The sequence below is a fragment of the Malus sylvestris genome, chromosome 9 (genome assembly GCF_916048215.2).
Source record: "Malus sylvestris chromosome 9, drMalSylv7.2, whole genome shotgun sequence".
In the NCBI taxonomy this organism is placed as follows: domain Eukaryota; kingdom Viridiplantae; phylum Streptophyta; class Magnoliopsida; order Rosales; family Rosaceae; genus Malus; species Malus sylvestris.
This window is the reverse complement of record NC_062268.1, coordinates 16,416,486-16,477,433: the sequence shown is the minus strand read 5'-3', so window position 1 is coordinate 16,477,433 and position 60,948 is coordinate 16,416,486. Positions and strand designations below refer to the sequence as shown.

At 40.7% G+C, this 60,948-nt stretch overlaps 4 protein-coding genes and 1 long non-coding RNA gene across 5 annotated transcripts; 3 read left to right on the top strand and 2 right to left on the bottom strand.

Annotated features, from left to right (window-relative positions):
* Nucleotides 1-5,826: 5,826 nt before the first annotated feature.
* Nucleotides 5,827-7,171, top strand: LOC126583439 (uncharacterized). Its single transcript, XR_007609746.1, has 2 exons — nt 5,827-5,888; nt 6,891-7,171. It is a non-coding gene; the product is annotated as an uncharacterized LOC126583439 (long non-coding RNA).
* A 5,781-nt stretch (nt 7,172-12,952) lies between these two features.
* LOC126583433 (casein kinase 1-like protein 2) lies at nt 12,953-18,218 on the top strand. The gene is made up of 14 exons (XM_050247782.1): nt 12,953-13,270; nt 13,363-13,403; nt 14,290-14,359; nt 14,455-14,603; nt 14,689-14,784; nt 14,907-14,977; nt 15,930-15,991; nt 16,084-16,147; nt 16,234-16,318; nt 16,441-16,567; nt 16,658-16,740; nt 16,815-16,878; nt 17,156-17,298; nt 17,476-18,218. The coding sequence occupies exons 1-14, from the start codon at nt 13,189-13,191 to the stop codon at nt 17,770-17,772; spliced, it is 1,434 nt and encodes a 477-aa protein (XP_050103739.1). The 5' UTR covers nt 12,953-13,188; the 3' UTR covers nt 17,773-18,218.
* A 5,767-nt stretch (nt 18,219-23,985) lies between these two features.
* LOC126633841 (uncharacterized) lies at nt 23,986-24,720 on the top strand. Its single transcript, XM_050304388.1, has one exon. The coding sequence runs from the start codon at nt 23,986-23,988 to the stop codon at nt 24,718-24,720; it is 735 nt and encodes a 244-aa protein (XP_050160345.1).
* A 3,934-nt stretch (nt 24,721-28,654) lies between these two features.
* LOC126583436 (uncharacterized) lies at nt 28,655-31,059 on the bottom strand. Its single transcript, XM_050247785.1, has 2 exons — nt 30,562-31,059; nt 28,655-29,729 (listed from the first exon to the last, which is right to left on the bottom strand). The coding sequence occupies exon 2, from the start codon at nt 29,327-29,329 to the stop codon at nt 28,655-28,657; it is 675 nt and encodes a 224-aa protein (XP_050103742.1). The 5' UTR covers nt 29,330-29,729; nt 30,562-31,059.
* A 15,103-nt stretch (nt 31,060-46,162) lies between these two features.
* LOC126583435 (protein ROOT HAIR DEFECTIVE 3-like) lies at nt 46,163-53,594 on the bottom strand. The gene is made up of 11 exons (XM_050247784.1): nt 53,409-53,594; nt 51,817-51,999; nt 48,616-48,682; nt 48,420-48,522; nt 47,502-47,572; nt 47,346-47,409; nt 47,195-47,260; nt 47,014-47,061; nt 46,865-46,927; nt 46,477-46,716; nt 46,163-46,334 (listed from the first exon to the last, which is right to left on the bottom strand). The coding sequence occupies exons 1-10, from the start codon at nt 53,476-53,478 to the stop codon at nt 46,594-46,596; spliced, it is 858 nt and encodes a 285-aa protein (XP_050103741.1). The 5' UTR covers nt 53,479-53,594; the 3' UTR covers nt 46,163-46,334; nt 46,477-46,593.
* Between the last annotated feature and the right edge of the window lie 7,354 nt (nt 53,595-60,948).

Below are 60,948 nucleotides of genomic sequence, written 5' to 3'. Positions count from 1 at the left end.
TTGTACATTCTGGTTGTTGGTCTTCTGTGATTCTGTTGAGTGGTGGTCCGGAATCATATCTTGTCGGATTCCATTGAGAGATGGTTCGGAATCCCTTTTATTATGTGATTCCGTTGAGTGATGTTCCGGAATCGTATCTGACTTGGGTTTCATGTAGTTATTGTTATGTATTGTACTTAGCGATTTCGTTGAGTGAGGGTCTGGAATCGTATCCACTTGGATTCCAGACCCTCACTCAACGGATATAGTTGCTGATTATGTGGCCTGTTTTACTCGACTTTACCGTTTCTCTCAGCCTCTTTCTGAAGATAAGAAAACGAAGAAACTTATTAGGGGTTTAAGCCTAGTATCAGAAATCTGTTATCGGTCCAGGGATTGCCTTCTTACGCCCAGGCGATTAATCATGCATGCACAGTTAAGATTAATGAGGGGTGCGATGCATGAGAAAGTGGGGAACAGAGAAAGAGGGGCTAGTCAGAGGGCCAGTCATCTGATGCGTTTTCTGGTAGGTTCTGAAATCGCTAGGGGTTCTCAGGGATCGTCATATAGTGGGTATCAGGATACTTCTTGTGGAGATTTTCAGGCTACTTCTAGAGGAGGCTCTCAACATTCTACTGGGACGAGTCATCAGGGTCGTTTCTGAGGAGGTACTCAGAGCGCATTCAGGCGTGGGAACCAGATTTCTTATGGAGGTCGTTCAGAGAGCCTTTCCAGAGGATCTTATGACCAGTCACATAAGACACTTCCATGAATTTATACTCATTGCGGACGCCGACACAGTGGCACATGTAAAGCCAGTTCTAAGACTTGTTACCAGTGTGACAAGATTGGTCATTTCTTTCGTGATTGTCCCCAGATTACCGCTGGTGGTGCTGGCAGATCTGCTGCTAGTGTTGGGGGTTCGGTGGCATCTTCAGCACAGAGTAGGCCTGCTGGAGCACCTTCAGGCTTGGGCCAGCAGAGGACTGGGCAGCAGAGTGGTAGGCAGTCTGATGGAAATTCTCAACGAGATGGGGCCCATAACAGTGGAGTTGGGACGTCTTAGGTAGGTACTCAGTGAGTTGGCAGAGTCTGTGCATTATCTACTTTGGAGGCCGAGACGGAATTGAACACAGTTACAGGTACTATTCATTTTGATTCACTCCCAGCTAAAACATTATTTGACCCTGGGGTCGAGAACTCATTTATATCAAATAATTTTGTGAAGTCTTTGGATAAACCTATAGAGATGATGGATGTGATGTACTCTATTTCCTCACCCTTTTCGGGACCTTATGTTGTTAATCAAGTAGTTCGATCGTATGAGGCTCGTGTGGGCCCGGGTGAAATAACAATGGATTTGATGATTCTTCCGATGTGAGATTTAGATGTCATTATAGGCATGGATTACTTATCCTTGTATTGCACGAATTTTGATTGCTTTGAGAAAGTGGTAACTTTTCGACCACTTGGTAAACCTCAGTTTTAGTTTGTTGGGGATCGTAAACCTATTCCACCACCAGTAATGATATCAGCCGCTAAGGCTAGGCGATTTATGAAACATGGTTGTCAGGGTTATCTAGCTCATGTCATGGCCGTTGACCAAGGAAATAGTGAGGTTGACGCCATCCCGGTAGTTAAGGAGTTTCCTGATGTGTTTCTTGTTGAGCTGTCTGGCTTGCCCCCAGTGAGGGAAATTGAGTTTACCATTGATCTTATGTCAGGGACCACGCCTATCTCTAAAGCTCCGTATCGAATGGCACCTTTGGAACTTAGGGAGCTTAAGGTACAATTACAGGAATTGTTGGATAAATGTTTAATTCGCCCTAATGTTTCACCATGGGGTGCTCCTGTTCTTTTTGTGAAGAAAAAAGACGGATCTATGTGTTTGTGCATTGATTATCGTGAGCTTAATAAGGTGACAGTCCAAAATAAGTACCTTTTACCGAGGATTGATGACTTGTTTGATCAACTTCAAGGTGCTCAATATTTTAGTAAGTTAGATTTAAGGACTGGTTATCATCAGTTGAGGATCCGAGATGAGGATATAGCAAAGATAGCTTTTCGGACTCGCTATGGCCATTATGAATTCTTGGTTTTACCGTTTGGTCTGACTAATGACCCTGCTACGTTCATGGACTTGATGAATAAGGTGTTCCGACCTTTTATTGATCAGTTTGTGGTAGTGTTCATCGATGACATTCTGATTTATTCACGGAGTGCAACTGAACATGAGGAACATCTAAGACTTGTTTTGCAGACGATGCAAGATCATCAGTTGTATGCTAAGTTTAGCAAATGTGAGTTTTGGTTGGAAAGTGTTAGATTCCTTGGCCATGTGATTTCAAGGAATGGTATTCAGGTGGATCCTACCAAGGTGGAGGCAGTTGTCGGTTGGAGTTGACCTACCACGGTGACTGAGATTCGAAGTTTTCTGGGCTTAGCTGGATATTATTGTAGATTTATTGAAGGTTTTTCATCGTTGACATTTCCCTTAACAAAGCTGACAAGGAAGGATACTCCTTTTGTTTGGGATGATGAGTGTGAGACTAGTTTTGAAGAGCTAAAGAAGAGACTCGTCTCTGCACCTGTTCTTACGCTTCCATCTGGTTCTGAAGGTTTTGTAGTGTACACTGATGCGTCCCATAAATGATTAAGTTGCGTTCTGATACATCACGGTAAGGTTATGGCTTATGGTTCTTGCCAACTTAAACCACATGAACTTAACTATCCTACCCATGATTTAGAACTAGCTGCTGTGGTTTATGCATTAAAACTTTGGCGACATTATCTGTATGGGGAGTCTTGTGATTTATACCGATCATAAGAGCCTTAAGTATATTTTCACCCAGCGAGAACTAAACTTGTGACAAAGACGTTGGTTAGAGTTGGTGAAAGATTATGATTGTCAGATTCTCTATCATATTGGTAAGGCGAATGTAGTGGTGGATGCCTTGAGTCGAAAACGCTTAACTAGTGTTGCAGCTTTATCACTTCAGGTTGGTCAGTTAGCAGAGGATCTTAAGAGAATGGAGATTGAACCGAATGATCAGGGTGGAGATCATCTCCTCGCATCCCTTACTGTACAACCTACGTTGATTGATCAGATTCAAGCAACCCAAGGTGAGGACCCAGAGTTAGTTCAGATCATGGATGGAGTACGATCAGGTACTTAGTCCGATTTTACCATTTCTGATAGTGGTGTACTTCGTTTCGGGACTTGACTTTGTGTTCCGAATGTGAGAAACCTACGAAAAGAGGTTATGGAGGAGGCTCATACTTCCATTTTTTTCGTTCACCCTGGGAGTACAAAAATGTATCGAGATCTTCGTGAGAGTTTCTGGTGGGGAAAGATGAAAAGAGAGATTGCCTAGTTCGTCGCTCATTGCTTGACTTGTCAACAAGTTAAGGCAGAGCATCAGCGGCCTGTGGGCTTACTTCAGTCACTCCTTATTCCTGAGTGGAAGTGGGAGCACATTACCATGGATTTTGTGACAGGCTTACCAAGGACTCGTGAAGGACATGATTTTATTTGGGTGATCGTTGATCGTTTGACGAAATCTACTCACTTTATTGCTGTTGAGAAAACTTATACTCTTGAGCGACTCGCCAGATTATTTTTAGATGTGATTATTAAGTTGCATGGAGTCCTGGTATCCATCATTTCCGATCGTGATCGTCGTTTCACTTCTCGCTTTTGGGGTAGCCTTCATAAAACTATGAGAACGAAGTTGAGTTTTAGCATAACTGTTCATCCTCAAACTGATAGCCAGTCAGAGTGCACAATTCAGACATTGGAGGATATGCTTCGAGCTTGCATACTTGATTTCAAAGGTAGTTGGGATAAACATTTATCTTTGATTGAATTTGCTTATAATAACAGCTACCAGGCTAGTATTCAGATGGCACCATATGAGGCACTTTATGGGAGGAAGTGTAGGTCTCCGTTATATTGGGACGAGGTAAAAAAGCGTCGATTATTGGGACCAGAGTTAATTCAGATTGCTGCAGAAAAGATTTCTATGATCCGTGCGCATTTATTAGCTGCTCAGAGTAGGCAACAGAGTTATGCTAATCCCCACATACGTGAGGTAACATTCGATACTGGAGAATATGTTTTCCTACGGGTTTCACCTATGAAAGGTGTTTTTAGATTTGGGCGTAAAAGGAAGCTTAGTCCAAGATACATTGGACCATATGAGGTGTGGGAGAGAGTGGGCGAAGTTGCCTATCGCCTTGCACTACCTCCAGAGTTGTCTCACATTCACCCAGTGTTCCACGTATCATCACTCCGGAGGTATTGTAGTGATCCTTCCCATGTCATTTCCTATGAGCCTATTCAGGTTAAGGAGAATCTCACTTATGAGGAGTACCCCGTTGAAATTATTGATCAGAGAGAGAAAGCTCTCCGCACCAACTATTTCATTGGTACACGTATTATGGAACAATCATGGTGGGGAGGAATCAACTTGGGAACCAGAGGTAGAGATACGCCACCATTATCCCCGTCTATTTGACTCAGGTGTTTTGAGTTTAAGGGACTAAACTCTTTTTATGGGGGGAAGGATGTGAAATCCCATCTCCGGAATTTCACCATTTATTACGTATTTCGTAATTTAAATTCATATTTCGCGATTACGTTATCTTTATTAGTTAATTTTAATTCCACTAATTATAAGTTTAGTAATTGATTAGTATCGAGTTGGAAGTTACATAAACAATCTTTATGTTTCGTTGATATTTCGAAGTTACAACTAGTGTTTTTAAATAGATCTCGAACCCATGAACGCGTAGGCAAAAGTCATTTGTGAGTCTGAATTATAATGGTATAGTTACGGAAGTTTGAAGTTGTGAGCTATAGATTGTGGGAATCATGGGTTAAAGGTTAAGTTAAGTTAGTACAAAAAAAATAAATAAAAAATAAAACAAAATAAAATAAAATAAAATAAAATAAAATAGAAGAGGGAACCTGCCAGATTTGTATTAAAAGGGCATGAAAGGAACTATTTGGAAAAAACAAAAAAAGGAATGGCCACATATCTTCCCCCCCTCATATTTCTTGAAACCGTGAGGCTTGAGCTCTACCAACCAATTTCAATCGGCCAATTCCTCAATTTTCCAGCTGATTTTCTATCTCCTTCACTTGCAACTTGCTCAACTACCTTCCTCCTTCCAATCCCATGGAAAAATCAAGGGTTTTTAAGGTCTATTTCATGTAGAACTCCATAGGAGAACCCGGGGCTTCTCGACGACGATTGTCATTCCGGAGAGTATCACCATTCACCATTACCCTTAATCAACTTCCCTTGGACCCAAGAACAAGACCCAACTGGTGGTTGGGGCGTTGGAACACCAAGGAAGCCGAATTGAAGAATACCCACCTTAGGGTTTCGTTGGGTGCGAGCCAATTTGAGGTCCTTCCTGGCCAAATTGGACTCGGCCACAGGTATAAAGTTTACTCTACTTGTTGAAATCTTCAATCTTGTAAAATTTGAGAATTTTTGGAAAAAGTCGAATTTTTCGATATGTGACATTCGATTTATGAAAATGTTGTTGATTGTATATATTATCGATAAGGTCTGCCACTTGATTATTCTAACAATTGACAGTCTTATCATTGAATTGAGACAAGATTTTATTATACTATTGTAGATATTGTTTTAGGACCTTAGGGACTTATAAGTGAAAATCTAGTGATTGGATTTTACGAAGCAAATGATGTAAGATCATGGACCCTACATTAGAATGACGGTTCGATTCCTCATTAAATGTTGTTGTGGGAGACATATGAGAATTTTTAAGTATGTGAATTATCGAAGGAAATCTAAATGTAGACTTGTGCTTTGTTAGGCGGTGATAGAACGTGATGCCTTGACTATCGTGCTAGGGTACATTAACACGGACTCCAGGTGAGTGACTTTAATATATGTGATATTGGTAATTATCGGGTTGTCATAATTATGATCTTGTGTGGATATGAATTGGTTTTATGAATATGTTCTATTGAATTGTTATTCCAATACTTCGACATCAATTTATGTTTATGAAATGCAGTGTAGCATGTATATGGGAAATGTGGTTTGATGTGTATGATTGGCATGTTGAGATTAATGTGAGGACTAGTAATGACCGTTAACCATTATGATGGGGATTTGTTGCTTCAATATTGTTTCAGCTTCCGCTTCAGTGATTGGTTCTAAATTTAGTAATTGTGCCTAATTTCCCTTTGTTGAGTTTTTGTAAATTAAGTAACCTATGCTTGTCTCATTTCTTTGCACCGTTGTACATTCTAGTTGTTGGTCTTTTGCAATTCTGTTGAGTGGTGGTCCGAAATCGTATCCACTCGGATTCCATTGAGAGATGGTCCGGAATCCCTTTATTCTGCGATTCCGTTGAGTGATGTTCCGGAATTGTATCTAACTTGGGTTTCATGTAGTTATTGTTATGTATTGTACTTAGCGATTCTGTTGAGTGACGGTCTGGAATCGTATCCACTTGGATTCCGTTGAGAGATGGTCCAGAATCCCTCATCTTTTGCGATTCCGTTGAGTGAAGGTCCGAAATCTTACTCACTTTGGGATTTATTGAATTTGAATTGAGATGGCTTCAAAGGTGTAGGCTTCGGCCAAACTGTGTTGCTTTAACTCTACTTTTCATTGTGTTGTATGAGAAGATGGTTGTGAGATGTTGTGATTGGTTTCAGATAAACCGTTGGATGTCTGGGTGACTCATTCGGGGTTTGCAAAAGTTTGTATTGAATTCTTATGAATGATTTATATTCAAGATATGTAAACTGTGATTGCTGGTTGGCATTAGGATTATCCTCACATACTTGATATTATTGTCAATCTCATAAGCTTCGTAACTTATCCAGGTTGTTATTTGCCTGGTGCACCATTCCGATGGTGTAGGCACTGATCGTATAGGTGATAGGTTTGAGTAGACTCCGAGAAGTTTGTAGGTGGGGGTAGCAGTGCAGTTATCAGAGACTTGGAGTGTTAGGTTACCCTTGTTTCACTCTTGTACTTTATCTTTTGGGACTTCCTTTTGAGCACCTCATACTTGTTCTTAGTAAAGCAAAGATTATGCTTTTTTTTTTTTTGGGATGTACATAATTGTAAATATTTTATGGAGAACTTAGCCACCTTCACATTAATTTGGGTTATCAGTTAAAGTATTTCATTCTGTAACTTATACCAGTAGAACAACCTACGGCAAAGCATTGTTTTATTGATTGATTATTATTACCAAATACAAAAAGTCCTTTATATAGAGAAAGAGTAAACCCTAGACTAAAACTCTAAAACAAACCCTAGACTAAAACAAATACTTAATGGGCAAGTAACTAATCTTTGGCCCGCAAGATAACTAATAACAATTTAAACTCAACACCCCCGTCAAACTCATGGCAGAACACAGACATGAGTTTGCCAAAGTAGATGTGGATGCAAGACTCCAAATTCCAATGCTAAAGCCGATGCCGATGTCGATGCCGATGCCGATGCCATGCCGATGCCGATGCTGATTTCAAGCTCCCATGTCCAATCATCTTTCCTAGATTCAGATTCTGAATTAGTTGCAATATGCAAAACATAAGCTGCTGCTGCTCCAAGTGGTGACTTCTGTGGAAATTCATGTTGCCGAGATCGCTTCGGACATTGGGATTTCCAATGCCCTTTCCCTTTACAATAAGAACACTCATCTATAGCAACTCCAGTTCTGATACGAGATCTTGCTGCAGCCAATGCTGAAGTGTTTGACAAAGATGAAGAGAGCCTATGCGACTGCACACGGACTTCTTCGGCTTGTAACTCACTAAGAACAGAATCAACAGATGGAAGAGGAGTTCGATGAAGAATGGAGCTACGGAGAGTCTCGAACTCATCTCGAAGAGGCATCAGAAACTGAACAAGACGTTGTTCTTCTCTATATTGACAATAGAACTCTACACTGCCAAGTTCTTTAGGTTCAGTCAATGCAAGTTGATCCCAAAGATTGGTCATTTCATTGTAAAAATCTTGAATACTCTTATCATTCTACTGGATTGCACGAATCTCCATTTCTAATTGATACCTCTTAGCAAAATTGGCCTTGGTATACAACTTTGCTAAGTGATCCCAAACTTCCTTAGATGTTGAGAACTTAGCGAGTTGCATTGCAATAGTCAAATCAACAGAATTATTAATCCAAGTAATAATCTTTGAATTATTCATATCCCAAGCAGCAAACAATTCAACATATTTTTCATCCTTGGGGTTATTCGGAATGGAAACCATTCCAGAAACATAGCCCCACAGTCCTTTTCCAATAAAAAAATTCTTCATCACATACGCCCAATACACATAATTATTTCCGTTTAATTTCACACCAATAGCTTGTAAGGAATCATCCTTTGCAGATGACATATCTACAATGACAACACTAAGAAAAAATACCTGATACAATCAGAGAATAACAATCTGATATGGTTATGCCGTAACAATAATAATCTTGAACTGTTGCAGATTGATGACAGTGCAGTAGGGCGTCATCTACGAATTCAAGCGGTGCAAAACTCTGATGCAAAAACGTGCAGGGTGCAGGGGACGGTCAGAAACTCTGGTGCGGTGCAGAAACTCTGGTGCAAAACGTGAACTGTTGCAGTGCGGAAACAGTGTAGGTATGTAGGTATGTATTCACGACAGTGGAGATGGATTCATATGCGAAAACGGTGCGGGATACATGTGTAGCAGTGCAGGGTGGTAGGCAAACGATTTTAGGAATTAGTTAGGCTGATGGCGGGAGACAGGTCTAAACAACCTGCTCTTGATACCAAGTAGAACAACCTACGGCAAAGCATTGTTTTATTGACTGATTATTATTACCAAATACAAAAAGTCCTTTATTTAGAGAAAGACTAAACCCTAGACTAAAACTCTAAAACAAACCCTAGACTAAAACAAATACTTAATGGGCAAGTAACTAATCCTTGGCCCGCAAGATAACTAATAACAATCTAAACTCAACAATACTGTATTCAACGAACATTATTTTCCTTGTCACGTGTCGATTTTCAACGTATGTTAGGATCGGGACGTGACAATAATCCCTCTATTGCCCGGAAAATAAAGCCTTTACAAAAAGTTCCAAACTCAACAAGGTATAACTCATTTGGTTATTTCATCTTCCTTTCGAATTAAACATGACAAGTGACAGGTATTAAAGAAGATAATATTATATCAAAAAGCAAGAACCGCTCAAACCCCCTATCCAAAATTGCTCTCTTTCCTCCGCTTTCCATATACGGATGAAGGATAGAATGTCTGCATACAGAAACAATGCTCAACTCATGGCGCAAGATTAGATACAACATCTAAGAATAGACATTTAAAAGATAAGGAAAACCACCTTAAAAGCAATGCTTCCTCCTTGAACAAGTGAGACTCCATATCCAACCTAGATTTAAAATTCATCTGCACAGAATATTGCCCAAATAATGGTCGACATTTCAAAAGCTCTCTAAGTATGGGAGATGAAAACATAAACCAAGAACAACCAAACCCCATTCAGAAGCAGATAACACATCTTTCTTTCATCAAGTCAGACGTCATAACCAAGAAATTTTGGGATGCATCTGATATGAAACATTGATCATTGATCAAATAATACTACAAAACAACATAAACCCAAGAAGTAAGGATTTAAATCAAACCCCCTCTTGGAAGTAGCTTGTTCTACTTCAACAAAGTTGGACCTCACTTACAGACGAGTTGGAAAATGTCTGCAGCCAAATCCAATTTGGCCCGGAAAGGCTCCAATTTGGTTCATACCCGTCGGAACCCTAGAATGGATGAGCTTCGATTCTCCTTCCTGAAGGGTGAAATCGACTTTGAACGCCTCCGATGCTCAGGCATTGTTCTTGGTGATTTTGACTTAAAAACCCACGAATTTGGGCGAAGATGGAAGAGGGAGGGTTGAGGAAAAGGTTGCAGGTGTTGTATGGTGATGATTTGATGGAAGAAATGGCGAAATTTGCCGGAATTTGTTGGGTTGGGTATGCGGGTGCTAGGACCGACGGGAATGAAGCTTTCCTTCCTTTTTCTTTTTCCCTTCTTCCCCTTTTCTATTCTCATGCCACCCCCGTGGCTATTTTTCTTTCCGTCTTTTCTTTTAGCCACTGCCGTGACTTTTTCTTCTCCTTTCATTTTTTTTTAACAACACAACTTGAAACGTCCGTAATTATACTGTTATAATCCGGATTCACAAACGATTTTCGCCTATACGTTCGTGATCTCGATATCTATTCAACAACATAATTTGTGACCTCGAATGGTTTACGGATTTTAAATAATTAATTTCCTGAAAAATATAAAATCTCAATAATATCAATACGTATAATATAACAGTGAAATTCAAGAATGGGATTTCACAATCGTAGCCTTTTCCTCATTTCTAGCCGCTTCCTGTGCCTTGTTCAGTTCACCTTGGCGAGCAAGTTCATCCATATATTTTGTGTGGTCATTTTTGGAAGAACTCATTTTTTTTCTTTGCCGCCTTTTTACCTTAAGGCCTTAGGGACCGACGAGTTGCCTAGGTCTTCGGCACTTCTTCGGGTGTCCCTTCCGGCACTTCTCTTCCCATGCGGCTGTGTCTTGTTCTGGCGAATTGTGTAGAGGGACTTCGTGCATGACAACTTTTGGACTTGTTGGCACAATTCTATATCTGGGACAATTTTTGACAATTTCCCAACATTCTCATTTGTTGAATGATTTGTTGTGGTTCTTCGAATTGTACAATGCTTGTTCTTGTAGTGTCTACAAAATGTGGGATAATACAATATTAAAATGTGGGTGTAACACAAATAAATAAATTAAAATATTGATGTGGGTGGAATACATGTAAATAAATTAAAATATTGTCACTTGATCCACTAAACTTGTCCCACTACGCAAATTACCGGAAGCAATCGAGATAGCATTTTTCCAACAAGTAAAGGATGTGTTGAGTTTTTTCCCCCTTGAAGACCTTGACTACTTCTGGCGTCTTTTCCATGTATAGCGCAAAACGCTTCCGTAATTCTACTCCACATTTCTCGCAATTTTATCTCATTACCCGTAATTGGGTCATGAGTAGTATGAACCCAGCATGCACACAACATAATATCTTCGATGAGCTTCCACGTAACCATTTTTTTCACACAAAAAGTATATGAAAGCCAGGATTTGGGTTTATTAGTGTTAGGGTTTTACCTTACACATGACGGCATCCTATTGGCCAAGGTTTATGGAGAAATATTGTCAAGATATTAAATAGGAAATAATATATTGAGATAATGAAGTAATTATCCTTAATTGAATTAAATAAGGATTACTTACTTGAATGAGGTTAATCTTCAATTGGGAATGTATTAAATATAGGATTTGGGTAATTAATCATTATCTTTAATGTTTTGACTTTTCCTTGCCAAGAGCAAATGAGCTGTGGGCAGTCGTATTCAGCTGTTAGGACCTTCAGGGGTGTGAATTGCGCATGGGAATATTTGAGGAACCTGCCTATTTATTGGGAGTAATCTTGTCTTTCTTGGGCAAAAGTCCACGTGTTGCCTCTATAATTTTTAGGATTATTAAGGTCCACCCTCCTCCTTGAAAAGTCTTGGCTCTGCCACTGAGAATCACTGCCGAACTCTGAAGCTACTGAACTCTCTCCTCTTATCAAAGCTTTTATAATCTGTTGGCAAATTTGGAATGACCGAAACAAGTTAATTCTCTGAACTGTGAAGCCTAGCCCTGCTCGTTCTATTGCTCTTTGCTACTGTAGGTGTGGATTTCTTCAGCGTATCAATAATGCTAAGGATGTCAAGAAAGAAGACTGTCAAGCCTAATGAGGTGATATAGTGGTACCACCCGAGCCCGTTTTGTGAAGATTACTTTGATGAATCCGTGGTAAGGAATAATGTGGCAGCATGTTTTGTGATAAGAGACGATAAGGGCCAGCCTATCATTATTGATGCTTTGAACCTTGGTGAAGTTACTATCCATGTGACGGAAGCTATGGCTTTGAGAGAAGCTCTTCAAGTGTGCAAAACAAAAGGGCCCCCTTCAGATTTATATGGAGGGTGAATCAAACTTGTTATCAATGCGATTCAGGGACATTGTGGTGTTCTTTGGAGACTTAGACCCATCAGTGAGGACATTCGATGACTGGCATCTTCCTTCACGTTGATCCTTTGGGTGTTATCTTTAGGGAAGTGACTCAATCCGTTAATTGGTTTTTAACGGGTGGTCAAATAACAACCTAACCCGTTAACATGTTGACAAAAAATATGTTATATTTCGTGTCGAATTAACATGTCTTTTAAGAAATTGTCAAACCTATGCCTATTCTAAGTATATATTCCTTCACTCAAAGTGGCTATTAGTTTCTCAAAGCAACAAAGACGACGTCGTCTGGCAGTTGATTGCCTGAAAAAGAAAAGAAGGGAAGCACGTCATATCAAGGCTGTAGGAAAAAAGTATTGCTGTGATTGGATGAAACAATGCTTGGTTACTCAATAACGAGTAGGAACTTCTACTCACAACTCTTCATGTTCGGATTACAGAGCTTTGCGTTTATGATTAGAACAGTTCATATTATGAACCACTTTGTAAATATCATCTTTGCAAAAAGTATATTAAAACTAAGGTCATTTAGTTAATCTATTATACATAGACGGTTCGTAATACTTTTACCAATTTTGTCAATTTGTTTTTATACAATTTGATGGTTGGTTTTAATTGATTTATTGGAAATTAGATATTTGTAGAGTGATTTATAATATAAGCGGTTTTAAAAATAACTACAAAATTTTATAAATTAGCAACAAACAATTTTGTGTTGAAATTTCTGTTCAATTTTTTTAGCAGCCAACTACTTTTCGGTTGGATGGAAGAGTTTACAATGTCATAACGTATTCTCTCATGGTCGTCTTCTTTTCTCTCTCTCACTCTAACCCTAGACTTTGTAGAGAGATAAAGTCATCCGACTTTCCACTTGTATCCCTACGCATCCCTGCCCCCACCCACTTCTCAACTTTCCTTCAAGCAGCTGTTTTTATCCATCTAACTCCTCTCCAAGGACTAAGGTTTGGTCAAGGCCTCGTCCGACCCCCAAATCCTCCTTTCTTTTTAGGGATTTTTTAGGGTTTTGATTTAGGGCTAGGGTTTCTCTGTGTGATCGTTTTGCGTTTTGGGGATGGCAATGGAGCCGCGGGTCGGTGGAAGGTTTCGACTTGGCCGGAAGATCGGTAGCGGATCGTTCGGAGAGATCTACCTAGGTTATTTTCTTCACCTTCTTGGTGTTTTTGATTTTTGATTCTTTCAAATTTACTTATTTATTAATATTTTTTGTTTGGGTTTTTATTTTCAGGTACTAATATTCAGACAAATGAGGAGGTTGCGATTAAGCTCGTAAGTTCTGTTTTAATTCACACATTTTCTTGGAATTAAATGTTTTTATGCAGCATTAAGAAATTATTAGTTTTTCTTGGATATTTATGCTGTATTAATAATCTTTTTGCCGAATTGACCTCCAAACTATGATCAATTATGTATTTATATCATTGCTAGCTGATGATCATGCCGTGTAGAAATAGGCTATTTTAGGATGAGTGCTGTAGAAATGGAAATTTGGGCCGGTTTGAATGCGTAATTGAGACTTTGGGGGCTCTTCAACTGTGTATCGCTTTAGTAAATGCGAGAAGGGGATTTCAATTGAGGCATGGCATTCACGGTTGAAACTGAACCTAGTATCCTTTATGTTCTTTGCATTTGAAGTAATCCATCTCCCACGTTGTGGGTGGTTGAAATTGGGTGATACTGGAAAATGAAAATTTGAAAAAGCAGAATGTGATTTATATGGTTGAGTGTTGTTTGGGCATGTTGGTTCACTGTGTTGGGTGACGCAAGTGGAGTAGTTTGTTTGATACTTTGGCGTCAATTCCTGTTCGCTTGGTAGATCTTGGAGTATCTACACTGTAACTTTTGACGATTCTGGGTCGTTGCTAGTCTACAGTGATGTGGCCCTAGTGAACCTGACTTTCAAATGCTTTCAGTGCCTTCTATGCATGACAATAGTTATGTTTGAATTTATTTCTTTTATTTAGCAAGTCTTTGTGAATGTAGTGTTTCTCATTGATGCTTAGACTGCTGCCGTTTGATTCCTTGAACTGTGTTGTGAGGATAAATGTTAGAAATCTGGTTATGATCATCGTTTTGTGTGTGTGTGCATATTTGGATGAATTTGCCAATTTATACGTTTAATTTGCTTAAATTTCATTGTACTTCTTTTTCTCAGGAAAATGTCAAAACAAAGCATCCGCAATTGTTGTATGAATCAAAGCTGTATAAAATACTACAGGGAGGAAGTAATGGCCTTTACCACTATCAGTGTTGCTTTTCAATATTTTGCAAGGTCTGGCATGTATCTTTCTGAACTGGCTACTATATACAATTTTCGCAGCTGGAGTTCCAAACGTGAGATGGTTTGGCACTGAAGGAGACTACAATGTTCTTGTGATGGATTTACTGGGACCTAGTCTTGAAGATTTGTTCAACTTTTGCAGTAGGAAATTGTCTCTTAAGACTGTTCTCATGCTTGCAGATCAAATGGTAGGATTCTTTTCACAGATGCATTTTCTTCTAGAATCTAATCTTCCTTGCAGTTTGTTCATCTGAGTCTTGGAACTTGTGTCAGATCAATCGAGTGGAGTTTGTTCATTCCAAGTCATTTCTACATCGTGATATCAAACCAGACAATTTCCTAATGGGCTTGGGTCGACGAGCAAATCAGGTTTTTGGAACTTTCTATTTAAATTTGTTTTTTTCCTTGTTCTGTGACTCACTCTGAAACTTTGGTTTTGATTATGCGTTTTTTTATATATAAATGCATTAAAAATCTGTTCTTTCATGTAGATTTACATCATTGACTTCGGTCTCGCTAAGAAGTATAGAGACACTTCGACTCATCAGCATATTCCTTATAGGTTGGTTTGTTTGGATTATTTAATAATTGATTCTTGGTTTATATTACTTAGTTACATAGCTGGCCTCAAATATGAAATGCTTTTACTTCTGTTCTTGTTCCTATTTTTAAAAGTAAAATGTGTATCAAGATTTCTACCCTATTCTTTAAGTGGTTGCTCTTTGTTGTGTCTGTTTTTAACTCTTGTTGCAATAGATGTCCGTTGTAACATCAGTGGATTATCATTTTGAAGAGTTCTTGGTCTGAAGATACATTGTTAGGTGCTCTTATTTTCCCATTGAGGCCGAGCCTAAACTTGTGCTCGAGAGATAGCTGTCCATATACTGATAAGGGATGTATGGATAGCACCATTAGATATAATAAACTAGGTGTAGGGACTGTGTGCTAATGTCATTTAATTTTGTCTAGTGACTCTGGGCTAGAGTACCGAAGTTTAGTTAAGCATTTTAAATAAGGAAAAATTATGAAAAAGGCTTGAAAACTTTGAGTTTTAACGACAAGGACAAAATAAAGAGTAAAGTGAATAGTACCAGGATTGAGTTTTTTGTGTAAAATGGTGGTATTTCGTTAAAGTTCCCTTTTAAATAATGGTAGTCGTTGACTAATCATATTTTAGGGGACTTATAATATTACTTTCTTTTGGTTTCTGGTGTTTGTTTTAACCATCCAAAGGGAAGGAGGGAAGGAGTTGGTCAGTATCTAGACCACAAATAAATGATTTGGGAAGAAAACCACACGATATTGCTTGCATGCAATTTATTCTCTATATTGTGATCAATTCGTCTTTTCATTTTGGGAACTGCCCCAGTTCAATACTGTTGACAATTCATGTCTTTCTTAGCCTTTTTATGTTAGGTGTTTCTGTGAAAAAATAAAGTATGCTTGTAATAGATACGAAGATAACATATATGAAGTGGTAAACTAAAGTTGATTTGGTAATTATTTAACTGCAGAGAAAATAAGAATTTGACTGGTACTGCAAGATATGCAAGCATGAATACCCACCTTGGCATTGGTAAGCTCTCTCTCTCTCCCTCTTCCGTAGCTTTTTCCCTTCTTCTTCTGCCTATCATGTTAGTCTGATCGTGTTAATTTTATGCTGCATAGAACAAAGCCGCAGGGATGATTTAGAATCACTTGGATATGTGCTCATGTACTTTCTACGAGGAAGGTAATTATTGTGCCTGCCATTGTCATATGTGTGTGTATATATTTGCATGTTCTATTGTTTTATGACCATTTGTTCTCCTTCTTAAGTCTTCCTTGGCAAGGACTGAAAGCGGGAACGAAAAAGCAGAAGTATGAGAAGATCAGTGAAAAAAAAGTGTCAACTTCTATCGAGGTAAGCTGAAATATAATGATTACAATTCTTTGTTAATATATATTTTTTATAAAGACATAAGATGGTATAGAATTTTATTCGTTAGGGAATATTCACTGGTTTTTCTCTTAATTCTTTCGTAGGCATTATGCCGTGGGTATCCCACAGAGTTTGCGTCATACTTCCATTACTGTAGGTCTCTGAGGTTTGATGATAAACCAGATTATGCTTATCTGAAGAGACTCTTTCGTGATCTTTTTATTCGGGAAGGTTTGAAATTGTTCTTTGATAGGTTGCAGCAACTCTATTGATGTTAGGTCGTTAACCATGCCTACTGACATGGTTGTCTTCTTTCTTCAGGTTTTCAGTTTGATTACGTCTTTGATTGGACTATCTTGAAATATCAGCAGTCACAGATTGCCACACCTCCTACTCGGCCTCTTGTAAGTGCTGTAATGGTACATTTTCAGTGCATTTTAGTGCATACATTAATCTGACATTACTTTATATTGAATAGGGTCCTAATGCTGGTCCGAGCTCTGGCTTGCCTCCGACTGTGGCAAATGCCGAAAGACAATCTGGTAATTATGCCATTCATTTCATTTTCTACATAGCAGCAATTCATTTGGATGCCAAAACTCTGTTTCATGTCTCCCTGTTTACCTAGTTTAGTACCTTGAAAGTGCAGTGACATACTTGTTTTGCTGCATCATTCGGGTTACTTTATATGGCTGTTATAAGTGTTCTCCCAATCTCCTTGAAGTGTTTCTTGTTATATTTTATTCTAGTATTTGTTTGTCTTTCTTTTCAAGTACCTCAACTGTTATTTATTCACGTTTTGTTCTTAACTTTTTGCAGGTGGTGAGGAAGGTAGACCAACCGGTTGGTCATTGTCAGATCCTTCTCGTAGGAGAAACTCTGGACCGATTCTAAATTCTGGAAACATTTCTAGGCAAAAAAGTCCTGCTGCAAATGATCGATCTCTTTCTAAAGATGCAATGGTAACGCGTTTCTGTTTAAATCTTGATTCATTAAACTTTCATCCCGCTTGGTTATTTTCGATTAACTAATTTGACAATATTCTCTCAGTTCTACAGATATTTCATTTTATTCATTGTTATTTGGGTTTGTACAGTTTTGGATTAATTGATTCCATTCATTTTACATGGGTCATGCAGTTATCAAGTTCTAATTTCATGCGGTCAAGTGGATCATCGAGGAGGGCTGCAGTGTCTAGCAGTCGGGATGCTGTGCTTGTTGGCAGTGACGCTGATCCCTCTCGCCCTCAAACCACAGAATTAAGCCCCGGAACACTAGGTAAAATTTCTAGTGGCCAAAGAAGTTCACCGGTTGTGCCTTCAGAGAACAACCGTACATCTTCAGGAAGAAACATTTCAAACGCAAAGAACTTAGAATCCACTCTCAAGGGTATTGAAAGCCTGCATTTTAATAATGATGAGAGAGTACAGTATTAGCAGCAGCCTCTCTCAATTTCTGGTCCACTGTAAATTTGAAAAACCGTATACATTTGTCACGCGCTTGGGGTGGAATTTGTTTTAAAAGTGTATTATGTTTGAGGAAAGCTGCAACAGTTTGGGGGCTGTCTCTCTAAAGCAGTTTGCAATAAAGACGCGATACAGAAGTGGAAGTTGGATGCCCCGGAAACCCTACCCAGGTAAAAAGCCCTTTTGTCAGTACAGTTCGAGTTGGGTCGCCCTGGTTTCACCTTCTAGATACCTTTATTAATTTGATGTTATCATGCATGTTTGTGCTTTTCATCAAACATTACAACGTGACTCAATGCAGATAGACACTGTAAAACTGTAAGTACACCAATGTTTTGATTTGTTGATGCATATTATGATATTGTAATCCTCCTTGTTCGGGTTATAAATAGTTAAGACCTGTGAGTTGAGGTTGATTCGTTCCTGTTACATATTTTTTTTTTTGGAGCTATGTGTGTCAATATTTTTAGGGTTTAGTTTGGCATTGATGTGTTCTGAAAAAAAACTGCTTTTGTTGTGTTGTGAAAACAAGTTGTGAAATAAAGAACTGCTTGGTAAACTATAGTTGTAAAAGTGCTTTATTGTGTTTGATAAATTTTTATGAAACAGTTTTGACTAGGCTGATTCGGTCTAATCGAAATTTCGGTTTTTCCGAAATTCGGTAATGATCGAAATCGAACTAGAAAGCATGACCTAGTAAATTTGAAAATTTTCAATAATTCATAGATCATTGCAAAACCAATTTTGTCAAGATTAAGAGCAACCCAATAACACAATAAGCAAATAAACACAGATGAACAATCCCAAATCCCAAATTCTGATGCAATCCTTAATTCGACCCTAATTCAAAAGCCCTAAATTGTAAATCCCTACTTCGTCTTATAAATATGGAATTGCTTACCTTAATGGCTTGAACACTGGAGATGGAGCAAAGAGGATTGTGGTCGGTGGCGAGTTGATAGAGAAATGGGTGGTCCAGAGTTACGCCTTAGAGGATAAAGGAAATAGACAGGGTTGAGAGGGAGAGTAGGCCTAGCAATTTCTGACACGACCCGATAACCCGACACGATACGATACGAAATTAACATGTGTTTGGGTTGACACGATAACGAATCAGGTCGTTATCAGGTAATCCGATAAGCACCTGTTAAGATAATGGGTTGATTCGGGTATACACGTGGGTAACACGATACACGATAAGCATTATATTAATTTTATAATTTTATAATTTTATAACCCTAAAAAAATACTATAATTATATATATATATATATATATATATATATATATATATATATATTAATTTAACAATTTTATACCCCTAAAAACTATAATATATATATATATATATATATATATATATACATTAACTATAATAATTATAATAATTATATATACTATAATAATTATACCCCCAAAATATTAACTATAATAATTATATATATATATATATATTAAATTTTAAATTTAATTTTATAAAAACTATAATAATTATTAATTAATATGCATCCATTGATTTCATAATTCCATTCCATTCCTGCCGTACCCTTTGAAGAAAAAGGGAGGGAAAATGAAAATTATAAGAAAAGCTGAAAATGAAACAAAAAAAGAGAGGGAAAGATGGGTAGGCTGCTGCCCTTTGAAGAAAAAGAAGGTAGGAAAAATGAAAATTATAAGAAAAGCTGAAAATGAAACAAAAAAAAGAGGGGAAAATGAAAATTAATAAAAGTGGTGAGAATTTTTTTTTTTTTTAAGTTATTAACTTTTTATCACACATATGACATATCCCACTATTTTTATAATGACACGTGATGTACTACTCCGTGTACCGGTCAATTATACGTACAAAATAAATAGATTTAAATCTACTTAATAAATATATACATATATATATACACACACACCATTGAACTTGATGGGATACAAATTATACAAAACTAATTTCAACGATCCAACCGTTAAATTTGTTTGTATATGCTTTGAGATCATATCAGCAAAAAATCGCAAAAAACAAACATTCATAGATCAAGTAACCGACCAAAACTTTTCGATGGTTATAAAACGAAAAATCACGATTTAACGGTTATTTTAACTCCAATTTTGATTATTTTTTATATCTACACTCCTTAATCCTATATGAATACAATGAAAGAATTCGATATTCAATTTAAAATATTTACACTAGTGGATACCACAAAATCTTATGTTATACTTAATGAAAGTATGAATAAACTCTTAAGTATTAGTGAATTTATTATTTTGATGGGATACTCATTCTACGAAACTAGTTTCAATGATCCAATCGTCAAACATGTTTGTATATACTTCGAGATCGCATACGCCAAAAATTGCAAAAAACAAGCATTCAGAGATAAAGTAATGGGACAAAACTTTTCGACGGTTATAACGAAAAATCACGATTTAACGGTTATTTTAACTCCGATTGTGATGATTTTTTACAACTACACTCCTTGACCCTATATGAATACAATGAATGAATTCGATCTTCAATTTAAAATATTTACACTAGTGGATACTACAAAATCTTATGTTATACTTAATGAAAATATGAATAAACTATCTATTGTTTTGATGGGATACTCATTCTACAAAACTAGTTTCAATGATCCAACCGTCAAACATGTTTGTATATACTTCGAGATCACATACACCAAAAATTGCAAAAAACAAACATTCAGAGATAAAGTAACGGGATAAAACTTTTCGATGGTTATAAATGAAAAATCATGATTTAACGGTTATTTTAACTCCGATTTTGATGATTTTTTACAGCTACACTCCTTGACCCTATATGAATACGATGAATGAATTCGATCTTCAATTTAAAATATTTACACTAGTGGATACCACAAAATCTTATGTTATACTTAATGAAAGTATGAATAAACTCTTAAGTATTAGTGAATCTATTGTTTTGATGGGATACTCATTCTACGAAACTAGTTTCAATGATCCAACCGTCAAACATGTTTGTATATACTTTGAGATCGCATACGCGAAAAATTGCACAAAACAAACATTCAGAGATCAAGGAACATGGCAAAACTTTTTTACGGTTATAAACAGAAAAATCACGATTTAACGGTCATTTTAACTCCGATTTTGATAATTTTTTTGCAACTACATTCCTTGACCCTATATGAATACAATGAATGAATTCGATCTTCAATTTAAAATATTTACACTAGTGGATACAAAAAAATCATATGTTATACTTAATGAAAGTATGAATAAACTTTTAAGTGTTAGCGAATCTATTGTTTTGATGAGATACAAGCATTCTACAAAACTAGTTTCAACGATCCAACCGTCAAACATTTTTTTATATAATTCGAGATCGCATACGCCAAAAATTGCAAAAAAAAAAAAAACATTCAAAGATCAAGTAACGAGACAAAACTTTTTGACGGTTATAAAATGAAAAATCACGATTTAATGGTTATTTTAACTCCGATTTTGATAATTTTGTACAGCTACACTCCTTGACCCTATATGAAAACAAAGAATGAATTCGATCTTCAATTTAAAATATTTACACTAGTGGATATCATAAAATCTTATGTTATACTTAATAAAAGTATGAATAAACTATAATAATTATATATATTAATTTAACAATTTTATACCCCTAAAAACTATAATAATTATATAATATAATTATATATATTATTAAATTAAATTTAAAAATTTGATGACCATTGGATCGGCTGAGATCAAGCCAAAGTTCCAATACAATTTCATGATGATCAATGTAAATCGAGGATTTTGTAAATTGAGGTTTAAACTTTTGAGAAAGACTTCACAACCTTGAAAACAAAAACTTTCTCATTTTGCATATCCTTGCACATTTAATATTTGTAATAGATTAGTAGTGAATGTATTATTTTTTTATTAGCCACTTATTTTCGAGTGTAGATGTACTGTAGTACTTAAACGACAATGTGTTTTAATGTTTTGAAGTAATATTTATGTGGCAATGTGTGGTATGTGCAAATTTAAGGAAAAAAAAAATTTCGTAACTGGTCATAACGGGTCGGGTCACTTTACCTGTTGGGTAAAGTGACCCGACCTGTTAAGGACTCATTAAGATAACGGGTGTGACACAACACGACCCATTAAGATAACATGTGTTACACGAAAACGACATGAACACGACAGACATGACCCGTTGGCCAGGCCTAAGGGAGAGAGTCAAAGATGCGTGCCTCTAAGTCTTGACTGCACTGGACAGGTTCAAAAGTGTGGAGTGTGGTGAAGTCGGAGACTTGGACAGGGCAGAGATGAGATGAGTCGAGAGAGCTTCGATGGTCGACAGAAAGTTGGGAGACTGAGGTACTAAGGTGAGAGAGTCTAAGAAAGTGAGGTGAAAGGGAGAATTGAGTATTACACAAACAGTTGAGATGCAATCCAATGGCTATTATTAATTTGACTATATCAAAAATTATATTAAGATATTTACCTGTTCGTTACGCGATTACCGAACAAACGGGATACGGATACCAATTCCCACATCGAATAATTCACTATTTTTCGGATTCGGTATTTTTATCAGTTCAATGAAAGCACCAATTGTTGGAACTAAATTGACGCACATCCGCAGACGCAGGTGAAATCCAATTGGAATTGTTTGTGATCTCCGGCGAGGGGAGAATGAGGTTGATTGGGGGGGGTGGTTGACTTCGACTGCCTACGTATCTCCAGAAGGAGAATCAAATCGCGGGTGTAGTTCTCAGAAAGAATGGTGTGATAAGCAATACATCATGAACCATCATTGACGAATAGACTATGGAGGGGTGTTAATAAGATAGTTATCCATGAACGTGTCTACGTGTAGACGGTGGCGTGGTGAGGAAATATTTGTGTTATAGTCTTCTAGAGAAGATGAAGAACCATTTGAGAGTCCTAGAGAAGTCTCCTGAAAAATGCCCATGCTAAAGTATTTATAGAGATCCTGAGAATCCTTATAGGAAAAGTAGTCTCCATTAAATTGGGATATGATTTAGGAGATGTCCAATTCTTCTAGGATTATGATTACGTTGCCTAACCCCAAAATATCCTAATTTGACTTGAATTAGGATTTCCTTACTTGGGAGACAAGTATTATCTTCAATGGGCTAAAGCCTAACTTGCCGAACTAAGGATGTCGGACTACGCTTCATAAACTACGGGCATTCTGGACCTTCTTCAAGGTGCCACTTGTCATGGTCCTAGAAAATAATGGTCCACACCTTCCTAGACCAAAGGGCCAACACAAGGTTCGTGTTTGATCAAATCAAAAGGTTCATAATCATCTTAAGACCTAAGATGACTATATAGTCCATAGGAGAGTGCTATGCATCCTTTAGTAGTTCCATAAATTCTCATTTGTTTCACTTAAACAGTGGAAGTATTATATGCTACGGATTCAACAAACCTTGGACCAATAGTTATGATAGGCTCAAAGTTATTTTAATGAGATTAAAATGAAGTTAATGTAGCCTAACACTACTCCCTCGACAAAACGTATTGGTTAGCCCATTGTGATGTTACATCAACTTCGTTATGAGGCTACGTCAACTTCATTTTAACTCCCTTAACAAAGTTGTTTTAATGAGATTAAAATGAAGTAAGAAGTCTTATGTTCGATTCTCGCCAAAGATAAATTTGAATCACATTATTGTTAGTTCATTGTGAGGCTAAGTTCATCTCTTCCTTCTAGTATATATAATATCGTTTGTTTAAAAAAAAAAATAGACCCAAGACTGCCACCGACCCGACCCAAATCCTAACTCGAGTGACCGAGTCTGTTCGGGGTTTTTGTGAGCGCAGGAGCAAAACCCTAACTCGCGAAAGTTGTCGTAGGAAGTAAAGCAGTTGGTGAAATTGTTTGGGGGGGGGGGGGGGGGGGTGTCGAAGCTGAGCAAAGAAAACCGTACCATTGTTTGGTGAGTGTTCTTTCTCCTCGCTTCAAGAATTTTTGTCTGGTTGTTTTGGTGCAATTATGCTTAATTTTTGGTGTAAAAGATTGCAATTAGTGCTTCCATGTTGTAGAATTGTTTGTGGTTCAGCGACCCGTTTGCGTGTCTTTCAAAAGGAGCCTATTTTTATCAGATCATATGCATCGAAATCATCATTAGTTGCTGAAAAGGATAAAATCAGAGAGAAAGATCGCTCTTTTACAGTTATGTACCTTATAAATCCATGTGGGTTGTCGATAGATGACGCTGTTTCTGCGTCGAAGAAGGTGCATTTTGATTCCCCAGAAGGACCGGACTCGGTTCTTAATCTTTTCAAACACTATGGAGTCAGGGATATCTCCAGTCTTGTTAGGAGACGCCCAAGGCTGCTCTTAGACGATGCTGAGAAGACCATTAAGCCCAAACTCGAGTTTTTCAAGTCTATTGGCATTTCAGGCGCCAACCTTGATCGGATGCTTGGTTTCAACTCTGTTAGTTTGAAACGAAACTTAGAGAGAAGTATCAAGCCTTGTTATTATACATTGAAAAGTTTAGGTGTCTTCAATGACGAGGAGCTTGCTCGTTTCTTAGAGAACAAACAGTGGGTAGAGCCGGCCAAAGTGATAAACAACCTTGTTCCCAACACTTCGCTTCTGAGAGCAGTTGGAGTACCAGAAACCACAATCTCTTATTGGGTGGTCCATCATCTCTCTGCATTGTTACTTGAAACTGAGAAGTATAAGGGAAATGTCAAGAAGGTCATGAGTCTGGGTGTCCCCCCTTCGTTTGACGAATTTATGGCTGCGGTTAATTCGATGAAACTGTTGAGTGAAACAAAATTTGCACAAAAGATTGAATTTTATAAGAAGCGGGGTTGGACTGCAGATGATTTCTTGTTGGCATTTCAAAAGGACCCTTATTTTATGGCATGGGATTCTAGCATAGAAAACATATCTGAGTGAAATGGATTTTCTTGTGAATATAATGGGTTGGCAGCGTGCAGATGTGGCTGGAAATCCAACTGTTCGACATAGAGGTTTGGAGACGTGGATTGTAACAAGGTATTCAGTTATTAGAGTTCTTCGTTACAAAGGCTTTATAGTAAGGGGAGAAGTGGATTTTCTTGTGAATATAATGTTTTAGAACGAAGCATAGAGGGAAGTCTCATGCCTTGTTATCATATCATAAAAAGTTTACTTGTTCTCGATGACAACAAGCTTTCTCGTTTGTTTGCAAACATTCAGTGGGTAGGGCTGGCCAAAATGAGAAGCAACATTGCTTCCAACATTTCAGTTCTGAGAGCACTTGGAGTGCCAGAAACCTCAATCTCTTATTGGGTGTCACATCGCCCTTTTCTAGTATCCCTTGAATCTGACAAGTTTAAGGAAAATGTCAAGAAGGTCACGAGTATGGGTGTCCCCCCTACATCTGCCTCATTTATGAAAGTGCTGTATGTGATTATTCGGGTGAATGAACCAGAATGGGCACAAAAGATGGAGCTTTATAAGAATTGGGGTTGGACTGAAGATGATTTCTTGTTGGCATTTAGAAAGAATCCTCAGTTTATGGAATTAACAGAGAAGAATTTTTTAAGTAAAATGGATTTTCTTGTGAGCAAGGGGGCCATAGAAACTTCTTTTCGAACGACTCCACTCAAAGTTGTTTGGGAGCATATGCTCCTATCAACTTTACCCGGGACACACAAAAGAAGTACTTTGATCCTATTAGACGGGGGAGGGTGAAGAAGCTAGGACAGAAGGGTAGAGTTCAAGAGAGCAAAATGCGTTTAGGAACGTGGAATATAGGAACCTTAACGGGAAAATCTATGGAAGTAGTGGAAGTTATGGTGAGGAGAAGGATAAATATTATGTGCCTACAAGAAACTAAGTGGGTTGGTAGTAAGGCAAAGGATCTAGAAAACTCAGGGTTTAAACTTTGGTATTCGGGCACAAATAGAACGAGAAACGGTGTTGGCATCATCGTGGACAAGACCTTGGTACAAGATGTTGTAGATGTCAAGAGGGTAGGAGATAGAATCATGGCAATCAAGATTGTAATAGGACAAGAACTTATCAATGTGATTAGTGCGTACGCACCTCAAGTAGGGTTGGATACGAGTTCGAAGGAGAAATTTTGGGAAGATCTTGGAGACTTGGTGCAAGGAATTGCTCAGACGGAGAAGTTATTTATAGGAGGAGATTTAAATGGACACGTGGGCAGGGAGACAGGCAACTATGGAGGTTTTCATGGTGGCCATGGTTTTGGGGAGAGAAACGAGGATGGGGAAGCTATCTTGGATTTTGCAATGACATATGATCTCTTCTTAGCCAACACCTTCTTTAAGAAGAGAGAAGAACATGTGATCACCTACAAGAGTGGGTCGTCAAAAACACAAATAGATTTTCTCCTAATGAGGAAAGGGGATCGTATAACTTGTAAGGATTGCAAAGTTATACCAGGAGAGAGCGTGGCTAATCAACATCGCTTGTTGGTGATGGATGTACATATCAAAAGAGTAAGACAAAAGAACAAGACTTGGAAGTGCCCAAGGACTAGATGGTGGAATCTAAAAGAAGAAAAACAAGCCATTTTCAAAGAAAAGGTAATCACCCAATGTGTGTGGGATAGAGAGGGGGAAGCTAGCCAAATGTGGGATTCCATGGCTAGTTGTATCCGAAAAGTAGCAAAAGAGGTATTAGGAGAGTCCAAGGGTTTTGCCCCACACCAAAAGGAATCTTGGTGGTGGAATGAGGAGGTACAAACAAAGGTGAAGGCTAAGAAGGAATGTTGTAAAGCCTTATACAAGGAGAGGACCGATGAAAATGGTGAAAGGTATAGAAAAGCGAAGCAAGAGGCAAAGAAAGCTGTCAGAGAAGCTAAGTTAGCGGCTTACGACGATATGTATAAACGACTAGATACCAAAGAAGGAGAGTTGGATATCTATAAACTATCTAGAGCAAGGGAAAAGAAGACAAGGGACCTAAACCAAGTGAGGTGCATCAAGGATGAGGATGGAAAGGTTCTTGCTACAGAGAATGCGGTTAAAGACAGATGGAGAGGTTATTTTCATAATCTTTTCAATGAAGGACATGAAATGAGTGCTTCTTTAGGGGAGTTGAGTAACTCAGAAGAGTGTAGAAACTACTCTTTTTATCGTCGAATCCGGAAGGAAGAAGTGGTTGTAGCTTTGAAGAAGATGAAGCATAAAAAAGCAATAGGCCCAGACGATATACCAATCGAAGTGTGGAAACTTTTGGGAGAGACAGGTATAACATGGCTCACTGACCTTTTCAATAGGATTTTGAAAACGAAGAAGATGCCAAATGAGTGGCGAACGAGCACTTTGGTGCCTATCTACAAGAATAAGGGCGACGTACAAAATTGCATGAACTATAGGGGTATTAAGCTAATGAGTCATACAATGAAGCTCTGGGAGAGAGTCATTGAGCATAGATTGAGGCAAGAGACACGGGTTTCGGACAACCAATTCGGGTTCATGCCAGGGCGCTCAACCATGGAGGCAATCTATCTCTTACGAAGATTGATGGAAAGATATAGAGATGGGAAAAAGGATTTACACATGGTCTTTATAGATTTGGAAAAAGCGTATGATAGGGTCCCAAGAGACATTCTTTGGAGGATTTTAGAGAAGAAAGGAGTACGAGTAGCATATATCCAAGCTATAAAGGATATGTATGAAGGAGCAAAGACTGCCGTAAGAACTCATGAAGGACAAACCGAAAGCTTTCCCATATCTGTAGGATTACATCAAGGCTCATCCTTAAGTCCTTACCTTTTTGCGTTGGTAATGGATGAGTTAACAGGACATATTCAAGATGATATTCCTTGGTGTATGCTTTTCGCAGACGATATAGTGTTGATAGATGAAACTCAGGAAGGGGTAAATGCAAAGCTTAACCTTTGGAGAGAAGTGTTGGAATCTAAAGGTCTTCGCCTAAGCCGATCAAAGACAGAATATATGGAGTGCAAGTTCAGTGCAAATGGAGGCCAAAACGAGTTAGGGGTGAGGATCGGAGATCAAGAAATACCAAAGAGCGACCGTTTTCGTTACCTAGGATCTATCTTGCAAAAGAACGGAGAATTAGATGGAGATCTCAACCATAGAATACAAGCTGGATGGATGAAGTGGAAGAGTGCATCCGGCGTGTTGTGTGACCGCCGTATGCCACTGAAGCTCAAGGGAAAATTTTATAGGACGGCAATAAGGCCGGCGATGCTGTATGGCACAGAATGTTGGGCGGTGAAACATCAACACGTACACAAAATGGGTGTAGCGGAGATGAGGATGCTTCGTTGGATGTGTGGGCACACGAGAAAGGATAAGATTAGGAATGAGGATATCCGGGGTAAAGTAGGAGTAGCCGAAATTGAAGGAAAGATGAGAGAAAATCGGTTACGGTGGTTTGGACATGTGCAAAGAAGGCCTACTGACGCTCCGATTAGAAGATGCGACTATGGGACAGAGGTTCAGGGCCGAAGGGGTAGAGGAAGACCTAGGAAAACTTTGGAAGAGACTCTAAGAAAAGACTTAGAGTACTTGGATCTAACGAAGGACATGACACAGGATCGAGCACAATGGCGTTCTAAGATTCATATAGCCGATCCCACTCAGTGACTCGGATTTTCCAAGTCTCCAACCGAGAAGTTTTCCTCACTCGGGAAATTAAGGGAACACTACCCCAACCTACATGCTCCACTCTGAAAGCTTCAACATACAAGCTTCAACAAAAGAAAATTCAAAGAACTTAGCGAAGAAGGCTTTGGTGTATTTAACACAATACGTTGAAATGAAGGAAAACTTATTTATTGATATCCCCGATAAGCTACAAATATGTACATATACATGAGTCAAAATAAACACACAAGAGGGAGCCTTCACAAAGGTTGCTTAGGAGAAGTCTCAGCAGTTGGTAGAGCCCCAGAAAGAGAAGGCACCGGAGGGGGATCATTTGGAGCCTCAGTACTGGACAGAACCCTAGAAGGAGGAGGCATCAGAGGTTGATCATTTGGAGCTTCTTTACGCGGTTCAGCCCCAGAAGACGAAGGCAATAAATGCCTTTGGAACAAACCCACAAATCTCTGATGATCAAGTAAAACCTGACCATCAGTTTCCTTCATCTGGTCAAGCTTCCTCTTCATGTTTGTAGCATAGTCATGTGCGAGCCGGTGCAACTGTTTATTCTCATGCTTGAGCCCTCTAATCTCATGTTTGAGACTCATAACTTCAGCCGCCAATGATTCAACTTGGCGGGTTCGAGCAAATAGGCGTTGGGCCATATTAGACACAGAACCTGCACACTGAACACTGAGAGCCAGCGAATCCTTAACAGCTAACTCATCAGATCGTTTGGAAAGTAGTCTGTTATCTTTGGGAGTGAGAAGGTTCCTGGCCACCACCGCAGCGGTCATATCATTCTTCATCACGGAATCCCCAACGGTAAGAGGACCAGTAGGGGAGACGAAGGATGGGCGCCATATGTTGTCTGGAGAAGGCGGGGTTGCCTCTTCAACAAGGTTCAAGTCAAAACGACGGTCGGAGGGGCCAGACATTTTCAAAGGTGTTGAAGAGAGAAGAGGTCGGACAAATCAAGATCTTAGAAGTGCAAGAATGAAGCTTCTACTGGTGGAGATTCAAGTGTGCTTTGGAACTTAATGCCAGCCCCTATAAAAATCTGCACTCGACGGAGCTTCAGAAATCGAAGAGGCGCCTGCTCAGAAATCGAAGAGGCGTTTGCTTTCTCAAAAACTGGGCTGCTTAGAGATCACGAGGGTTGATCTCAGAAATCGAAGAGGCGTTTGCTTTCTCAAAAGTTGGGCTGCTCAAAGACCACGAAGGCCGATCTCAGAAATCGAAGAGGCGCTCGCTTTCTCAAAAGCTGGGCTCCCCAGAGACCACGAGGGCCGATCTCAGAAATCGAAGAGGCACCTACTTTTCCAGCCTTGTCAGCACCTGTCACACGCACACTCAGCTTTGCCGAAATTATGGGCATTCTGTCGAAGACTTCTGAGGAAGTAGAAAACACATGAATCTTACTGTTCAATCACCCATTTCCCACACGCAACAATAGCTCATGGGTACCACAGATAACTTTGCCAAAGTTCTCTGCCAAAGTTGAGCACGTGAAGCTTGCAGCTCCCACTACATCGCTCTGATCAAGAAGGGTAAAAGAATAGCAAAGAAACAGCACTAACAAAGTTTAGACCCATAAATTTTGAAGGTCTAGCTACCATATTATTACCCACAAGGGTAAAGGAACAGTACCACTGCTGGATAATTGGAAAGTCCCTGTGTGTCAACCTCTGTGCTTCGTGGCAAGGTAGACTAGCAAACATGCCCAACCTTTACTCACATTTCGAGAAAACACTCCCAATAAGATTGCTTGCTCCAAAAATCGAAGAGGCACCGTCCTCCGAATCTCGAGAGCCAGACTCCCAACATGACTACTTTCTTAAAAATCGAAGAGAGGGTAAAGGAACAGTACCATTGCTGGATAATTGGAAAGTCCCTGTGTGTCAACCTCTGTGCTTCGTGGCAAGGTAGACTAGCAAACATGCCCAACCTTTACTCACATTCGAGAAAACACTCCCAACAAGATTGCTTGCTCCAAAATCAAAGAGGCACGCCAGACCCCCAACATGATTGCTTTCTCAAAATCGATGAGGCATCGTTCTCCGAATCAATCGAAGAGGCGCTCGCTTTCTCAAAAGCTGGGCTACTCAGAGACCAAGAGGGCCGATCTCAGAAATCGAAGAGGCACCTACTTTTCTAGCCTTGTCAGCACCTGTCACACGCACACTCAGCTTTGCAGAAATTATGGGCATTCTGTCGAAGACTTCTGGTGAAGTAGAAAGCACATGAATCTTTCTGTTCAATCACCCACTTCCCACACGCAACAATAGCTCATGGGTACCACAGATAACTTTGCCAAAGTTCTCTGCCAAAGTTGAGCACGTGAAGCTTGCAGCTCCCACTACATCGCTCTGACCAAGAAAGGTAAAAGAATAGCAAAGAAACAGCACTAACAAAAGTTTAGACACATAAATTTTGAAGGTCTAGCTACCATATTATTACCCACAAGGGTAAAAGAACAGTACCACTGCTGGATAATTGGAAAGTCCCTGTGTGTCAACCTCTGTGCTTCGTGGCAAGGTAGACTAGCAAACATGCCCAACCTTTACTCACATTCGAGAAAACACTCCCAACAAGATTGCTTGCTCCAAAATCGAAGAGGCACCGTCCTCCGAATCTCGAGAGCCAGACTCCCAACATGACTACTTTCTCAAAATCGAAGAGAGGGTAAAGGAACAGTACCATTGCTGGATAATTGGAAAGTCCCTGTGTGTCAACCTTTGTGCTTCGTGGCAAGGTAGACTAGCAAACATGCCCAACCTTTACTCACATTCGAGACAACACTCCCAACAAGATTGCTTGCTCCAAAATCGAAGAGGCACCGCCCTCCGAATCTCGAGAGCCAGACTCCCAACATGATTACTTCCTCAAAAATCGAAAAGACACTGCTCTCCGAATCTCGAGAGTCAGACCCCCAGCATGATTGCTTTCTCAAAAATCGAAGAGGCATCGTTCTCCGAATCTCGAGAGCCAGATACCACAGACCACCTTTTCAAAGTGCTCTGACAGAGTTAAAACATGTGAAACTGGCAGCTCCCACTACTGTGCTATGACCAAGCAGGGTAAAGGAATAGCATTACTACTTGTTGTTAGGGAGACTCCTATATATGTCGACCTCCATCCCCAACGGACAGGCAGACCTGCAAAAATGCTCAACCCTTCATCATATCTAAGAGGGCACTCCCAACGAAGCCTTTCGAAATATTCAGCTTTCTTTCCCCCAGATAATACCTCTGCAAACAAGCTATACTAGAGCAAGAATATCTCATATCATCAGGGTTAAAAGCAAGAGTATCCCATATCATGCTTTTTCCCTGTCTTTTCTTTTGGCCTTGTTTTTACCTGCAAGACAAGGAGAAAGAGAGCAATCAGTCAGCACTTGGAATCAAGCTTCCAGCCAGGAACTGACTGCCTGGAACCCCTTACCTGATTACTTACCTGGCATTGCTCTCGAGTACTCATCTTCAACATCTTATGTTTTCAGGGAAGATTCCGCATCTGCTTGAGGAACAGATAGGGCAAGTGCGAAGGATACAAGGAAGCATGTGGAGACAAGCGTAACAGCACACGTGCCGATACATCCATTACTCTGTCAAAAGCAAAAGTATCCCATATCAGCAGGGTGGAACGTACTCTAGATTTGATGGACTTGTTTTGACCCTCAAATTCTTCAGTCGGCCTTAATACTCTGGAGGAAACCAGAAAACCCTCCAGCCCAGTTCAAGAATAAGCCTGTGGAAAGTTACTTCTTCAAAAGCCAAGGTATCTCATATCATCTCTTCTCATTTTTCTTCTCTTTATCCTTCATGCTGCTGCAAGATGGGGAGAAGGTGAACAATCAGTCGGAGCTCTGATTGCTTACCTTGTCTGTCACCTCTTTCAGCAGACCCCCTAACTCGGCGACTTGGGGGACTCCTACTACATGGTTTGTATCGCGCTTGACCAAGCCTGAAACTACAAGTAAGCTTCAAGTGAAATTGATACATTACCTTGTGCATATCCACCAGTTAAAGATACCACCCCTGGATGGAGGAAGAGTACTTCCAGAGAAGATGCCACATCGACAGATAAGGCAAGTCAAGACGACACCACACTCCGATACTTAGAAGTTTCGTGATTACGAGATCATTCTCCCACAATATTTCATAATGTCATTTGTACTAAATCATTCACTTGTACTCACTAAAGGAGAGCTTGAACCTATGTACTTGTGTAAACCCTTCACAATTAATGAGAACTCTTCTATTCCGTGGACGTAGCCAATCTGGGTGAACCACGTACATCTTGTGTTTGCTTTCCTATATCTATCCATTTATATACTTATCCACACTAATGACCGGAGCAATCTAGCGAAGATCACAAAAAGCGACCGTTTTCGCTACCTAGGATCTATCTTGCAAGAGAACGGAGAATTAGATGGAGATCTCAACCATAGAATACGAGCTGGATGGAAAGAGTGCATCCGGCGTGTTGTGTGACCGTCGTAGGCCACTGAAGCTCAAGGGAAAATTTTATAGGACGACAATAAGGCCAGCAATGTTGTATGGCACAGAATGTTGGGTGGTGAAGCATCAACACGTACACAAAATTGGTGTAGCGGAGATGAGGATGCTTCGTGGGAGGTGTGGGCACACGAGAAAGGATAAGATTGGGAATGAGGATATCCGAGGTAAAGTAGGAGTAGCCGAAATTGTAGGAAAGATGAGAGAAAATCGGCTCCGGTGATTTGGACATGTGCAAAGAAGGCCGACTGACGCTCCGGGTCGAAGATGTGACTACGGGACAGAGGTCCAGGGCCGAAGGGGTAGAGGAAGACCTAGGAAAACTTTGGAAGAGACTCTAAGAAAAGACTTAGAGTACTTGGATCTAACGGAGAACATGACACAAAACCGAGCGCAATGGCGTTCTAGGATTCATATAGCCGACCCCACTTAGTGGGAAAAGGCTTTGTTGTTGTTGTTGTTGTTGTACCCTTGTCAGGAAACAGAAGCAGTACTTCTTGGATAGGCTTGTAATCAAATATCAAGAGCAAGTACCTGAATTACTTAACATCTTTGAAGGGAGATTGAGACTTGCAGAACTGGGCTTAGGATTTGAGCAAAAGGAGGACGGTGTGAAACAATTTTAGGAAGAAGCTGCGATGTTGTTTCTTGTTTGATGATTGAAGACCAACTGTAAATCCTCCTGCCACAAAATGTGAAATCTTTCTCTACTTTGACATTACAATAGGCATTTCTTTAAATCAATGGCTATATGAAGAAATATGTTTCATATCTGTATGGATGACTTCTCCAAATAGCATGTATTGCAGTGTTCTTGTTCTCTGAGACACATTCTTCTTACAATTGATGGTTCTGTATCCGATCTGACACTATTATTAGTTTATGTTTCGTGACACATTTTCTTAATTTTGTTTCTGCTATGATCAACTTAAAATTTAGTTTCCGGAAGCCAGTGGGCTGGCATCATGTAGACGTGCCCAGACTTCCTAGTGCAACTGGTCCTTGTATTTGAGGAATGAGGTGTATTGCAGTGAACAAATTGGTAGATGAAACTCTGTTAGTCTTTTTCTTAATTTGATGACTAAAAGGATCATAAGAACTACTTATTCATTGAAAGCTCTACTGTAAAATGTGATTTTAAATGGCTACACACACAGATTTGATTGTGTTAATTCCATATGCATGAGTCGCTCATGAGATATAAATATGCTGTTGTAGACACATCAGAAAAACACCATCCTACCCGGTGTTAAGATACATTCTGCTACACTTGAATACAGCCTCAGTCAAGCGCCAATGCTGTTCGTGATGGTCTGAGGGCAGTTTAAAATACAGTTGAAGATGTAGCTGTTGCCTTAGTAAGTTTACGTTTTTTGTTTCTTCTCAGCTATCAATTTGTTGCTTGGAGTTTACGTTTTTTTGCACACGATGCCAAAAAGAAGTAGGAATGACAAAAACATTTAGATCGTATAAGATTATACTTGTGGCATTTCCTGCAGTAGAGCGCGGACGTTTTTGCTAGTAAAAACTATCTAGATAAATGAAAATAAAAGCCTATGCAAATCCATCAAAATCTACAAATAAAATCCATACAAATGTACCAAATCCATAGAAATTTATAATAGAAATCCATATAAATATGTTAAAATCCATATAAAATTGTAAGTCTATTAAAATCTGTCACTTAAATTTTTTTATTAAAATCTTCTAAAACTCAAATTGACTAAACCCCCATTGTTATCGTTATGGTTGAAATTTCCAATTTTCAACTCGAAATAACAATATAAAACAAACTTCATTTTTTTAATCAAAATTATTTTACATGCCAAGTGGACTGTACCGTGTAAATAAACCCGATTCGTACAAGCTGCTCTTCCATCTGAGGTCAAAATTTACTGAAAATTGGTGGCTCCGCACTATTTCTCCGACAGCGCTAGTCTATGTTGGCGCACTCTACCCTCACCTGGAATCATAACAAAACTACTACAAAATGTGTATGAACTCAGTATGTAACTAGGCCTGCTTTAGAATTGCAACAAAATACTGTAGCCGTAAACTATATATATATATATATATATATGGAGACAGATTTTTTGACATGGTAGAACACTAATATATATATATATATATACAGCCGTAAACTTTATACATATTGTTCGTGGTGGGATTTCCCGTAGGGGATGTTTCCTGGCCAACGAGCACACATCTCCCCTGGAGGTTCGGCGCCGGTTGAGGGCTGCTGTCGGGCTTCTGCTTTCCTGTCGGGCTTTGTCGGGCAAGTCTCGTCGGGCAAGTCTCTTCGGGCAAGGCTGAAAGAGAAGGACAGCGTTAACTTTGAGAGGTGCCTTTGTGGGGCCTTAGGTGTAGGCCTTAAGGCTCACAATCAAGGTTAACATTGTAGTGCTCAGGCGTGCCACTGCCATCTTCAGCATGGCAGATGTCGAATGGATGTCAAGTTTTAGTTGTGAATATGCATATGCCCGAGGAACCGTGTTAGATATAACATGCGCCTTTGTGAGGCCTTAGGTGTAGGCCTTGAGGCTTCCTGTCAAACTAAATTAGCGCTTGAGCATATTATATTTGGTCTTTATGGTTGTCGGGGTCTGATAACTATTATATTTCTGATTATCCGAGTCTGCGAGGTAGAGCGAACCCAAATAGGTGCCTTTGTGGGGCCTTAGGTGTAGGCCTTGAGGCTTCCTATTAGAGTCCGTTCTTATACTCAAACCATTTAGACCACAGAATAGAATGAATCCAGATAAGTGCCTTTGTGGGGCCTTAGGTGTAGGCCTTGAGGCTTCCTATCAGAATCCATTCCATACTTAAAGCGTTCTATGATAATCATGATATAATAGAAATAAAACCAAGAGGTAGGTCGATTACTTGCGCCCCAAGTAACTTCGGACTTCTCGTTTATCAAGGATTGTCGTGGATGGGTTAAGTCCACATAAAGTTCTTTTTTATGCCTTGAGGCCAATGACTTTTAAACTAATCAGATTTACATGCCTGCGGCCTTAGGACTTGGATCTGATTTAAACACTGAAGATATATTTAAATCGGATCCAAGTACTGAGAAAGCTTTGTCATCGTGATTTTGCTAGAAACAACTTGTATATAACTAGAAATATACAACATATTGCTAGACTTTAAAGAAAGAGAAGACAATGACAGAACAAAGCAGGTCGGGCAAGATTAAACCTTATCAATTAAGGCCGATCGTCTTGCAGGTCCCTATCTTTGTAGTTCTGTCAAGGGTCTGAAAGCTTAGAGGGGGAGAGGGGAAGGGAGAATACAAAAGGTGAATCGATACTACGACAAGTTTGAACAAGGTAGCAGAGCTATTACAAAGGTTAAGAGAAAAGACTATCCCGCGGGGGATGAAGGCTTGAGCTGACTACAGCTTTGTTTTGAAAGGCAAATCTGGCTTTTTGAGCAGAGTTTGTGCTTTTGTTTGTTTGATTGAGTGTCTTTATCTTTGTCTTCTCTTCCTCCTTTTATAGACGACTTGGTTTGGCTCCTGTAGCAACAGCTTTGCCCGAATGCGGTCTGAGGGTGATGACTCATCAGTTTTATTACATGTAATGCCCCCATAAAGTACTTTATGGGCTGTGCAGTATGATCAGTCTACACCACTTGGTCCTTGGGTAGGTAGGCAAGTGGCCTTTGTGAATTGTATCAAGTCAGAAAAGGCCCTTTCCTGCTTTCCCAAGTTTCGGCCGGGCTTTGATCTTCTATTCCTCCAGGCCTCCTTTTGGGCCGACTCCATCCTTGGGCCAAAAATCAAGTTTTGATCCAAACAATGCCCCCTTCAATTAATGTGAAGGTTGGAATCCCAAGCGTCGACATTGATTGAATACCCGCATGCATGCATATCCGTCTTTGGGAATTGGTGCTTCCGGTGCCCCTTGCTCTTCTCACGACCCTTGAACTGTCCTTTGAGCCCTATAAAATCTAGCTCGGGACTTCTCCTATCAAACTACCAAATTCCCTTTGGCTCTGGTCTTCAACTTCCATCCATTTTGAGCGTTTTTGTCTTCTCTTAGCAACTGAGAAATGGGTTCCTCAGGTTTTGAGTGGAGTTTCCTAAAACTCCCCTTTCGTGAGAAAATGAGGTTTTATCCGATGACTGCTATTTCCAACACCCTTGGTCAACCGCCCCTCTATCTCCAACACCCTTGGTCAGGCGGCTTCCTCTTGATGGTTTATCTTCCCGCAAGCTGCGGCGATAAGTTGGGCTTCACCATCACATATGGTGACAGCCCCGTCGGAGGATCCTTTACCAGGCCCATGTTGGCCGCACAACCCGATCACCCGATTGGGTTCCATCCATGAAGACATCGGGAAACCAGATGAAGACACCACCATACTCAGAGAGAATCAAATGTAATACATAGGATTGGAACTCTGTAAATTTCATCAATTTGTCGACATGAAATAAATACTATTTTAGCAATTTCTGTCTTTCTGCCTTCTTTGAATGTTTGATGACCAAAAAACACTGCATATGAGATTCCCGAAGCTCGCTTCACTCTGCCCCCTCTTCAATGTAACAATCCCTAACATCCCATAATGTAGGACAATATTTCTTTAAGAATCTAACATTAATGGGATGTTTCTGCCCATTTCCTTCGAGGTCCGCTAAGTAGTATCCTCCTTTATTTAAGACTCGACTGATAATGAAAGGACCTTCCCATGTCGGGCTCCACTTTCCAAAACCCCGAAGCTGAGCTCCTAGCGGGAGGACTGTTTTCCATACTAAATCTCCTTCTTTGAAAGACTTTACCTTCACCTTCTTGTTATAAGCTCGGGCAACAACTATCTTTCCTTTTTGAATCTGGTTCAAGGCTTCAATTCGGGCTGCATCCAGGTCTTCAATACCTTGACACATGGCTTCGATATATTCTGCACTATGTAACCCAAATTGGTTTTGAATTCTTACGGAACTAACGTTGATCTCCATGGGGAGCACTGCATCTTGCCCGGCATAAGGAGTTGTGCCTGTCCCCGCTCTTTTGGAAGTCCTGTATGCCCACAACGTGTTCCCCAACATCTCATGCCACTTTTCTGGACTATCTATCACCATTCTTTTAATAATGTTGACCAGGATCTTGTTACTAGCTTCAGCCTGCCCATTTGACTGAGGGTAGTACGGACTGGATTGGATCATCTTTATCTTGTACTTACTTGCAAACTCCTCGACTTCTTTTGAAATAAAAGATGGCCCACGGTCCGTCACTATAGTCTCGGGTACCCCATATCTGTGCAGGATCTTGGTCTCGATAAAATTCTTGACTACGGTGGAAGTTATGGATTTTACTGCTGATGCTTCCACCCACTTAGTGAAGTAATCTGTTGCTACAATTATAAAAGTATGCCCTTTACTGGAAGCTGGATAAATTTGCCCGATGAAGTCCATCGCCCATCCTCGGAACGGCCAATGCTTGACCACTGGATTCAAAAGTACTGAAGGCACGTGTTGGAGAGGTCTATGCCTCTGACATTCTTCACAACCGCGGGCATAAGACTTGCAGTCTTTTTCCATGTCGGGCCAGAAATAACCGTACCTTCTGAGTAGCCATCTCATCTTTATCCCTGCTTGATGTGCTCCACATATTCCCTCATGTACTTCGGCCATCACTCTCATGGATTCTTCCTGGCCTAAGCATTTTAACAGCAATCCATCTGGGGTTTTTCTTAGCAGGTTCTTCGCCCATAAGACATATTTGGTTGCTTGCTGCCTATTCTTTTTACTTGTAGGTGAAGAGGGATCCTTCAAATGATGAATGATGGGTGCCCTTCAATCTTCCATCTTGGTTTCTAGAACCATTACATCCAGACTAAATCCCCTATCTAAGATGGAAGGAAGGTTTCTTGTTTGGATCTCGACATCCACGCCATACTTTCTTTCCTGTATTGGCACTCCTGAGGCTAGTTGCGCCATTTCATTGGCTGCTAAGTTAGATCCCCTAGGAATATGATTGACCGATATCTCAGATTCCCAGAAACTCAACAATTGTGTTGCTGCCATATAGTACCCCGCCATAGTGATATGTCTGCACTTGAACTCGCCATTTAGCTGGTTTATTACCAACTCTGAATCACCAAAGACTTCTACTTCTGCTGCCCCCAAATCCAACAGGATTTCTAGACCAATAATCAATGCCTCATACTCTGCCCGATTATTAGTATTTTCCTGGTAATCGAGCAGGAATGAGTAATAATGATAAACCCCCTGAGGATTTATAATCACAATCCCAGCCCCTGCAGCCTTCTGAGTGTGGGATCCATTGAAATACAGCTTCCAAGGAGTAATCCAGAGGCCCGTTACTCTTCTTATCTCTTGCTGGATCCAATCTTCTTTGCCCGAAACATCACTTCTTGGTGGGATCCAAACGCTAGTAACCTCCAAACTTCCTGGGATATTGATTACCTCACTTTGAGGTTCCTGATGCTCGGTCAAGAAATCAGCAATTGCCTGACCTTTGACTGCCCTTTGGGGTACATATTGAAAGCTGAATTCTGACAGTGCTAGAATCCACTTCCCAATCATTCCTGCTAGCATAGGTTTTGACAACATGTACTTTATCACATCTGTTTTGGCAATGATGTGCACGTGACAAGGTAACATATAATGCCTTAGCTTGCTAGCAGTGAAATATAGAGCCAAACACAATCTCTCCACCGGAGAATATCTTATTTCTACCTCGGTTAAAATTCTGCTGAGGTAGTATACGGCCTGCTCCTTTCCACCTTCATTATTTTGAGCTAGCAAACTCCCAATTGATTTTTCCGAAGCAGAAATATACAGCTTCAAAGGCTTTCCCCTTTGAGGTGGTACCAGCACTGGTGGAGAAGTTAGATAGGCCTTGATGCTGTCAAATGCCTGCTGGTGGGTCGGCCCCCACTCGAAATTCTCTTTATCTTTCAATCTTAGTAGAGGAGTTAGCGGCTGGATTTTGCCCGCTAAATTGGCAATGAATCTCCTCAAGAAGTTGATCTTGCCTAGTAGTCTTTGAAGCTGCACTTTGTTGGTGGGTGGAGGTGATTCCAATATTGCCCGAGCCTTGTTTTTGTCCACTTCCACACCTCTCTGATGCACTAAGAATCCCAAGAAGTTGCCCGCTCTTACTCCAAATGCGCACTTCTTTGGATTCATCTTCAATTTGTGGATCCGCATCCTTGTCAATGCTTGCCTAAGATCTATTAGATGCTGCTCTTCTGTTTTAGATTTCACCACGATGTCGTCGATATATACCTCCATGTTCTGGCCAATTAGATCATGAAAAATAGCATTCATTGCCCTTTGATATGTTGCGCCAGCATTCTTGAGCCCGAATGGCAGGACCAGATACTCATATGCCCCCACATGACCAGGACACCTAAAAGCTGTTTTATGAATATCATCTGGAGCCATCTTTATCTGATTATATCCGGCATTTCCATCCATAAAAGATAAAACTTTATGCTTTGCTACTGCATCTATGGATAAATCAGCCATGGGCATGGGGTACTCATCCTTTGGCGTAGCGCCATTAATATTTCTGTAATCGACACAACATCGTACTGCTTTTGTTACAGCTTTCAAAACGGGTACAATGTTGGCCAACCACTCCACATATTTGGCTGGTCTGATAAAGCCAGCTTTCACTAGCCTTTCAATCTCTTCTTTGACCTTCTCTTCTATCTCCTTTGACATCTTCCGTGGTGCTTGCTTGACCGGTTTATATCCTTCCTTGATGGGCATTCTATGTTCCACCAAGGTTGGATCTAACCCTGGCATCTCGGTATAATGCCAAGCAAAACAGTCTTTGAATTCTTGCAAAAGACAAATAATCCTGGCCCGATCTTCGGCTCCTAATAAACCATTGATCTGTATTGGTCTTGGATCCTCCTCTGTGCCTAGATCAATAACTTCCAAAGGATCCTGAACTTCGGGTGATGGCTTATCAGGTTCTGCACATAAAAATTCGACCAACTCTAGGCTCTCGGGCAAGTCGTCTGGCCCATCTAGATCATATATGCACTCGGCCATTTGAATGGCCCTATCCAGTTCTTCACTGCAAGATTCCTCTCTATTTCCATGCTGGCTGGTTAAAGCTTCTTCCTGCCATTCTTGCTATTCCTGCTCCCTTTCTTGTCTTCTTCCCTTCCCATATACCAACAGTCTTTTAATCAGGGATCTGACTGCCATGACCTGATCTTTCTTCTTTTGTTCAGTCATTGATGGTGTAGGGAATTTGGTATGAGACAGGGTTTATCCCACTTCTCCTTAGTAAGGAGCATTCCTTGTTCCAAAAGCTTTTGGGCCGTCACCTTGGTAGGGCGGCCGTTCTTATCAGCTCCTGAACATTTCAAGATTCCTACGTTGGGATTGTAGAAACTTGCTTCCGCAACATTGGCTGAGGGGAGGAACGGCCGTGTTTCGACCTCTATTATCTCCCAAAAGCCTGGTCCTTCAATACCCGCCTCATGATATACAGCCACTTGTTGATGAAGAGTGAAAGGTATGGCTAAACTTTGATGGATCCAATCTCTTCCGAGTAAGGCTCCGTAAGTGGAGGTGCAGTCCACCACAAAGAATGCCAGCATTATCTTTTTGGATCCTAAGTCCACCTCCAAAGGTAATATCCCATGAGTCCTAGTGATAGCACCTGAGAAGCTAGAGACCGTAAGGTCCGTGGGAATAAGATCTTCCGTACCTCTCCCCATCTTTCTCATCTGCTTGGCTGGTAACACGTTAACAGCTGCTCCTCCATCAATTAAAATTCTTTTGAAGGGTACACCTTCCAAGTGAGTTGAAACATATATAGGCTTTAGATGGTTGGCCAACGAAATACTCGGGCGGCTGAACACCATCTCGTCTGTGTAAATCCTCATAGGACCACCTTTGGATGCTTCTGAGGGCTCAGCCTTGCCCGAGTCTTCTTCTTCTTCTTCTGCTATCTCCACATTGACTTGTGCCATCATTGGCTCCGTTGTTAAGTAATCACCCTCCATAGTAGCAGGCTGATCAGGTCTGGCACCAAACGTGGCGGATAATACATACGCCATGTTGATGTGGAAATTACTGGGCTCGGGCAGATCCTCTTTATTGCTCCCAATCTGTTCCATAAATTAATCCAACCAGGCCATCGCATCAGCTGGAAGTAATGGTTCTGGTGCCCCCTCCAGTTGTGGTTGATCCATGCCCTCGTACAACGTTTGTTTTGGAACTTCTCCAAAGGGATCCACCAATGGCAGAGAAAGTGGTCTTGCAATAGTTCCCATGTGAATAGGTTCTGGCTTCCATCCAGGAATTGGTATCATGATCAGATCTTCTTGAGCTCTTCTCAAGATCCTATACTTCCCAGGATGTTGGACCTGTGGCACATGATCCCCTACCCCCTCTGCTTTGCTATTGGCTTTCTCTACCTCCTTCTTATTTCGCCAACGAAGCTGGCTATTACCTCCAGATGTTGCTCTTTCCAACTTTTGATTTTTTGAGGCTTCGGAGGTAGTGGGGGTCTTCAAAGAGTTCATGTAGGCCTTATGCTGCCTTTGAACCCTCCTGATCATAGAGGCTCCCATTGGTTTGGTAGGCTGTCCGTTCTTCCCGACTACATACCATTTTCGCCCGAGGTGGGCAGGATTCCCTTTTCTGCCGGGATTAGCTATCCCATCAGTTCTCTTGACTTCCCTCCCCATCTGGCCATTCTGAGGATGACCTGCACCTCTTTGGATTGTGGCCTTCATTTTTTCTGCCTCGTTAGAAGCTTCATGGTTTCGAAACACTTCTGACAAAGCCTTGGGTTGGGAATCACCTCCTAAGCGTTGAAAAACGCTTCGGGAGGTGTCCTTCCTTGTTGCCTGCTTATTTTTCTCGCGGGCTTCTCTTCTTGCATCTTCTTCCTTCCTCCTGACTAACTCGTGATCAATGAGGACTCCAGCCGAGGGAATCTCGAGCTCACACTCACACTGGCATTTACTGCACATAACCATCTCCTTGATTATGGCAGCCTTTGGATACTCGGGTAGTTTGTTTATTCTCTCTGTAGGTTTTTTGGCCAGTCTTTCTTCTTCTTCCCTTGTAATCTTCCCTTTTCCTTTCTCCGCCCATGTCATATTAAGCATATTTATAGGGGCCTCTGAAAAGGGAAATGCAAGGTTGATTACGTCCATCCCGTCTGGCTGGCTGTTCCTACGTCTTTCTCCTTTGGGATGAACCACATCTATATCACTTCTAGAGCCCGTGGAGGCTTTCTCCAAGCGTTGCAGCATTTGAAATAACGTGGTCTGCAAGTCTTCTGGCATATCTGTTTTTCTATCTTCTGATTAGGAGTCCCACTGGGCGTGCCAAAACTATGTTCGTGGTGGGATTTCCCGTAGGGGATGTTTCCTGGCCAACGAGCACACAGCTCCCCTGGAGGTTCGGCGCCGGTTGAGGGCTGCTGTTGGGCTTCTGCTTTCCTGTCGGGCTTTGTCGGGCAAGTCTCGTCGGGCAAGTCTCTTCGGGCAAGGCTGAAAGAGAAGGACATCGTTAACTTTGAGAGGTGCCTTTGTGGGGCCTTAGGTGTAGGCCTTAAGGCTCACAATCAAGGTTAACATTGTAGTGCTCAGGCGTGCCACTGCTATCTTCAGCATGGCAGATGTCGAATGGATGTCAAGTTTTAGTTGTGAATATGCATATGCCCGAGGAACCGTGTTAGATATAACAGGCGCCTTTGTGAGGCCTTAGGTGTAGGCCTTGAGGCTTCCTGTCAAACTAAATCAGCACTTGAGCATATTATATTCGGTCTTTATGGTTGTCGGGGTCTGATAACTATTATATTTCTGATTATCCGAGTCTGCGAGGTAGAGCGAACCTAAATAGGTGCCTTTGTGGGGCCTTAGGTGTAGGCCTTGAGGCTTCCTATTAGAGTCCGTTCTTATACTCAAACCATTTAGACCACAGAATAGAATGAATCCAGATAAGTGCCTTTGTGGGGCCTTAGGTGTAGGCCTTGAGGCTTCCTATCAGAATCCATTACATACTTAAGCGTTCTATGATAATCATGATATAATAGAAATAAAACCAAGAGGTAGGTCGATTACTTGCGCCCCAAGTAAACTCGGACTTCTCGTTTATCAAGGATTGTCGTGGATGGGTTAAGTCCACATAAAGTTCTTTTTTATGCCTTGAGGCCAAGTACTTTTAAACTAATCAGATTTACATGCCTGCGGGCTTAGGACTTAGATCTGATTTAAACACTGAAGATATATTTAAATCGGATCCAAGTACTGAGAAAGCTTTGTCATCGTGATTTTGCTAGAAACAACTTGCATATAACTAGAAATATACAACATATTGCTAGACTTTAAAGAAAGAGAAGACAAAGACAGAACAAAGCAGGTCGGGCAAGATTAAACCTTATCAATTAAGGCCGATCGTCTTGCAGGTCCCTATCTTTGTAGTTCTGTCAAGGGTCTGAAAGCTTAGAGGGGGAGAGGGGAAGGGAGAATACAAAAGGTGAATCGATACTACGACAAGTTTGAACAAGGTAGCAGAGCTATTACAAAGGTTAGGAGAAAAGACTATCCCGCGGGGGATGAAGGCTTAAGCTGACTACAACTTTGTTTTGAAAGGCAAATCTGGCTTTTTGAGCAGAGTTTGTGCTTTTGTTTGTTTGATTGAGTGTCTTTATCTTTGTCTTCTCTTCCTCCTTTTATAGACGACTTGGTTTGGCTCCTGTAGCAACAGCTTTGCCCGAATGCGGTCTGAGGGTGATGACTCATCAGTTTTATTACATGTAATGCCCCCATAAAGTACTTTATGGGCTGTGCAGTATGATCAGTCTACACCACTTGGTCCTTGGGTAGGTAGGCAAGTGGCCTTTGTGAATTGTATCAAGTCAGAAAAGGCCCTTTCCTGCTTTCCCAAGTTTCGGCCGGGCTTTGATCTTCTATTCCTCCAGGCCTCCTTTTGGGCCGACTCCATCCTTGGGCCAAAAATCAAGTTTTGATCCAAACACATATGTAACTAGACCTCGGTGACAGTAATATGGAACGCTAACAACATATCATCTATTAGGAATATAGGAACAAGATGACACCAAGACAGAAGGGATTGCTGCATCCATGACGGAGTAAGTTTAACATGGTAGAACACTAACAACCTATCATCTATCCTCTACTGTATAAGGGAAGTATGGTATGTACCTTAAAAATTTCTTAATGGCACTGAATCCCAGGAAAATTACACCAGCAATCAACCAAGGATATAATCTTAAACGCTTGTTGGCCTGCTGAAACGTAAAACAACATGTTTAATTAATGGAAAAATTGACCCGTGTAATTCAAATTAAACAAAATATGTACAGGACTGGCAATGCATTAGATCAGCATATTATGCATATTAGTACCACCCAAACCTACACAAAACTATTTCATGTCAGTTTAAATATACTTTTTGTTTTTTTCTTCCTTTTGAAATCATGGTATACAGAGAAGAAGAGAATTAAAATATGTGACCATTAATAGGTGAAATATCATACCTGTTCAGCAACTGCCTTAGAAACAATGATCTCGGCATCTACCAAGAATTGCCCCCACAAATTTTTACATTGGAAAGGCATGAGCAATGTTTTTGATGATTCAACCTGCATAGAGAGGGGGTGAAAAGTCACAATAAAGGTACATGGTGCTTAATGAAAATAAGAGACTACCACAACATGAGCACCTGATCAGAGAGAGAGGCATAGAGAAATTAGGGGAGGCGATGAGTGGAGGGAGAGAGGGAGGCACTTTGCAGCCCACATCTCCCACAAGAATGAAAACATCCGAATATCATCCAAGTTTCGGTATTTTTATTCAGTAATGGAAAGCGGGTGGAAATTATGGGGAGGGGGAGAGTTTGTTTGCAGGTGAAGAATCAGATTCTGATTGGCATGGGGAGAGGAGGGTATCTTGTATTTGTGATGTTCCACAAGGACGCTTGCATGTCCATGTCCGGAAGAAACTAAAATGCATAGCCTAATTTCTAACTAGAGAACCAGAAAGTGACGAATTTTAAAAATTCATGAGCAACAACGGGCACAAAAGAAAGTTCACCTCTTCCCAAGTATTTGAGGCCAGTGGGTCAAATGTTGTGACATTCCCATCTCTGGCAGGAACATTTGTGGAACCAAGCAAGGCACGTGATAAGGTATTCAGAACATTTTTACCCGCATCGTCACCATCCAAACGGCTCACAGCCAAAACAGGAAGCACTTCTAAGGCCTGAAAAAATTAGCAGTATACAAGGTTAACAAAGCTTCAAGTCAAATTCAAACTCAAGTTTCAATGGATGTTATAATATAAATCGTGCCATACTGCAGAACGAGAAGTTTTGGTGATTGCTCTGATATCTTCCCACCCGTTCCAAACACGTGGAATGGAATCAGAATCGTGCCTAAAATGTTCTGAAAAACTGAAGGCAATTTAAATAAATCATCAGAGATTCAGAGTCATGGCTAAATAAGCTGCAAATCTTCTGGCAATTATCTCAATCGCATACGGTAAAATCTGAAGCAATGTTATAGCATGGTCAAACAAGTGTAAGAATTTCTTACCTTTCCCTCATATGGATCAGAACCCCTTCAGCCTCTTCTATTGCTTTAGCTGTAACCACATGTCTTGCGTGTTCCTCTAGACTTGCACGTATTTTGCCTTTGGTTTGATCATCCATATCAAAACCAGGAAATGCAGTTGATTGATATTTTGTACTGGGAACCTGGTCGCTGATGTAACAAAAATGCAGGGGAAGTTGGAGCGGTCGTTGTCAGGACCGGTGAAAGCCCTTCTAGAAAGACCTAACAATGAGACATGGCCCACATTAAGAAAAATTCTCCCACAAGAAATTGAATCAGTTCTTTCTGGGTGCTGTACTTGATTGATATTTTTGACGACAAAAATCACCATTAAACGCTTAACTGTTAATATATAAGCATGACATCTTACATTAAAACGTTCACTTAGTGGAGTCTTCTTGTGGGCTTTAGGTTCAGGAGGAGAGTCCCACATCTGCAGTAAAGGAGAGAGGGGGCTGAAAATACCAACAATTAAACTAAGGCAATATCAAATAAAGCACACACAAATTAATCACTTACCTTCTGAATGTCGTCTTTAAGAACACGTTCTAAATAATCCACTGGTGTCTACAAACAAAGAAGGGTAACTATACTATTAAAAACTCAACCTAGAGTGGAATGGCCTTATACCAAGAAAGGGAACAATGCAACAGACTCTCAAAAAATGAATAACAAACACCAAAAGAGTAGAACCAATTACCTTTGTCTTGTCACGAATGACAAACATCAGAGTTGTCTTGCGTGGACTAAACAATTGCATCATCGCCTATATATTAGCAAATTCAAGCACAAAGTTAGGTTCTGAAACGCGTAGTATTAATTGCAGTAGGAAATTACTAGGTAGAAAATACCTCGAACACGGTTCTTATGAGAGGCTTATTTGCAGCTTGCTCACGACCAATATCATGGCACCACCTATACAAAAATTGCTTGGGAAGATTGATCACAAGGACTGAAGAAATATAAATTCCAAAAAGTCGGTAAAGAGGAGGAGGGGCGAATCTCACATGTTTATGAGCACTACATCTGAAACAACAAGAGCGAAAAGGGCACTCTGCCTCTCGAATGCTGTATCATCCTGAAAATACAAGACCAAATAATAAACGGCAAGCGATTATATACTACTGCATTCTCCACGCCTTAACACTGAGAATAGGTTACACAATTCTGTATCCTATACTAAATACTAAATGCCAATTGAGCAAATGGCAGCCATGTAAAGTAGTCCTAAACTAAATAACTAAATGCCAAGCGCATATATAGTTCAATTGAGCGCTTTAAAAAAAATAATAATAAAAAAAAAATAAAAACTTGGGAACAGGAAAATTTGCATGATAAGGTATAAAATTAAAGTATAGTATCATAAAATTTCACAAATAGGTGGATAATAACAGCAAAGGGGATATAAAAAACAGCTAGGATTTCATTATTTTTGGGGTCATGTGATCACTATCTCGTTTTCACTTTTTGAAAACTGAAAACCAAACACTAAAAGCTACCTATTTAACATTTTCAATATTTGGCAAACTATAAATTGAAATGATTATCAAACAGACCTCTTGATATATATTAGAAAATTACAGCAATGAACTCATGACAATAAATTCAAGCATGATCATAAAATTGAAGTTGGATGAAAACCAAGGGTATGCAAACTCCAAGGGATTTAGGATTTAGGTACAGTGATTAGTGATGAAGAAATAGATCACAAAAGTCATAAGAATATGCACCATATAAGCATTTACAAAAGGTATGTGAGAGGGATTTGCGAATGACTACTTAGAATGAGTCATTTACAAATTTCTACATATGCTCATTTTGTGCATTTTCTTATTCCTCTTATTCAACTTTTTGTGATCTTTGCCTAAATGCCTTGGAAATAAAATCCCTCACCCAAACACCCTTAAATAGGGTCTCGAAGTTACCTCTCCCCGTTCTCTCCCATCTGTACCCTCTATGTCGATTATAAGAGTGAAACGCCCAGTGCTGAGACCTTTTGCAATCCAAATACCCTTCGTTGTTTGAAACCTAGAAAAAAAAAAAAAACTTTACCACCGCACGATATGTACAACTAATTAATGTTAGTGATCATTGTCAAAGTTTTCTCGTGCTGAAACTTGCCTTCCTATACGATGGTCCATCTCTTTGAAATTGGTGTCGAATAAATGGTTTAGCAGTGTGCTCTTTCCTGGCCAGATCATAATATTAAAAGAAAACAAACAAACATAATCAGAGATGTAAAACATTCAGATATCATATGCCATCTCACTACTGTAACAAGGGAAAAAATTATATATGCAAAATCTCTCTGTGGAAAAAAAATAAATCAAACTCTGCAGGACGAGGAAAATTCAACAAGAAATCCTTACAATGGTAAAGTAGAGAGCTGAATATATATCAACAGCAGATGTCAAAAGAAAAAGTATTCCATTGGAATTTATCCATGCCTTTCTATACTTATGACCTCTTCTGAACTAAGGGAGAACTCAAAGAAAAGAATGAAAATATTGTGGCCAATTAAGGTAGAAGATGGATTACTAATTAACAGGAACATTTTTTCTCACCATCCTCAAATGATGGTGATACTAAGGTAGAAGATGGATTACTAATTAACAGGAACATTTTTTCTCACCATCCTCAAACGATGGTGATACTCACCACCCTACTTATCATTGCTGGATGAGTTTAATTTCGAGATCTATGTGGTGGATACACATAAATCTCAAAATTTAAGGGTGGTAAGCAAAAATGCACTCCTAATTAAGGACGTGTTTGCTAACCATTTCAATTTTCAAGGCGTTTTGACATAGGTGTCTCACTTTTTTTTTTTTTTAAACCAACGATATTATTTACACTTATGGGGAGGGGGTGGGTTAAGCCTCACAGTGGGCTAACAATAATGTGTTTCAAATTCTCTTTTGGCGAGAATCGAACCTAAGACCTCTCACTTACAGGTGTCTCACTTTTGAATTTTTTAAATCAAACATTTATAGCTTTTAGATTTTTGACGAAACATTCTTCTACTAATTATTAATAAAAAAAGTTACAATTCTTCATTTTAGTTTACCAATTAATCACAAATTAATATTACAAAACTCCCAGATTAATCTAGTAGATATGTCTTATCTTTTAACAATTCATTTCAATTTTTCAAAAGAAGCTTTTTATTTCTCACCTAAAATTCACTTAAAATTCTAAAAATACAGCAAACATACTACTAACATATAATTATGAGATATGTATATGCATGCACATATATATTTAAATATAATGTACCAATTAGTTGGGACATTATTGAGACGTTATGTATCCTAATTCTGCTACATATTAGTATTTTGGTACATTATAAAAGACTAATTGTGGCACGTTATGTAATTCTTTATTTGATACGTATGAAGCTAGTGGTAAGTTCTATTATCCTAATTTTGGTATGCACAAAGTTAATGTTTTATAAACATAAAATAGAATATTTATTCATATTATTGGAATAAGCACTTATATTTAAAAAAAAAAAAAAACTGGTAGTTCTCGTTTATGCGATTGCAATGAATTAGGGACTCTAGATCCCAGTTTTAATAATAGAGAGCTCTTATATTTTTCTTTACAATCTATATAAAACGTTGAGTTTGGAAAATATAAAAAAATGACATGGATAAAGGTGAAAGCACATTAATCAAAATTCCAAAAAAAATTAATTCAAATTTGAAATCCACAAATGTTTAATCAATAAAATGTATAATTAAGCGTTTGAATCTAAGTTGCTGTTTCAGTTTTTTGGTTTAATTTTTTTTGAAACAAAAAACTTGTTTGGTAACTAAGTATTCAGATTTTAGTTTTTTATATTTTTCTAAAAAACGAACAAAAAATTTGTTTGGTTACTATTTTAGTTCTCAATTTTAAAAAAGAATGAAAATTGAAAACCAATTTGAAAACTTCAACAGAGTAGCTTTTTCGTTTTCTTGAAAACTGGAAATAGCAAACAAATTTTTGTTTTTAGTTTTCAAAAAAATTGAAAACAAAAATAATAAACTAAACAACAAAATAGTTATCCAACGTCCTCTAAAAAAAGGGATATTTTGGATGCGGTCCCTAATCCTTAACATTCTTTGATTAAAACCTTAATAGTATTTAAAGTTTGATCAAGGTCCCTTGACTTTGTACACTTCATTATATTACTATTAATATTTATATTTTTATAGTTTTGACATTAATTGTTTGATATTTTATGAGATTTATAATCCTATAAATTTAAAATCCCTCATTATAATACTATTAGAAACGGTTACAATAAAAAAATTCAAATATTTTGATTGAATAAATGGATAAAAACTATATAAAAATAAGAAATAATAAATGGCAAAAGAATGTATCCATAGTGTTAAAAAAATTGGTACATTTCACATATAACAAAGTGGTACATTAATAAAGAATAATGGGTACATTAGAAATAAATTAGAGTACAGATAAAAGATTAAAAATTATGAATACAAATGAATTTTTAAAAATATAGGCGCTAAAAGAAATTAATACATGGGTACAAAATAAAACTAAAAAGAAAATACTACAAATTTAAAAAAAAATGTTGCAAATTAAAAGTGGGTACAAACTAAAAATATATATGATACAAAGTTTAGGCATAAAACATAAATATACCATATGTAATTTTTCTATCATTGATTAAATATACAATATCACGTGACTGTATACACATGGGTACAAACACAAATAAAACTTTAAAAAATATGGGGACAAAAAAAAACCTAATATATGGGTCCAAATTAAAAATGAAAAGAAAATTGGTACAAATTAAAAAATATTTACAAATTAAAAATAGGTACAAACTAAAAATAAAAATATATGATAAAAAAATTTAGCCATAAATATAAATATACTAATTGTAACATTTTTAACATTAAAGGAATATATTTAAAAATAAAAATATTTTATTATTCAAATAATTAATGATATTATTAATACCCAAGGACCTTGATCAAAAATTGAAAATGAATAGGCTTTTAATCAATGGAGTAACAAAAAGAAGGATGTGAACCTAATTTTCCCCTAAAAAAATTTATCCATTCCAAACCTCAAAGTGGGAGGATAGAAGGGATAGTTTCCTTGATATATATATCCAATTCCTTCAAAATAAAAAGTCATTCATTCCATTCCAATACAATTCTATAGACAGGCCGTAGTAAGTTGTAAACGCTTCTGCATCCCATCTGATTAAGCTTCAAAACGTGTAGCAGATAATTCAAAAAGATTCACCTGCAGTGTAATTACAAATTTGATAATCTAAGAATAGAAATGGAGAATCCATACCACTACTTTGAGGGCCGATAATGGCGACAGCAGTATAATAAGTTCCATGCTGGGCAAAATTAGTTGAGCTGACAAAACTTGCAACTCCAGCTTCATTGAAACTTCCGTCACCATCAACAATCTGTGTAGAGTAGCAGCAGCTACCACCGCTCGCGGTCGGCCTCGGCGCATGATAAGATACTACTGAAATGATTTAGCCAAGACATATGAGGATTATTAGGAGAAAGAAACAACATAAGCGACACAAATAATCAACGTCTGATCAGACACCAAACCAAAACCCTTTTTTTTTCTTTTTTTTTTTAACAAAAAAACTAGTTTTAAATGACTATTAGTCCCTTTTTTTTCTTTTCTGGTCTTAATTTATTCGTCCAAATATGACCCACAACAGACACAGGAAGACTCTTCTGCATTCGGATCCTTCACAGACCCATTTTGGTAAACCCGAATACAGGGCTTTCTTGGGCGGGTAAGCTACGTGATCCGTGCCCAAGAATTTCTCAAACTCCGTCACCGTCACCATGCCCAAAGAATTTCTCAAACTCCGTCACCGTTATCGTGGGCGGATAAGCTACACAGACCCATTGTGGATATCACCGGCTGATTTCCATTTTCCCATCCCCAATTTCGTTGTCAAACTCTCTGTGGCGGAGTTCACCGGCCTGTTTCGGGATTCCGATCGCCAAGTTCTTACCTTGTCAAACTCGGCGTCACAGATATCATCGGCCCGTTTCCGGCGAGCTTTCATCGCCAAGTTCTTCGTGGCAGATACGACCGGCCCATTTCCAGCGAGCTTCCATCGTCAAATTTTGTCGTGGCAAATACCACCGGCCCGTTTCCAGCGAGCTTCCATTGCCAAATTTTGTCGTGGCGGATACCACCGGCCCGTTTCCAGCGAGTTTCCATCGCCAAATTTTGTCGGGGCAAATACCACCGGCCCGTTTCCAGCGAGAGCTTCCATCGCCAAATTTTGTCGTGGCAAATACCACCGGCCCGTTTCCAGCGAGCTTCCATCGCCAAATTTCGTCGTGGCGGATACCACCGTTTCCAGCGAGATTCCATCGCTAAATTTCGTCGTGGCGGATACCATCGTTTCCAGCGAGCTTCCATTGCCAAATTTCGTCGTGGCGGATACCATCGTTTCCAGCGAGCTTCCAGCCAAATTTTGTCGTGGCAAATACCTCCGGCCCGTTTCGGGAGAGATTCCATCGCCAAGTTTCGTATTCGAACTCCCCATCGCCGTGTTCTCCCCTTCTCGGACGTCCATTGCCAAGTTTCCAGCCAAATTTTGTCGTGGCAAATACCACCGGCCCGTTTCGGGAGAGATTCCATCGCCAAGTTTCGTAGTCGAACTCCCCATCGCCGTGCTCTCCCCGTCTCGGACGTCCATGGCCAAGTTCGACGGGTCGCCGAACTCGCCACCCCAACTCGGCCGGTAACGCAATGCCCATGCACATGATATATGAGAGAAAACTAATTTCTTACAAAGAAATAAGTGAATGCCCAATGCATGATGTATGATGGTAATACATAGGTTCTACTAATCTACATATATCTATACAAATATAGCGTGGAATCAAGTTAGGACTTACCATCTCCAATGTTTTCATCAGCATCTTTATGAAACTTCACACTTTCCGGCGGAGTACTAGCAGCTCCCATGGCGGCGATTTAAAGCGTGCTTTTTGACCTAGAGTACCTCAAACAATCGGTCCTTGCCAGATGCAAAGTGTTGAGAAGAAGAAGTAGATATGTACCTCAAAGCTCAAATAGTCTCTCCTGAAGATGCAAAGTGCGCAAAAGAAAAAGAAGTGTAGATTCGTACCACAAATTGTCTGGGAAAGTGTGTGTTTGGGCCCAAAATAACAGTTTGGGCCGAGGGAGGGATCACTTTCGGCCCGGGAAGACGTACGGTGAGAGAGTCATGGGGGCGTTCAGCTCATGGGCTTCTAGGCCTAGATCGGTTAAATCAGAGTGCAAGTCGAGTCCTAATACAATAGGGACCCTCGACGAGATCAGTAAAACTAGAAGGCGAATCCGGCTCAGTTAAGGACTAGATTCGTAGTCCTAGCAGAGATAGGACTGATTGAGGTAACGTTAATCCGGAGAGGGAAACCTAGTTCGAATAGGATTAGAACTCGGGCTCGGTGTTCTGCTACTATAAATACAAGACATTCAGCAATGGAAAAAGCCTGCAAATCAACACAAAAATTGCCCTGCGCAAACTCTCACAACTTGAGATCTTTTTCTTTTCCTTTTTCGCTGACACATCTTCCGTTGGCATCAACAGCACTGTGGAAGCAACCAGTGATATCTTAAGTCGGCATAGATAGCTCTGTCACCGTAGAGTCGGTCGGTCTCGCAGTATCTTCCGTTGGCATCAACAGCACTGCGGCGAGAACGGTCGATTGCCTATCCAAGTCTCGGTCGAGAAGGGTTTTCGAATCCTTGTTGGTCGAGGTCATCTCATTAGCCTTCTCGGCGAGGTGAGGTGTTACAGTTATTACATTCGGCACATTGCAAGCCGAATTCGGTTCGTGAACTTTGTAAGAAATAGCAGCCTTGTCTTCAGGCTCGAGAACCCAAGAGGCCGAGACGCGTTCCTTTCTCGGCCGCAATCGCGAGACGCAGAAGTCAGTAGCGCGACCCAACGCAGCATCATCAAATTTACTCCTCGGCCGAGCCTCGGCCGACGAGTTGGCACGCCCCGCAATCACCGAAGGACGTAGTTAGCTTAGAATATATTCGGCCTGCGCGCCACGTAGGCTTTGTAATTTCTAGGGTCAACATTTTGGCACGCCCAGTGGGACCTAGTGCTAAACTACGAAGTTCATGCCAATTGAAACACGATCGGTAAAAAAGAAAACCACTATGGGAAAGTCGATAGCTGATTTGCCGAATCAAAGCGCGGGACAAAGTGTGCCACAGGCGCAGAATCCCCATAGCGCCGTGACACCTGAGTCCACGAGTGCGACCCGCCGAGAGAGAGAAGTTAATCTCGGCAGTCAACTCCGCGGTCCAGAAATCCCTAACAGGAACACCTGTGTTCTCGCTGAAGGGATAGTGGAAGAGTGTGACGAGGATGGTGGTGAAGGATCTGATCCACCAACAAGGTCGTTTCTTCGAAAGCGATTGGACGAGCAGTCTCGGTCAGTCGAGCAGACGTTTAGTCGAGGCATTGACAAGCTGCATGATGCGATACTCAGTTCCAATGATCGACAGACCAGGTTGCTTGAAATGCTGGTCAGTCAAGTTGGTGGTAGCAGGCCTTTCGAGCTTCGCCAACATTGTTTACCAGGAAACAACCCGGTACCGATTGTACCGGCCGAACCTATTCCTGCCCCGCTCAAAACAATTAACTTGGAGAAGGGAGGAGGGTCGAACAGTAGGTCAGACGGGACCGACCAAAGGGTCGAAGCAGCATCTGTTGATATGACCGAAGTTCAGCGGATGATCGACTCGGCTATGAAGAAAGGGCCGAAGTTTCCCAAGTTTATTCATCCGTACCCAGCTTACGTGGAGACGTTTGGATACCCGAAGGGCTTCAAGATCCCAGATTTTAGTCTTTTTGCTGGTGAATCGTCCCTGTCTTCGTTGGAGCACGTGGCTCGTTTCACCGCGCAATGTGGAGATGTGAATAGTGATTTCCACAAGTTACGGCTGTTCAATTTTTCATTGACCGGCTCGGCATTTGCCTGGTACATCAATCTCCCGCCTAATTCCATCCAAAACTGGGAGGAGTTGGTCGAGAAGTTCCACGAGCAATTTTATCGGTCGGGGATGGAGATGTCAGTTTCTTCATTAGCACGGATGGCTCAAGCATCTGATGAGTCACCAATGGATTATCTTACTAGGTTTAAATCGGCTAGGAATTGGTGCCGAGTGCCCTTACCCGAAGTCGAATTTGTCAGGCTTGCTTTGAATGGTCTTGACGTCGAATACAAAAAGAAATTCTTGGGGGCAAATTTTCGGGATATGTACGAATTGGCCCAGCATGTCGAGCAGTACGATTATTTGCTCCGCGAGGAAAAGACTTCGAAGACTCCAACTCGGGGAACGATTTACAAGAACCCTACTGTCAATTATGCATCAACCGAGGATGAATGTGTTAGTGTGGATGCGGCTGAGATAGTAATAGATAAACCATACATTTGCAAGGCATTGACTCAGGTTGATTCTAGAGAAGCCAAAAGTCGCTCGGCCACTGAAGGAACATCGAAACCGTCAAAGGTTTATACTTTTGATATTACCAAGGCTGACGCGATTTTTGACCAACTGTTATCAGCAAGAATCATTAAGCTTCGGCCTGGTCATAACATTCCTAAGGCCGAGGAGCTTAAAGGAAAGGTGTATTGCAAATACCACAATTCGAGCAAACACACGACAAACAATTGCGTCGTATTTCGTGATAACGTCCAAAGCTGGATTGATAATGGCAAACTGAAGTTCCCCGAGAAGAGGATGAGTGTTGATACTGATCCGTTCCCCACGGCAACAGTAAATATGGTCAACGCGTACCTACCCAAGGACAAAGGGAAAGGCAAGGCTGAAGTGGTTGAGACACAACGCCCGCGGAATCAGAATGTTCGGCCACGGTTCATGGCCGATTCGCGTTCAAATAAACCATATGCGGCCTTAACGGGGCCCGCTATTGTCAAATCTATGACGGAGTATAGCGCCGATGAAGATAGTGGGACGGCGGTTCTGTGCAGGAAATGTAAAACGAAGGTCGACAGTGAACCAGAAGAGAAACCTTCTTCGCAACCCGTGGCCGTAACTCGGCAAAAGATAGCCAATGAAGACCAACATCATGGGGTTTTTGGGAGGCTCGGTCCTAAAGTACGGATGGAAGAGACACCCCCGGTCAGGCGGCGCCTCGATTTTGATGCTTCAGTTTATGACGATGATTACTATAAGCGTAATTCTAGCAGTTCAGGATCATCACGGAGTCAAAAGACCTTCAAGCCTCCTGAGCCTAGAGATCAACGTTGGTATACATACCATTCTTCGAAGGGCGTCTATACCGCGTTGTCCAAATCTCAGAAACGCCGGCATCAACGGATAGATTGCATGGCTCGTCGACAAGCAGCCCAAGAAACTTCGGCCCCTAAGTGGCGGCCGAAGGATACAGTTGCCAATGATGAGGAGCGACCACCTCCAGCAATTATGACAGAGTTGGCTCAGGGGAAACGGCTGGTCGATCAAGACGTCGAGACCATGTTTGAAGAAGCTGATAAACGGATCAAACTTCTTATTCGACCAGGGGAAATGAAGGCACGCCTTGAACATTTCAGGCAAGAGGCCGAAAGCAAATTATCCCCGCTAGTTACACAAGAGCCTTTGGTCAAAATTAGACGGAATTTGCATCCCCCGTTCCTTGGGGAGTCTTTAGAGTATATGCGAGAATTTCATAAGAGTCATTCGGCCAACGATCTGTATGGTTTGCCGAAGGCATGCCAGGACACCATTGATCTGATCCTGACTTGTCCGGATGCCGAGCGAATCATCCAGAAGACCTCAGACCCCGGATTGAAAGCAAGGTTCCAGCACATACGAGAAGCTCGTGTTTTTGGGTTTGAAGTCGACCCGTACATCGATATCAATGCAACCGACCTTCCTTTCTCGCTGGAGGACCTTCAGTATTTACGATATCACTTTGAAGTATTTTCGGCGGTTTCTCTCTTCGGCCTTACGACCGATGAAATCGCACGTATTGCCCGTCTGGATGCTTATCTTGACACTAGGGATGCTCGGCTACACTACCAGGAGCAGGTTCAGGTTTTGACCCCAAGTTCATTGTCAATCTCGACCTTACCTGAGGCGGTCACGCAGAACCAACAAGTGGCTGAAGCGGCTCCGCCGAGTGACATTATTGAAGAAGGGACGGAAGAATCTCATTGTCCGACTCTGACGATAACTAACTACGAAGTCGCTGACCAACCGAACGAGGAAGGTCTCGACCAGTTGGGCCCGTCAGTCTTGGATAATATGGAAATCAGTATGGTTCATGTGTTACCTGCTGATTTTCAATCAAGCACGGCTCAACCCAATTTCCTCGATGGAGATGTGGTTGCTGAGGAACCTGGCCATGTGGATTTTGTATCAATTGCTGAAGGCGAGCCAACAAAAGATGATAGTCTAAAGGCTGATTTGGCCGAATTGTTCCCTCGTTTATCATCTGCCAAGCTTCACCATTTAAAGCCATTGTATGTAACGGCACACATCGAGGGATATCCGGTTTCTAAAGTTTTTGTCGATTGTGGAGCTACTGTCAATATCATGCCCCTGAACATCATGAAGGCCTTACGCCGTTCAAATGACGAACTTATTCCGTCAGGGATCACAATGAGCAGTTTTGTCGGCGACAAGTCCCACACCAAAGGCGTGCTTCCGTTAACTGTGAATATTGCCGGTCGCACCCATATGACCGCCTTTTTTGTGGTTGATTCCAAAACCGAGTATAATGCACTGCTCGGCCGAGATTGGATTCATCAAACCAGCTGTATTCCTTCTTCATTGTACCAAGTGCTTGTCTTTTGGGACGGCAAATCGGTCACTGTTCATCCGGCCGATAGCCAGCCCTTCGAAGCCAATATGATTCAAGCACGGTATTATGACGATCACGTCGGCTATATTACGTTGCAAGGCTTCAATGAAGAAGGACGGCCGACTCGGATTTCCGTTCAGAAAGCTATCGAGGTTGGCGCCGAGACTGTCCAGCAGGATTCGGCGAGACTCGGATTAGCTAACTTTCTCCCCGAAACCGATGTTTGACGCCGATCGGGAAGCACATAGGGCCGCGATTTCATCTACTATGGAACGACTGCTGGCCCATTGGTATACGATATCTAAACAACCAAATTCGGGCGTCAACCTCGTCGAATTCCTTGCTGAGGGAGATAATGGGCCTGTATTATCTTTTGATAAAATTCGAGCCGCCCCGGCCGAGCTCGAAGATCATCGGCCTCTTGTTAAGGACCCGTTGGAAGAAATTAATGTTGGGACGGCCGATGACCCACGACTTTTGTTTATTAGTGCGTTACTTCCTCAACAAATGAAGGACGAGTTACGGGCCTTGCTTACGGAATTCAAAGATTGTTTTGCTTGGAGTTATCATGAAATGCCCGGCTTAGATCGTGCTTTAGTCGAGCATGAATTACGTATTAAGCCCGGATTCAAGCCTTTCCGACAGCCACCTCGTCGATTCTCGACTGACGTACAACTTAGTGTCAAGGACGAACTGGTTCGGCTTTTGAAAGCCGGGTTCATTCGGACAGCTCGATATGTCGAATGGTTGGCGAATATTGTTCCTGTATTAAAGAAAAGTGGTGCACTGCGCATCTGCACCGATTTTCGAAATCTGAATCTGGCAACGCCCAAAGATGAGTATACAATGCCGATTTCAGATCTGTTAATCGATGCCGCGGCGAATCATGCGATCTTATCCTTTATGGATGGACATGCCGGATACAACCAGATATTTATCGCCGAAGCCGATGTGCACAAAACTGCTTTCCGTTGCCCGGGGGCACTCGGCACTTACGAATGGGTTGTCATGCCATTCGGCCTCAAGAATGCCGGCGCCACGTACCAACGGGCGATGAACACCATCTTCCATGATTTAATTGGCACCATCGTCGAAGTTTATATCGACGATGTTGTCGTCAAATCTAAACGCCGACAGACACATCTGGACGATCTCCGACAGGCTTTCCTCCGTATGCGACAGCACAACCTCAAGATGAATCCTACCAAGTGTGCCTTCGGTGTATCGGCCGAGAATTTTCTTGGTTTCCTCGTACATCATCGTGGGATTGAAGTCGATGAGAATAAGGCACGCGCAATCATTACCGCCCCACCCCCAACAACGAAGAAACAATTACAGTCCTTACTCGGCCAGATCAATTTTTTACGCCGATTTATTGCTAATTCGGCAGGTAAAATGAAAGCATTTTCCACACTTTTGAAGCTCAAGGACTCAGATAAGTTCATGTGGAATGAGGAGCACCAGGCGGCGTTCACGCAGATCAAGGTTTCCCTTACAAACCCACCTGTCCTGGTCCCTCCTCAGCGCGGTAAGCCTCTCAAGCTGTACATTTCGGCGGCCGACGAGTCCATCGGTTGCCTCCTCGCGCAAGACAACGATGCCAGACGGGAACAGGCTATCTTCTACCTCAGCCGTAATCTGAGTCCTCCGGAGATCAATTATTCCGCCGTTGAGAAGCTTTGTCTCGCCGTGTTCTTCGCTGCATCCAAGCTTCGGCATTACATGCTCCCGTCGGTCACCCAAGTCATTGCCCAGACCGACGTTATCCGGTACATGCTTACCCGGCCAATTGTGAAGGGCCGAATTGGGAAATGGACGATGGCGTTGTCCGAGTTTAGTTTGCAGTACGTGCCGCAAAAAGCTGTGAAAGGACAGGCGTTGGCCGATTTCCTTGCCCAGCACCCTTCGCCTTATGATTTCGGGGGTGCTGATGTCGAGATTGGCATGGTGGTGACCCGCGACAACTATTGGACGATGTATTTCGATGGTTCCAGTACTTCGTCCTCGGCCGGCGCAGGCGTCGTCATTCAATCTCCTCACAACGATCGTTGGTATTTTTCGCTCAAATTGGATTTCGACTGCACCAATAATCAGGCCGAATACGAGGCTCTGGTCATTGGTCTAGGCCTCCTTCTTGACCTACATGCCACTCGTGTCCTCGTCCTCGGGGATTCTGAACTAGTGATTAACCAAATTAATGGGTCTTTTCGCTGCATGAGTTGTACTCTGGCGCCTTACCACATGGTCGCCAGCTATTTGGCCGAGTCCTTTGACGGTATTACATTCGAGCATGTTTCTCGGGTTCATAATACCGACGCAGACGAGTTGGCTCAAATTGCCTCCGGTGCACAACTCCTGGGGGGCAAGCTAGGCCGGGAGATACCAATATTACAACAATTATACCCGGCCTTAGTTGATCAGCAAATCCTCCGTCGAGACAATGTGATACGCACCAGGGTCATGTCCTTACCTTCGTTGCTAGATCGGCAGGACTCTATAGAAATTTGCGCGGCCGAGGTAGTACCAGATGATTGGAGAAAGCCCATTATGCAGTACCTTGACAATCCTAACGGAAAACATAGTCG

What these genes read in the sequence shown, in the direction of transcription:
- LOC126583433 (XM_050247782.1), top strand. Translation starts at nt 13,189, where the DNA reads ATGGCAATGGAGCCGCGGGTCGGTGGAAGGTTTCGACTTGGCCGGAAG. An exon ending in TCATGCTTGCAGATCAAATG is followed by an intron (nt 14,604 to 14,688) that starts GTAGGATTCTTT and finishes AACTTGTGTCAG; the next exon opens with ATCAATCGAGTGGAGTTTGT. An exon ending in CACCTCCTACTCGGCCTCTT is followed by an intron (nt 16,741 to 16,814) that starts GTAAGTGCTGTA and finishes TATATTGAATAG; the next exon opens with GGTCCTAATGCTGGTCCGAG.
- LOC126633841 (XM_050304388.1), top strand. Translation starts at nt 23,986, where the DNA reads ATGTACCTTATAAATCCATGTGGGTTGTCGATAGATGACGCTGTTTCT.
- LOC126583436 (XM_050247785.1), bottom strand. Translation starts at nt 29,329, where the DNA reads ATGTCTGGCCCCTCCGACCGTCGTTTTGACTTGAACCTTGTTGAAGAG.
- LOC126583435 (XM_050247784.1), bottom strand. Translation starts at nt 53,478, where the DNA reads ATGGGAGCTGCTAGTACTCCGCCGGAAAGTGTGAAGTTTCATAAAGAT. An exon ending in TGATGAAAACATTGGAGATG is followed by an intron (nt 52,000 to 53,408) that starts GTAAGTCCTAAC and finishes AAATCATTTCAG; the next exon opens with TAGTATCTTATCATGCGCCG. An exon ending in TCATTCGTGACAAGACAAAG is followed by an intron (nt 47,062 to 47,194) that starts GTAATTGGTTCT and finishes CTTTGTTTGTAG; the next exon opens with ACACCAGTGGATTATTTAGA.